Source organism: Chenopodium album, chromosome 6 (assembly GCF_948465745.1).
Source record: "Chenopodium album chromosome 6, dcCheAlbu1.1, whole genome shotgun sequence".
Classification (NCBI taxonomy): domain Eukaryota; kingdom Viridiplantae; phylum Streptophyta; class Magnoliopsida; order Caryophyllales; family Amaranthaceae; genus Chenopodium; species Chenopodium album.
Window position 1 is genome coordinate 60,045,453 of NC_137839.1, and position 72,089 is coordinate 60,117,541.

Sequence of the window (72,089 nt, forward strand, 5' to 3'; positions counted from 1 at the left end):
GGGATGTTGTGTCCAAGTGCCCTTGGCATGTTGGAGGTTCAAATTAGCATCCCCCGTAAGGGATTGATAGACAACGACAATGTTGTCTTGGGGAGGTTCAATTGGCCTATCCGATTTTAACTCAAAAATTTTGCCAAATTCTTTCAATGACAATGTAACATCATGATTAAGTAATCTAAATTGAACATGAGAAATTAAAGCATTAGATTTTATGACATTAAAACTAGAAACGAATTCCAAGGTTAAGTAATCATAAGTATCGTAATGCATGTTAAAGAAACCGCTCATGCCAATTCCCTTAAACAACTTTTCCACAGGTTTATCAATTCCTAATTTAATAAGGGTGGGGTGATGTTGATCATCCTTTGTTTTTGCTCTTGGGTGGTGATGACCACCCTCTCCCATCCTGGAACTTGCAATTCCGGGTCAATTCTAGCCTCTTGTTGCCTTGAGCTTTCCCCCCTTACAGTTCTTGATCTCTTAAGAGCCATTTGTGATTAGAAAAGGTAGGAATTGAAGACTTTCTCTCGCTTAGGGTTTAGAGAAAATTGAGAGAAAGTGGTAGAAATTAGGTGTAGATTGTAGAGAAAGATGAAAGGATCAAGAATATGCAAAAATTTTTGAGTTTTGATGGAAGAATTGGAGAAGATCTTGAAAATAAGGGAGTTTGAAGGTGTAAAAATGGAGGTTTTAGAGAGAGAAAGTAATGGTGAGGAAGATGAAAGAAGAAGAAAGTGAGGAAAGAAAGAAGGGGAAAGAATATAGAGGACGGCCAAAAATAGGCGCGCCCGATCGGGCAAGCCTTGCCCGATCGGGCGAATTTTCCTGAATTCCAGAAGCCTGGTTGCGCGCCCGATCAGGCGCGAATACGAACGAAAATTTCGCCCTTTCACTCTCCCGGTCGGGCGAGCTTCGCCCGACATTTCTTTTCCTTCACTCGATTTGCGCCCGATCGGGCAACCTCGCCCGATCGGGCGAATTAAGCTCGAATTTCTAACTTGACTTGCGCGCCCGATCGGGCACCCTCGCCCGATCGGGCGAATTTAGCTCCAGTTTCTAACTACATTTGCGCGCCCGATCGGGCGAATTTAGAGCTGAAAATTGTCCTTCCTTGCGCGCCCGATCGGGCGAGCTTCGCCCGATCGGGCCCATGCCCAGTCGGATTTCCTTAGCTTTTCTTCGATTTCTTTTCGTCTTCAAATTTTTCTAAGTCTCTTTACCTCTCAAGCCTATACCTGTACAAAAACACTTATAAATGGTAAAATTTCACTCTCCTCGCCTCTCTAAAATAAAAATAAAAATAAAGAAAAAGGAAAACTAGTCTAGAAAGCAAGAAATACGAGTTGCCTCCCGCAAAGAGCTGGTTTATCTAGGTCCCGCACGACCTTCTTACCACCTTGATGCTCAGGTTGGAAGTGGAGTTAGGAGGGTTTCCTCCACATCTCTACTAGTAGCGCCCTCATGATACACTTTCAATCGTTGGCCATTTACCTTAAACTCTTCACCCTTGTCATTGACCAACTCTACCGAGCCAAATTTGTTCACCCTTGTGACAATGAAGGGACCGGACCACCTAGACTTCAACTTTCCTGGGAAAATCTTTAATCTAGAATTGAAGAGAAGAACCTTATCACCCGGTGCAAACTCTCTTGGTAAGATCCTCTTGTCATGCCACTTCTTGGTCTTCTCCTTGTAGATTCGCGCACTATCATATGCCGACAATCTAAACTCATCTAACTCATTGAGTTGGAGGAGTCTTCTCTTACCCGCGACCTTAGAGTCCATGTTAAGCTCCTTGATCGCCCAAAAAGCTTTGTACTCCAACTCCACGGGAAGATGACATGCCTTACTATAGACTAATCTATAAGGCGAAGTACCAATTGGTGTCTTGAATGCTGTTCAGTATGCCCAAAGTGTGTCATCGAGCTTCATACTCCAATCTTTCCTTGACTTGGCTACTACCTTTTCTAGGATCGCCTTGATTTCCCTATTAGAGACCTCAACTTGACCACTAGTTTGAGGGTGGTAACTAAGCCCGGTTCTGTGATATACACCATACTTCTTAAGGAGGTTATCCAATTGTCTTTCATGGAAGTGAGTACCTCCATCACTAATAATAGCCCGTAGAACACCAAACCTCGGAAATATGGTCTTCTTGAAGAGCTTGATGACTACCTTGGCATCGTTTGTTGGTGAAGCTATGGCCTCGACCCACTTAGACACATAATCGACGGCTACGAGTATGTAGCAATTCCCATTGGAAGATGGGAACGGCCCCATGTAATCAATACCCCAAACATCAAATATTTCTACTTCAAGAATCCCGGTTTGGGGCATCTCATGCCTCCGCGAAATGTTGCCAGTCCTCTGGCAAGATTCACAAGCCTGCACAAAAGTGTTAGCATCCTTAAACATAGTAGGCTAATAGAAGCCTGACTCATTAATCTTAGCCACCGTTTTAGTGGGGTCGTGATGTCCTCCACAAGGTGAGGTATGACAAGCAGTAAGAACGCCATGAGCTTCCCATTCGGGAACACACCTGCAAAATAATCCATCTGCACACTCACGAAACAAAAAAGGATCATCCCAAAAATAATGTTTAACATCAGAAAGAAATTTCTTTTTCTGTTGGTAGGACAAGTCAGGAGGTAGAGTACCACCCACTAAATAATTAGCAAAGTCCGCATACCAAGGGTGTTGCTCTACAACTGCATGCAGGTTGTCATCAGGGAATGAATCATCTATAGGAAGAGAATCCTTACCCTCATCATACCTGATTCGTGATAACTGATTTGCCACTACATTCTCTGCTCCCTTTTTATCTTTTATTTCAATGTTGAAGTCTTGGAGCAAAAGAACCCATCGGAGTAGCCTTGGCTTTGATTCCGCCTTGGCTATCAAGTACTTCAATGCTGCATGGTCAGTGAAAACAATAACTTTAGAACCAACAAGATATGATCTAAATTTTTCTAAAGCATAAATAACAGCAAGGAACTCCTTTTCCGTAGTGGCATAGTTGACTTGAGCTTCATCCAAGGTTTTGCTTGCATAATAAATAACATGCAAAACCTTGTTCTTCCTCTGTCCGAGCACGGCTCCTAGCGCAAAGTCACTTGCGTCACACATGATCTTGAAAGGAAGGTTCCAATCAGGAGCACATATGATGGGTGCTGATATCAAAGCCTGCTTAATCCTGTTGAAAGCCTCAAGACACTCGTCAGTAAAAATAAAAGGAGCATCCTTGAGCAAAAGATGAGTCAGTGGTTTAGCAATTTCAGAAAAATCTTTGATAAAACGGCGATAAAACCCCGCATGACTCAAGAAACTTCTAACTCCCTTAACATTAACTGGGGGAGGTAATTGCTCAATCACTGATATCTTAGCTTTGTCTACTTGTATGCCCTTATCAGATACAATGTGACCTAGGACTACTCCCTCTGTTACCATGAAGTGACATTTTTTCCCAATTAAGAACTAAGTTGCACTCTTCACATCTTTTCAAAATTTTAGCGAGATTAATTAAGCATGAATCAAATGAAGACCATATACGCTAAAATCATCCATAAAGACCTCCATAATAGACTCTATGAAATCAGAAAAAAATGCTCATCATACAACCTTGAAAGGTAGCGGGTGCATTACATAAACCAAAGGGCATTCTACGATATGAAAAAGTGCCATAAGGGCATGTAAAAGTAGTCTTTTCCTGATCTTCAGGGTGAATCGGAATTTGGAAAAATCCCGAATACCAATCCAAATAGCAAAAGAATTTATGATTGGCTAACCTCTCAAGCATTTGATCTATAAAGGGAAGAGGGAAGTGGTCCTTTTTAGTGGCGATATTTAATCTACGATAATCAATGCACATACGCCACCCTGTTACAGTTCTAGTGGGAATTAATTCATTTTTTTCATTGGTTATCACAGTCATCCCACCTTTCTTCGGCACTACCTGCATAGGTGTTGTTTCAATGAATACTACAAGAAGGGGGGGTTGAATTGTAGTATGACAGTTTAGCCAAACTTTTTGCGGAAATAAAACTAAGTAAGCTAAAGGAACTGAAAGATAGCTAAAGGAACTAAAAGTGCAAGAGAGATTTTTACGTGGAAAACTCCTTGGCCCTAATCAAGGAGGAAAACCACGACCACAAGGGATTTTAGGAAAAGAATCTTCACTAGAATAGGGCAATGACCCATTACAAACTAAAGACTCTAACTTCAAGTTCCTCAACAAACTCAAAGCTCCGAGGAACAAGTCACCCAACTTGTTACTCTAATCTTCTCTTTCTCTCTTCTCACTTCTCTTTCTCTTCTCACTTCTCTTTCTCTTTCTCTTCTCACTTCTCTTTCTCTTCTCTTTCTCACAAATAGAAGTTCACTCAAACTTCCCAACTCCCCAATACAAGAGTTCACTCAAACCCTTACAAATTCCCTAATACAAGAGTTCACTCAAACCCTTAAACATTTCTCAAATACATATGAAAGATAGATGTACAAAACTAATATGTTGGACACTTTGAGACATGTAAGGAACTTGGAACCTAAAGGAACTGACTCACCAACGTGGAAGACATAATATATTTCTCATGAAAAACTATTCCACTTAAGTGAGACACTATATGGAATGATTCTCTAAAGTCAGACAGTTTTGAAAGAATTAAAAACGTTCTATTTATAGAAGATTAGAAAACCCACTAATTGCCCATGTTCCTTATGATCAGAAGTGGTCCGAATCTTTAGGCCCACGAATAGAAAACTAATTCTGATTATAAGCAACAATAATGGGTCAATTAGTTGCTCCACGACTTGCTCAATAACTTCCTTTTTGTTAGGAAAGCAATCAGCACGTTTTGCAAATAACAGCCACAAGTTCCTTGGGGACCAAGTCCTTGTGCTAAAAAATAGGAGTTTAAAACTGACTTCTTTAAGAAGATAAGTTAAAATAACACACTCGTTCATTAATTTAACTTCACATATAGACCAGATTCATTTTGTTCCTTAGCAAACAAAATCTCAACTGAACTCCTACTTTTAAGGTAACCACTTTGAAAATCTTTTTCCCACGACTTTGACTACAATAAAATTTGATTATAAAACTTTGTTTTATAAAATAAAATCATTTTATAAATTAGTTTATTTGAAAACTAAATCCCTAGAAACTAGGAAAATAAGTTATCTTTTTGACTAAGAGAAAATCAGATTTTATTTTCAAAAACTTATCTTTTATAAAATAAAATCTAATAATAAATATTAATACCAAGTCAAAACTAACTTCCTATAAAGCAGGCAAACATAATGCAATGACTATTTAACGTGGAAAACTGACTACTAGTGCTGTGCAAACTCGTGTTCCTTCTATAAATGAATTCTAGACTGACTAGTAAGGAACTTACTGGTCATCAACACTAATAAGTTCCTTACCGACTGACGTTCCAATGTAGTTCCTTAGGCTTGTTCCAGACAATTTCTCTTGTCCAACATACTTACATGATTCCTAGAAAAATATACTCCTATTTTTCTGTCTTCATGTTTCTCTGATGAAGCTTCTACTCCGATGCTTCTGTTCCTGCAAAGGAACTTCTCTTCTCTGATGAAACTTCTACTCTGAAGCTTCTACTCCCGCGAAGGAACTTCTCTTTACTTGTTCCCCCTGAGGAACTGCTGCTCATTCCTTGCAAAGAACATCTTCTCATTCTTCTTAGGAACTGCATGTAAAGTCTAACAATACGTTTGTACTTTTAGACTTCTTCTCTTTATGTTCCCCTTGAGGAACTCAAGCACGATCCATACATTGTATGTAGGGAACCATCTTCAATGATGATCTAACCTGTACTCAATCATCTTCATGCTTCATGACTTGTTCATGCACATCTCAATACACATATTAGTTAGATAATCATCATTTGTTCACAATCATCAAAACCTTACAACAACAGGACTTACCCATTTGGAGTCAGAAATAGGATAGATAATACCTGCATCAAGTAATTTCATAACCTCCTTCTTGACTACTTCCTGCATGTTGGGATTTAATCTTCGTTGGGGTTGAATGCAGGGCTTATAGTTGTCCTCTAGATGTATCCTGTGCATACAAAAATCAGGGCTAATACCCTTGAGATCATCAATACTGTACCCAATAGCTTTATTATGGGTTTTGAGAACCCCTAGAAGTTGGAAAGTTTGTTGGTCAGTAAGTGCAGTACTAATGATCACGGGGTGTAGTTCCTGTTCATCAAGAAAAATATATTTTAAATGAGAAGGGAGAGGTTTTAGCTCAGGTTTCTTGACCTCTGCAGGTTTTGATTCCTGAACTAAATTTACTACCTTCAATGTTTCCTCGGGGCTTAACTCTTTTAAGGAAAGAGCCTTTTCAATATCTTGCACCTCATTACCCCAAACGCTTGCATTGTCTATAGATAAATTCCCGCAGAGAACTTCCTCTAGGGGATCCTTCACAAGAACCTGTGGCAAGCTATCATCACAAATGTCATCCATTATATCAATTACATCAATATAGCAAAATTCTCCTCTAGCATAGGCCCTTTCAAAACCTTCCCTAAATTAAAAGTAACATTGTCGTCACCTACAGAAAGGATTAGTTTACCATTTTTAACATCAATAATTGTGTATCCTCTGCCATGTCTAAAACAACAAAATCAACAGGAATAAAAAATTTACCAACTCTGACAGGTACATCCTCTAAAATACCTAAGGGGTATTTTACCGAACGATCTGCCATTTGCAAAGTTATATTAGTAACTTTTAATTCTCCCATATTAAGTTTAGCGCAGATAGACGATGGCATGACACTGACACTAGCACCCAAATCACACAAAGCTTTATCAATAAAAACATTCCCTATATGACAAGGGATAGAAAAACTACCGGGATCCTTTAATTTAGGAGGGGATTTGTTTTGCAATAAGGCGCTACACTCCTCTGTGAAAGCTACAGTTTCTACTTCATTAAAGGCCCTTTTCCTAGTCAGAATGTCTTTCATAAATTTAGCATAAGCAAGGACCTTGATTGATTAAGTCAGTAAAAGGAACTGTTACCTGCAGGTTTTTCACAACCTCTAAAAACTTACCGAATTGTTTATCAAGCTTACTCTTTAGATGTCTATTAGGGAATGGAAGGTTGATAACTGGGCTCTAAAACATTAGTAGGGTTAGTATCTATTTGTTTATCTCCTCCCTTATCCTGCGATTTAACCTGCATAGAAACATTAGTAGGGTTAGTATCTATTTGTAGCCCTGCAGGGCTAGCATGATTAGCGTTTGGTATAGAGGAATCTAGATCAGGAACTGGTCTATCTTCCTTTGGAATAGGAGGTCCATCATAATGTGAACCACTCCTTAGAGTGATTGCATTGGCATGATCTGTAGGATGGATAGGTTATGATGGTAGAGCTCCCTACTGACGGGATTGTAGGGTAGATGAAAGTTGTGCAATTTGATTGTCCATGATTTTATTATGGGCTAGGATAGAATCAATTTGCGCATCCCTACTCTCCATATGCTTTTGCATATTGGTAAGCATTGCTCTAATTTCTGTCATGGCAGGGTCGAAAGATGATGAGGGTGATGCTTGGCTTTTCTGGCCGGAATTAGGATGATAATATTTTTGCTGTAGTGGGATTTGCTGTTGTGATTGCTGTGGAGGTGGAGGATTTTGTACATTGGTGCTCCGGTATGAAAGATATGGATGATTTTTATAACCGGCATTGTAAGAATTGGAATAGGGGTTATTCTGCCTATAGGTTTGAAAGACATTAACTTGTTCCATAGAGCTCCTACAATCTTGCTCCCAATGACCTACAATTCCACAATTTTCACAAAAAGCTTCATTGTTAGCAACAGCAGAAACATTAACTACAGAGTTAGGAGCAATAGTAAGATTATCTAATTTTTGACAAATAGACGTTAATTGAGCTTGCAAAAAGGATACGGAATCGACATTATGTTTTCCTTTATTTGCAAACCCTCTCGGATTCCCATATTGGGAATTGTGTATTTCCATGTCTTTGATAACCTGTCCTGCATCGTCCACATTTAAATTCATGAACCTCCCACTAGCTGCAGAATCTAGCACTGATCTAGAAGAATTTCCAAGCCATTATAGAATGCTTGGATCAATTTCCATTGTGCTAGATTGTGGTGGGGGCACTCTCTCTGTAGATCCTTGAACCTCTCCCAAGCCTCATATAATATTTCGTCGGCCTCTTGAGCGAAGTTCTGAATATCACTCCTTAGCACCGCTGTTCTCTCTGCAGGATAGTATTTATTATAGAAATTCAAGGCAAGAGTTTCCCAGTCAGTAATACCAAGTGCAGTTCTATTCAAATCATTAAACCATAATTTAGCTTTGCCACATAATGAAAAAGGAAAAGAATCTCCCTGATTTGGTCTTGCGTGACCCCGACTTGTCTAATGGTGTTACAATATTGGTAGAAATCTGCGATGTGAAGATTAGGATCTTCACCCATAGCTCCACTGAATTGCTTCCTCTCTATCATACTGATAAATTGGGGCTTGATCTCAAATTGAACTCCATCTAGAGCCGGAGTGGGAGTAAGGTGCGGGAAATCTGTGAGCTTTGGTTGCGAGTAGTCACTGAGTTTCTTCTGGGCCGTCATCTCTGATTCTGAATCTGAAGGAATATCTGTGTCACTAGAATCAGAGGGAGGATCTCTTCGACTGTTGTCCTTCTTAGAACCCGCCAGAATTTGTCTATAGAGTTTCCTTTGCCTATGAAAAGATCGCTCGATCTCAGGGTCGAATGGGATGTAACCTGATCTGGAACACCTGGGCATAAACAAAGAACTAAAAGACAAATATGAGAATTGCCTCAAAGAACTAGCGTTCTCTGAGACAAAAGGGGATAATCTAGACTACAAAAAATAATCAGAAAACAAAAATAAAACCGTTTCCCCGGCAACGGCGCCAAATTTTGACAGGGTAAAGTCGTATCCCCTAATCAAAAGTAATACCTAAATCCTCTAACTAATGTATATAGGGAAGTAGGGTCGAACTCCACAGGGAAACAAGTCTTTTTACTCCTAATTATTTATTATAATCTAAATTATCTAAGTAACCAATATTTTTGGGAATAAATTCTATACTACGAAGAATAAGTTTAGGGAGAAAAGAAACAATAATAAGGAAGCCTAGAGTCACAGGTTCACCAATAATTAATATCCCGGGATAAAACAAAGTAATTAATAATTAACAATGCACAAATAACATGATTAACAGGCTCTCGCAATTTATTAATCAACATAGATCTAACAGGTTCTCGCAATTTACTAGATCTAAGTTCCTATTGAAAATAGCCTTTAATATTAAATTAACATCTGCTCGATTCATCAATTCAATATTGCTAAACATTCACAATCAAATTACATCTGCTCGATTCATAATCTAATTGCAAAGAATTAAAACAATTCAATAAGAAATTATCATGCAATATCAATAATCAATAATAACAAATTATCCCTTCATATTAATTATGGATCCCCATAAACCCTAGAATGAAACTAATCACACATAATCATAGCTAAACTAATCAAATAAATAAAACAAAGCATAATCAAAGAAGTAAGTAAAATAGCTGAAATTAAAAGAGAAGAAATTGTTACCAAAAGAAAACTGGATTAATGGAAGTAATTAAGAACAAAAGTTGAGAGAGAATTTAAGAGAGAGAAAATATTCTAAGTAGAGAGAGAAAGTCTAAGAAAGAAGGTAATAAAAAATTACGTACAAATCTCGTACTTAAACGTTCCCTAAAGAAAAAATTAAAACTAACTAATCAGGTCTTGAGAAAACACGCGCCCGATCGGGCCCGCCTTTTTCCTTGCGCTCCTTCTCAGCAGCGTTGCCCGATCGTGCTAGAAGCTCGCACGATCGGGCGCGCTATAGGCCACACACCAGCACCAAGCATGCCGCGCCCGATCGTGCTAATCCTTGCCCGATCGGGCCCTTGCTTCACTTTGAGGCTCGGACTTCGATTGGGCTTGATTTCTCGGCCCAATCCGGATTTCCTCTTCGGGTCTTGAATACTCGGTCCAAATACCTCGGAATCCCAATTACCGAGCCCTTAATCACCGGCTCGATGACTCTAACTGGCCTTGGGCTTCAAAGATGGTCGTGCTCTTCTAATTCCCGTAGTCGCTCCATGAAAAACCCGAGAAAATGCTCTAAAGGCGCAATTTCCTACAAAACTCAACAAAGACTACGAAAACACAAATTAGTAATAAAAGTGGCTCGAGAGAGCCAAAAACACTACTAATTATGACCAAGGGACGGGGGTAAATTACTATATAAAATGGACATATCAATCATCAATGCAATATTAATAATTACTATTGAATACTAATTATTATTATTGTTATTATTAATTATTATTTGAAAATAAAGCAGAGCAGAGTAGATTTGATTTGAGAAGAGCAAAGCAGAGCAACTCTAAAGAACGGGGCTTAAGTCGGTTTGATGTTTAGACTTTTGGGTTTTTATTGTTAAAAAGCCCATTAGCTTTGTTATAAAAAGGGGGGAGTACGTAGGATTAAAGGAGGTTAGCTTAACTATTTTGTCTTTAATTTTAGGAAGCGTTTGGTTTGGGGGGGGGGGGGTCAAGAAAGGGAATGGGAATGATTCCGTTTGTTGTCCTTTGTTTATTAATTTCTATCATTCCCTTTACCCCTTTTTATTTTTGACTTAACCCAAAAACCCTGTACTCACATTCCCTACTCCCCCTACACTTTCCCATTCCCATTCCCCCCTCATTACCCATCACTCAATCAGTCTCTCTCTTCTCTTAAACCCTAAAACCTCTAATAGTCGTCACCTGAACCTCCGGCCATCACAGCAGCGACCGGATAACTTGCATCGATGACAACCTTTGATGGACAGGATACGACCTTCGGCGACCGAAGAACTTGTTTTTTTTTTGTTCTTTTTCATGAATTCTTGAACTATTGTGTCATTGTGTGTAAGTGATGTTTACTGCTGCTTGTTTCTTTAAGATTTTTTATTTTTTTAAATTTTTGGGGAGGATGAAGAACACAAGGTCAAATTGCCTTTATTTTTTTTTCTTGAATTGTGAGATCTGTAAGAGTTTATTGCAGCTTGTTTCTTCAAGGTTTGTATTTTAATTTTTTTTTATTTATTTTGGGGAGGATGAAGAATGCTACTGGTACTTTCTTTAACTTTTTTTTAAAATTTTTTGGAGAGGACGACAACCTCTATGAATATGAAAATGAATATATTGATTTGGGGAAGACAAAGTAGCTTGCTACTGATGAATATGTATATATTGATTTATAATTTTATATGTATAAATAATAATTTTGTTTTGTGTATTAATAATATATATGTATTTGGAGTTATATTTTATTTGTTTCTTAATTTTTCTTTTATTTATAAGAAAATATGATACATGTTTATTACATTTTTTTTCATGATCGGTTCTTCAATTTTTATTTCATGAAGAAACAGGTTATTATTGGGAAAAATAAAAAGAAATTTTAAAACTCATACTTTGATTCCCCAGCCTGAACCAAACAGTCACAAAGGGAATCAATGAACATTTCATTCCGTTTCATGTAGACAACCAAACAACCAGGCTAAATTAGAGTCAACTCATTGCTTTCTCCTTTATTCCCTGGATTCATTCCATTCCGATTCCCTATGCGAACCAAACACCCCGTTAGTTTTTTTCAGTAAGATTGGGTTTTAGGAGTTAGTTTCTTTTGTCAGACCTTTTACTTTATTTTCTTTGTTTTAGTTTTATTAATTACTCGTACTACCTTAGTTCGTATACTCCATATTAGACTGTTAGCTTTAGTTTTAGATCTTAGATGACGTTGATTCATTACTTTGTTTCATTATTGGTTTTAGTATTATTGTTTTTATTATAAAATAAGGGGAAAGGGAGAATATTAGAGAGAGATGTAGATAGGTAATTGTGTTGTCTCTATTCATCCATTTCATGAGCCATCTATATATATTCATGATGTAAACATTGTAACCTATATGGGCAATGAAAAGTTCATTCATGAGAGGGTTAATGTGAACTAATGACATATGGAGGGTTACAAGGATGTTATTAAAATCATACTTAAGATAGTCATAAAAGAGATAATTACAAGCTATAATGGGCATACATTATTATTTGTAACACTCACCCTTGGATGCCCATTATCTACGAAAGATTTAATGCGCTTATATGCTGCCTAATTAAAAACCTTTCCAGGAAAAACCCAGTGGGACTAAACCATGGATAAGGGAAAAAGAGTACAGTGCACAATTACTCCCCCTCATTATTATATCACTGAAGATCTTTGAGACGACGCAATCCAATACGATAAACTAACTTTTTAAAGGTTGCGGTTGGAAGAGCCTTAGTGAATAGGTCTGCTAAATTCTCACTTGAATGAATCTGCAAAACATTTATATCTCCAAACTTCTGAAGATCACGAGTGAAGAAAAATTTGGGTAATATGTGCTTTGTTTAGTCACCTTTGCTGTATCCTTCCTTAAATTGAGCAATACAAGTTGCATTATCCTCATATAAAGTTGTCGGTGCCTCTTTCCCGAATGATAAGCCACAAACTTCTTTTATATGTTGAACTACTTCCCTTAACCATACACATTCACGACTAGCCTCGTGAATTGCTAAAATCTCATAATGATTAAAAGACGTAGTTGCAATGGTTTGTTTCATAGAACGCCAAGAAATGGCAGTACTACCATGTGTGAACACATATGCAGTTTGCGATCGACCATTATGAGGATCAGATAAATAACCTGCATCTGCAAAACCAATCAAATTTTCTTTGGACAACTTTAGAAAAATAAACCCATATCCTTCGTACCTTGAAGATAACGAAGTAAATGTTTAATCCCATTCCAATGCCTCCAGGTTGGACATGAACTAAACCTTGCTAATTGTAGGGGATATTTCAAGCACTACCCTAAACTTGAACCCCGCTGTGATCATATACTTAAACATGGTGGCGTCCTAAGGGAAGGAAGCTAGAGCAAAAGAGTCGCCAACAAGTTTTAGAAACTTGTAAACCGTTCACAGGGTGAAGGTTACACCCCTTAACGATCCAAGAGATCGTTAACTCCAATAGGTCTGGAACCAAGACTGAAAGTTCGGGGATGAAGGTACAAATTCAATCTAAAAGAGAAAGAACCTGCCCTAATAATAGGCCTCTACTTTATTCTTCTCGTATTCGTGTGCGCTTCCTGGCTAACATGCAATCATTAGGTTAACCCTAAACCTGTTTAATCTATGTTGGTTGAATATTAATGCACAAATAAATCTATTATTGGCAACCACTTGAATTATAATAAAATTAAACCTAAACAAGATTATTAATTATCTTATTAAGCGTGATTACAAGTATAAATTCCCTTTAAACATGCATAAAAGGCGTGATCAAGCAATAAAAATAAATATAAAACAACATAATAATCATAGATAAAATAACAATCATAATAAAAATAATTAAAAATAATCATGAATCATAAAAATAATCATCATCATGTTAAAGCATAATAATAGCAAGATCATAGGCATGATACCAACAAGATTAATAACAAACCCCAGCATGTCACTAAACAATATAAAGATCAAAGCTTTAGCCCTAACATGATACTAACATGATATTAGGAAAGACAATAAGAGGCATCATAGAAATCATAATTGACATTATATTCTTTACCCTAAACATGATACTAAAAAAAGCATCCTAACATGATACTAGGAAAAAGCATCCTAACAGGACTAGGAATCAAAATAACAACATAAACATGACCATAATATCAATAAAACAATTAAAACACTTACTTGGATGCCTCTTACCTCTTTCTTTCACGTCTAGGGAGAAGGAAACTTCGAATTGGGGTAGGTGTGTCTAGATCTTGTGAATGCGGAATTTTGTGTTTGTAAAAGGGTTGGTTTAGAATAAGAGAGAGACAGTATCAAGATTTTCTTGATGAGAGTTGGTGATTAAAAACAGAGATCTAAAGACGCTATTTATAATGAAAATAGTCCGGAATAGATAAAAAAGAATCGGAGTTCTAAGAAGAATAAAACACGACGCTGGCGCCGAAACTGCCTCTGTCGCCACGCGACAGGCCTTGCCTAGCGTTCGGTGGCGCTGCAGGCGATTTTCCACACATTTTCATATTTTTTGATAAAATTAAACGTAAAAGTCCTTACGAGGGGTAAAATTGTAATTTCATTTAAAACACTTATTTTATTCCAAATAAAACTCATAAAACTCAATTATCAATGCTAATCACATTAGAATTCAAAAGAACCTTCTAGAAGATTCTAGAAGACTATAATCAATCCTAATTGCATTAAGAATGATAATTCATAATAGGCCATCCTCTAGATCATTGGGCCTGAAACCATGACTGGTGTTCGGGGATGAGGGTACGAATCCAATCTAAAAGAGAAAGAACTCGCCCTAATAATAGGCTCTACTTTATTCTACTCGTATTCATGTGCGCTTTCTGACTAACATGCAATCAATAAATTTAACCCTAAACCTGTTTATCTATGTTGGTTGAATATTAATGCACAAATAAATCTATTATTGGTGATCACTTGAATTATAATCATATTAACTTAAACAAGATTATTAATTATCTTATTAAGCGTGATTACAAGTACAAATTCCCTTTAAACATGCATAAAAGGCGTGATCAAGCAATAACAATAATAAGCATCAAGCAACATAATATTAATCATAATAATCATCATAACAATAATTATGACAATAATCATAACAATTATAAAGATAATCATGCTAAAGCATAATAATAATAGCAAGATCCTAGGCATGATACTAACAAGATTAATAACAAACCCTAGCATTTCACTAAACAATAAAAATCAAAGCTTTAGCCCTAACATGATACTAACATGATACTAAGAAAGAAAATAGGAAGCATCATAAAAATCATAATTGATATTAGAAATATTAATTAACCCTAAACATGATACAAGGAAGCAATAAAACATCCTAACATGATACTAAGAATCAAAATAATAATCTAAACATGATTTCTATATCAAAATATCAATTAAACAATTAAATTACTTACTTCGATGCCTCGTATCTCTTTCTAATAACAAAATACACACGTTAGTAACTTCAAGGAAAATATTAAAACAAACAATTAAATTAAATAATAAAAATAGAGATTTGGGACCAAACCCTCAGAAATATCAAACCTTTCACGTCTAGGGCAAAGGCAACTTCGAACTTGGCTAGATGTGTCTATTGCTAATGTATGAGGAATTGTGTTTGTAAAAGGTTAGGCTAGAAAGAGGGAGAGAGAAAATAAACTTTAGCTTAGAGAGAGAGAAGAATAAGAGAATTTTGGATATTGAAAAACGGAGGTCCAGGGCCCTATTTATAAGAAAATAGCTCGGAATCGATAATAAAACACCTCGTCGCCAGGCGCTGCGAGGAGGTTTTCAACGCGGAATCTATTTTTTTTTATAAAATCGAGTCGTAAAATCCGTGTTAAGGGTAAAATCGTATTTTCATATAAAACACTTCTTTTATTACAGATAAAACTCATAAAACATAATTATCAATCCTAATCCTATTAGGATTTAAAAGAACCTTCTAGATGATTCTAGAAGACTATAATCAATTCTAATTGCTTTAGGAATGATAATTAATAATAGACTCTCCTCTAGACCATTGGGCCGCATATAAAAACCAAACCGGGCCCATTTTAGTATTCCGACCATAACTTCCTCATTATTCATCGGAATTGGGCTTATAATATATCGTTGGAAAGCTCTTTTCGAGCCCCATCCAACTACACCATTATTGGACCCTTGTCATTGACCAAACTGAACTGGGCTGGCTATTTTCATAAAATAGAGCAGGTTTTCAAAAACAGAAAGAAAGATTTTTAGTAAAAACTGACCATAACATTAGACTTTCCACACTTTCACTTCATTCCATTATGATTTGACGCGAAAGGTATTCATCACCGGGTTTGGTTTTTGGGAGACACAAATGGGTGTCTACAGTTTGGTAAGGGGCAAAGCTTTCACTTCTTACTTTCCATCTCTTGGAAATTTGATTGATGATCAACGAAGAATCCCCAAAAATTCAAAGTTTCTTTACTCCCAACGCCAATGTTGTTTCGAGGTCTACCACGCATGCTTCACATTCTGCAGCGTTATTGGTAACGTCCAAATCCAGCTTTATGGAGATTGGAATATGTTCTTCTTTTGGTGGTACCAATAATATCCCTATACCACATCCCTTTTGGTTTGAGGAACCGTCAAATTATAGAGTCCAAGTATCGTCTTCTATGACCATCAAATCTTCGTCTGGAAAATCATTCTCGTGTATAGGTGTGGAATCTTCTATTGGGAAATCTGCTAAGAAATCTGAAACCACGTATCCTTTAATAGCCTTTTGGGGCATGAATCTTACATTGAATTGGGCTAAGTTGACTATTTGTAGACACCTAAAAATGTCTCCCCAAAACCAAACCTGATGATGAACAACCTTTCACCGCCATTATTGTTCGGGTTGAGTATTTAATCTTAGAGTGATTAAATCCATATTTCCATTTCATAAACCAACCCAATTCCTAGCCCATTTCCCCAAACCTTCACTTATTTTCCTCTTTCATGCCTTTAAACCCAAAATAATTTATTTTGTGTCCTTTAAAATCATTCATTTCGTGTCCTTTTTATAAAAACGTTTAGTCCAGTTTATTAAACTGAGTCCAATTATTAAATATTTGGATGGGGATTGAAAATATCTTTCCAAAGATATATTATAAGCCCAAATCCGAGTTATAACGAATAAGTTATGGTCAAAATACTAAACTGAGCCCAAACCGAACCTAAGCCCACCTTACCTACGACCCAATGATCATGTGGAGGGTCCAAAAGCTTTAATCCCATTCCTAAACCAATTAGGATTAATAGAAGCTTCTATAAGTTTCTAAAATATCTTAATTATCCTTTTTGAAAAGATAAGATTAAAGAGTTTGAAATTAAATAAAACTTTCTTTTTGAAAGTCCTAAACTAATTCTATTCGAATTGAAAGACGTTCAAAGATAGACAGATATTATTTTGGTTCCTCATAGTTTTTATCCAAATATTATATGTTTGGATATTCCTTGAAATTATCTTTCCAATGATATATTATAATTTCAATTCCGAGCTATAACGGAAATGATATGAATAAAATATCAAACTCTATCCAAAACTGACACCGTCTCACTACTTCGAAAATATCTTTTGTTATACAAAATATTTTAATCTTATTGTAATTGGATTACAAAGTAGACTTCAAGAGCTTTCCAACGATATCTTATTTATCTTATTCCGATTTCTGGATCAAAAGATATGCTAAAAACAAAAACCGCAAAAACTGCAGTCTATCGAGTTTTATTCCGATTTAATTCGGATCTTATCTTAATTCTTCGACCCTTCTTTTTTCATTATAAATAGAGGTCATATCACTCCTTTTTCAATCATCAACAAGATTTATCATCAAATAATTATCTTCTCCCTCTTAAACACTAGCCTCTCTATTCTTTCAAAATACTTCCCCTAAGCACTCCAAGGAGTCCATACTTAACCTGAGGCTTCGTCCTTAAACATGGGGGGAAAGGTATAATTAACTGAGGGTTTGGACCAAATCAACTCTAATTTTTATTGAATTTAGTTGTTTCAATTTGATTTATATTTTTATTGAAGTTACTAACAATTTATTCATAATGTAGCAATTCAAGGAAACGCGGAAAGTGAGTAATTAATCACTTAATTACTCTTATTTTATTCTTGTTGCTAGTATCATGATTAGGTTTATTATGATTTTGATTTCACTAACGCTTTATTGTTAAATTACTTCCAATATTAATGTTCATTCTATTGTTATATTGATCACCATATTGCATGCTAAAGGGAATATGTAATTGAAAATCACGTCTAATAAGATAATTTGGACAACCGGTTTAGGTTCCATTTTAATCTAGTTGTTTAAACAAGTGGTCACAATATTTTAGAATAATGTGTTGCATTAATATTAAACCAATTTAGTATAATTATAGTTTGGAGCAAATTGAATCTTTGTTTGCATGCCTTTGAGATCGCAGGAATCACTATTCACTATAAGAATCGAGTAGAGGCCAATGCGGGCGAATGTGACTCCATGACTCACTTTGTATCATCATCCCCGATCCTCTTTTCGTGGTTCTGAACCATATGGAGTTAGTAATCTCATGGATATGAATGGGGTGTAACCTTCACGGGTCAATCGTTGTTTCCTTTCGTTGTCCATTAATAATGGTTGCCTTTTTATGATCCGTGAACAGTTTACAAGTTCCTTAGAAACGTGTTGGCGGCTCCCTACTTTCCTTGTCCCTAATCGTTGTCCCTAATCGTATATGTCAATTCCCACTTCCTATGAGTTCCAAGCATATTCACAACATTCTTAACGTAGGCGCACTTTGAACGACTTCTACACTATCCATCTTGATATTCGCCCATTTAGTGTAGATTTCTCGAAAAGATACTTAAGTGGATCCATTCGAGATACTACAAAGACTATATGAACGAGCATGTAATGTCTTAACTTGGTTGTGGCCCACACTAATGCCAGACACAATTTCTCAAGTGGTGTATAGTGTATTTCATACCCGAGCATCTTTTTACTCAAATAGTAGATGGCATTCTCCTTTCCTTCTACTTCTTGTGCGAGCATAGCCCCCATTGTCTCTTTTGTGACTGTTAAGTACAACCTAAGAGGGATTCCTGGGAGTGCTGGTGCTAATACGGGAGTATTAGAGAGATAGGATTTGATATTCTCAAAGGCTTTTTGACACTCATCGTCCCATATTACTGGCACATTCTTCTTGAGCTTCTTGAATATCGGTTCACATATTGTTGTCAACTTAGATATGAACCTACTTATGTATTGCAACCGGCTAATGAATCCCCGAATTTGCTTTTAGATTTTGGGCGATGGCATTAACATGATTGCTTTGATCTTGGTTGGGTCTATCTCTATTCCTCTAGAGCTAATGACATATCCCAAGATTTTTCCTAAGGTGACTCCAAAAGCACACTTGGATGGGTTCAACCTCATGTTATATTTTCTTAACCTTTCAAAGAATTTTCTTAGGGCTACCAAATGCCCTGGGCGATCCTTTAATTTCATAATTATGTCATCTACATAGATTTTGACTTCCTTGTGCATCATGTCATGGAGTAAAGAAGTCGCTGCTCGTTGGTAAGTGGCACCCACGTTTTTCAACCCGAATGTCATCACCGTGTAACAGTAAGTGCCCCAAGGTGTTATGAATGTTGTCTTCTCCATGTCTTCTTCTACCATGAGAATCTGATTATACCCTGCGTATTATGAGTGTTCAAAAATACCCAACCCGTTTGACCCAACCCGCTGATCCGCAAAGTACCCGGCGGGTAATTTTGATTTTTTTTTCCCAATTTTGCGGGTCGGGTACCCGACCGCTAAAATATCAGATTTGTGGGTCGGGTAATGGGCTGGACTTTGAGTGTTGCGGGTACCCGTTAAATACCCGAATTTTTTTTAATTATATTTTTTTATTTTCTTGGCTGGAACTCGAATTAGGGTTACTTTCTTCTAGTCTTCTCTCTCCTCACTTCCTCAAACAAGCAGTTGCCGCTTCTCAACATTCTCAAGCTTACTCCTCTTCTCTCTCCTCGCTCACTCTCAATTCCCAAACACACACTCTCAACTCTCAAGTGAACCTCCTTCCTCCCTCTCAGGCAAACCTCCCTCCTCCCTCTTAGGCAAACTTCCGTCGACCGTCAGTCCCTCACCGTGAGCCGCGTAAGGTTGGTATTTTTTTCGAATTTTTTTGGTCAATTTCTTTGCTTATGTTTGATATACTCAAGTTGTTTTCTATTACATTTTTAGGGTTTTTTGTCGAATTTTTTTTGGGTTAATTTCGCTGCTTATGTTTGATTATACTTAAGTTATTTTCAATAACATTTTAGAGGTTTTTTTTTTCGAATTTTGTTGGGTTAATTCACTGATTATGTGTGATTGTACTGAAGTAGTTATTTTCAATATCATTTTTTTTGGGGGGGGGGGGGGTTTCTAATTTTTTTGGGGTTGATTTCCAGATTATGTATGATTATACCTAACTTATTTTCATATACAATTTTTAGGTTAATTTCGTTCCTTATGTTTGATTATACTCAAGTTATTGAAACTTCGCTTGTTAATTCTTTGATCATAAAATGTCTTCTGATGACTTGATGGGGGAAAATCGAATCACATTAAAATATGGAGATGGTGAATCTAATGATTTTAAGATCTTGGAGGAGGCTTCATCAAGGCCTAAGAAAAACTGAAATTATCCCCTCTCCCATTTAGTTTGATTTGTGGCTTTGAGATATTATTTGGACTTTTTAATTTATTTGATTGTTTTGTTGTTTTAAATTAATAAACACATAATTTTTTGTTTTAGATGAAAAAGGTTTTTTTTTATATAAAATGAGCAGGTTTTAAGGCCATATTAACATGTGTGTTTTTTTCTAAAAAATAAAACATGCATATTAAGTATTCGGGTACCCGGTAAAAACGGGTATCCGCACTTAACGAGCCAGGTAATGGGCCTCTCAAATAACTACCCGCACTTCTGGGTACCCGCACTTTCGGGTACCCAAAATCTCGAGTGCTCGGTTATGAGCACCCCTACTGCGTATCCATCCATAAATGAGAGAAGTGCGTGGTTTGCTATATTATCTACAAGAATATCAATGTGTGGTAAAGGGAAGTTGTCCTTTGGTTTTGCCTTATTTAGATCTCGATAGTCGACACACATTTGTACCATTCCATCCTTATTTGGAACAAGGACTACATTTGCGACCCATTCGGGGTATTTGGATACCCTGATAAAACATGTTGTTATCTGTTATTGTACTTCTTCTTTTATTTTTAGGGCTACGTCGGGTTTCATTGGACATAAATTTTGTTTTACAGGTTCCCTTCCTGGAATTAGTGGAATTGTCTATTGAGCTATTTCTCTATTAATTCCTGGCATATCTTCATATGAACAAGCGAATACATCGATAAATTCTTTTAGTAGATTAATAAAATCGGTTCTTTCATCTTTATTAAGTGTTAGTCCTATTTTAACTTCTTTTTTAATGGTTGGATCTTTTGAGATATCAACCGTTTCAGTATCTTCAATTACCGGTGCTTTGTTTTCAAGTGTTTCCATTGATTTAATTATTTCTTTGTTATTTTCATTGTTAGTTAAGCAATGCTTGTCATCTTGGGTTAAAGAATGACACGAGGAGTAAGCAAAAGAGGACATATTATTAAATTCGAAAACCATTACATCAAATAAAGCTATGTCCGTTGGGACTTGATTACTAACTATTCTAGGAGAAGGTGCTAAAATACAAGAACTGGGAGAAAGTGCTATAACTAAGGACTTAGAAGACTCGATAACGGAAGACTCTGATGATTCTTCGAACATTGGTCCTTGTCCAGTTGTTATGGAGATCTTTCTTCCACTAGGAGTAGTCACTTTCACGGTCTTTCGCCATCCTTGAACTAGACCCTCTGCTGGAGTGATAAGCTTGGAAGGATCAATGTTATCACTTTGTAGTACTATTTGAATGAGCAAGGAATTGTCCTCAATATAAGTTGGCTCATTCTTCTCATGCCCATAGAGAAGTCCCATGACATTAAAGTCAAAGCATGGGGGTGCTTTCTCCTCATGGATAGGAGTTGGGACATCATCTAGAAAGTTGTAATCCAAGAATATTTCAAATCCTTGTTTTCTTATCCCATTCTTGACAAAGGGTTCAGGAAATTCATAGCATGGATAGGCCTCTCCCTCTTTCATGAATTGTCCATTTAGGGTAAGAGGATAATGATCCATTGGGATTGCTTTCTTTTAGGTGCGAGCGTTCCTACGCGCATTGGCCTTTTCCTGGGCTCGCTTTAGGTCTTCCAGAGTCGGTTCAAAACCAAGTCCGAAAGTGTCCAATTTAGGGAGGCTTGGTAGTCCCATTTGCTTTGCTATCCCTTTCTTCTTTCCAAGAGTCATTCCAGGAAAGTGTCCCTATCTTTGGAGGATAGCATTTACCGTCATGTTAAAATGGAGGTCGTAGTGAAAAGGGGTCCTTTCATCCTCCTTGATTAAGGAGACCTCTTTGTTAAAGCCCCACAAGTCTTCGTCGTCTCCACATTTATGATGGGATTCTCAATAGCTTTGATTCTCATTGGTGAAGCATCGATTGTAATAGGGATTCCTCCAACTATAGCCTTCACTTGTTGATGAAGGATGAAGGGATGACCTTTAGGTCGTAAAGCCAAGAGCGTCCCAACAATAAGTTGAAAGATGCTTTAATGTCCACTACTTGAAAAGTAGTAGAATGTTTTATGACTCATGCCGTTACATTCATGGTAATAGTCCCAAGGGCTTGGCGGCGAGTGTTGTCATATGCTCTTATTCCCTGTGTAGACGGAGACAAGTCTTCATCCCTTATTCCCAACATTGTCGCAGTTTCGAGTGAACAGACATTAATCGCTGATCCATTATCTACAAGAGTCATTGGGACATTCATCCTCTTGCATATTACTGTGAGATTTAATGCTTTGTTATGTTTTTCACCCTCTGGAAGTAGGTCTTTGTTAGAAAAGGTTATCAAGCTGATGGGACTAGGAATATTACTTGTGAGAAAGTTAGCCAAACCCTCAGGAATGGTTTCAGAATCTATTCTTATTTTATCCAAAGCACTCATCACTGCCAACCTTTGTCGATGGGATGTAGCTAAAAGTTTCCATACATTCATATCAACTTTAGTCTTCTTTAGTTATTTGACAACATCGTTGTCTTCTATGATGAGTATGGGAACTTGCTAAGTAGTAGGAATAGGTTGTTGTACGGTAATGGGAGGTTGCATTCTCCCGGATCTTGTGAGGAAATCTGTGAGTGAATCTTCTTCATCCCAAATATCTTCCACTAGATATATTGTTGAGAGAGGGGTTTCTTCCATATCCTTGAGGTAGACGTCCTCATCGTCACTGTCCCAAACTCCATTAATAGTAGCATCTTTCTGTTGTGGAATTTGGACTAACTTTCTATTATCAATCAGTTTCTGAATTAAATCCTTAAACTTAATACAGTGTTCTATTGTGTGTCGCCCTAACTGATGATATGGACAGTAGAACTTGTCCGTCCTTTTTACACTAGTACATAACTGACCTTAAGTAACACCCAAAAAGTGTTACATAAAGTGATAAAAGTGTTATTATAGACAATAGGTAACACTTTAGTGGGTGATACATCCGCCCATGTTACCTAAGGTCTTATGTAACACTTTGGGTCACGTATGGTATCACTTTTAAAAGTGTTACTATAAACCCTTTTATGTAACACTGTTTATACTATTAGTATCATTTTTATAGTGTTACTTTTTATTTCTTATGTAGCACTTACTAATCTTTAGTAACATTTTTCAATCACATTGTAACACTTTATCTGACATTGTGTATCACTTTTGCAAACTTAAGGAACACCTTCTTGATTATTAGGTAACACTTTTCCATCATTTTTTTCATCATTATTATTATATGCACCGGTTTTTTCCTTAGATCGGTCACCAGTGCCCTTTATGCCAAAAAAAAAAAAAAAAAAAACTTTTTTGCTTTTTTTCACTAAAATTGATAAACAAACCAATGTATATAGATAAACTTAGATTTTATTATTAATAAATGCTTGTAATATTACAATTTCATTGTGTCAAAAAAAATTACAATTTCATTAAAATAAAGTACAACTACAATGCTTAAACAATGCTGAAACACGATCATTCACATCCTCCTTCCGCTGCTGCTTCTCTTTTTGTGAGTACTGTCTGTTGAGGTGGGAGTCATATCCTCTGGAATGCAAACACAAGTGCATCAGCCAAGGTTGGTCAAATAAAATGGAGATGCTAACCACACTTACAATAATTTTAGTTCATTAATTATTCACTACAATCTAAGTTCTGAAAACCTACAACTATCACAGTTATAAGAAAGGTTCAAAATGACAGCCGCAAATAAGTATGAAAACCCTTCACCTTTATAGCTTCCCAAGATTCGATAGTCAGTTGGATAAAGAGTTAATGAATATAGGGCTGTTATGTCCTGCCAAGATTCAATATTCAGACTTTAAAGTCCTGCATAGTAAGACCAAGAGAATTGATTTGAGTATTGATTCATGGAATTACGAAAACAATATTAGAACATATAAAAAAGAAAATTTTTCACCTTTGCAGTTATCCAATATGGTGGACAGGTAAGTTCCACAAGCAGATGGTTTACCGATATGTTTAGAACTTCTAATCGACTAAAAAGAACGAGGCACTCACAAAATCTTACAATACAAAAGAGAATGATATATATAAAAAAAATCAAATGTAGACTAAAAAGAAAATAGTACTAGTCAAATTTATCAACAAAATTGCCCAGTAGGCTCCTCCAGTCCCACAGGTCACAACAAACTATCTCAAGGCCCTTGACAGTTCATCGAATAGAAACTTCCTTTTGCCTTCCCTTATAAATTAGAAGTACACAGATAAAACGCTAAAAAGGCTACTAGGCTACTACCACCTACTTGACTCACAAATGTTAGAGATCAAAATTCTTTGCACTAATTATTTCACAATTAAAATTTGCAAGTAGTGAGCCTCGTGGTTCACATTTTGTTAATCACACTATCTTAATTCCAAAATTCCTTCAGTATTGCTTTGTGATTTTGACTTTTGATATATTTGGATGATAATGATCTAATTTATATTAGCTCATGAAACTATGTATATTTGTAAAATCATTATGTAGAAGCTAACAATTGTAGAGTATTAAATCAATAACTAATTGGTAACTCTAGCTGCAACAAGATCAGATTACGGAAATCTGCCCAATACTTTAAGAAAAAAGTATGTACGTATGACTCATTCTCTACCAAAAGAGAATTGTACCTTCAAAAAAATCATAACAAGTATAACTCAAACGCCATACTTACTCTAAAATTCTAAATTATTAGAACACTGACAATAGACAAACTAAACGTACACTTCATACCAGATTTTTGAACTAGTAAAGAGCAATTATACAGAAATAAGGAATTATAGATTTGTGTATAAAATGAACTATCATACTAGATTAAGAGGATATAGTCACATTCAGATTATGTTACGATTGCACTAAAAGTAATTTTGTAATTTTTGATACATAGCAAATATGCCCACACAATCTTTTTTGTTAGTTTCATGAGATATATTTCTTTTTTATTTAATGAATAATGATAAGTAATAATGAATTAATTAAGACCCATGTTGTATAAATATTAACATTAAATGCGTATCTAGTCATGATAATTTCCCTTTAGGATCTACATGGTTCAAAATGTGATACAAGAAAATTTAGATGGTAAAAACAAATCCGTCAAAGGCAATTTTGGCCAGCTCTACATGTATTTCATCTTTAGCATTACTAGTCATTCTACTGCATCAATCAGACAACCAGCTTATATAACAATATTTAGCTTACCTCCACTACCATCAATCAACAACATGTTGAAGCAACATTTATCACTTTCTATTAAGAAATAAATCATATCAAATGAAAAGAGAAAATGCACCAACTAACATGATTAATCAATCAATTTAATCGCAGACAGAACAAAACTACTAGTTAATCACACCCCACAAATAAAAAACTGTCAAGATTATAACTTTTATTAAAAAATTATGAAAACCAAATCACCAAACTTCAAGCAATAGCAAATAATTGGAAAATTAAAGCAGAAAAGGTAAAATTTGAACCTAATCACCAACTCTCCAGCGAGTGACTTTGTTGCCAAATTGAAGGATAGTTCCAGAACATTGTAGACCAGGATAGTTCCAAAGAGTCCTTCCTCTAAATGATATCTGCACGATTAAGCATAATTGCTTCAATTTTGATCAAAACTTCAACGTCTTTGATTTGGGGGTCTTTAACCTCTTCCATGGGCTTGCAACTACTGCATTCATTATTAATCCTTCTACAAATCGCCAATTTCACCAATTTACATGGAATTTTGAGGAAAGTCAATGAATAATATATACTCATAAATGATTGTTAGCATTTAGAGTTGGCTAATTTAATCATACTGATCCCTTAACTAAAATTCAATTATTAGAGTTAGACCCCTAAAATCAACACTCAATTCAATTACAAACTACCTAATTCAATATATTAATTAACATATGAGAATTATTTACAAAACCCCCAATTAAGGAATCAAGCATAATCTACCCCCAATTCAGATTCAATCATAAATTAAACGCTAAACCCAATTATTTACAATCACCAATTATCAATTCATTCATCACAATTATAAAAAAATTCGAAAATTCGAAAGCCTACCTGTACAGTACTTGTCAAATATACCAGAGAAAATCCGATGCATAATTGTAAATTTAATTTATTTAATAGGAACAATAAATTAAGAAACTATAATGTTGACATCAAAGTATCAAACAGCTTGATAGGAAAACTCATAGTGACGCATCATTGCGATTAAAATGAAAATGAAGGCAAACAATGTAAAAATTCCAAAAATTATGAATACAGTTTAAAAATTCAACGATTGAAGAAGAAAAACAAACCAGACCTAAAAATCGTTACTTCTTTCTTATTTTGACTGTCTTTTGCAACATTTCTCTAATTTGTTGAAGCGCTGAGAAAATTTCATTGATCTCACTGAAAATCAAGCCCGAATTTCATAAATTAAGATGAATTTTTCGAAATAAAATCACAAATTTTGTCAAGCCCTAGAATACCAAGATGGAGGAGAGAAAAAGTGAGAATTGCATAAGTAAAATCTCATAAAACTCTAGAATACCAAGCTAGAGGAGAGAGAAAAGGAAGGGGAAAAAGAATTTTTGGCCGGCGATGGTTGTGGCAGCGGCAGTGGCAGCAGATGCGGCAGTGCGGCTGAGAGAGAGAACAAGTATTTCACAGAAAATGAGGGAGGAAGATACATTACACTGAAAAATTAAATACCAGTAATTAAAAAAAAGACTATAGGGCTCCGATTAGTTTTTAATTTGTATCGGTATTAACAATGTTCATTTGTATAAATCCGCTAAGTGTTACAACTAAATGATACCTAATATCAAAGTGTTACCGTAAAGTGTTACATAATATTAATGTGTTACAAAAAATGTTACCTAATACTACAATGTTACAAAAGTGTTACGTAAAAATCAAATAATCTTGAAATTTTAAAAGTGTTACCAATGGATGTTACTTAAGCTCACTTTTGTAGTAGTGTTAGCGATTTAAATGGTCTCGGTTCGAGAGGTTTAATCTTGCCACTTTCGGAGAGCATTTTGAACATATTCGCATAGGTGGTCCCAATAGGAGTGTAGGACTTATTGCTCCTTTTGGGTGTTTCGACTACTTGAAAAGAAAATGTCTTCTTCTTAGTAGTATTTATAGGTGTCCCCTCTTCACTGACATGTTTACTTTGTTCTTGCTTTGTGCGTTCTAGAACTTCTCTACACATGCCTATTGGTTTTTCCATTGTATATATGAAGAACAACACATCTTCTTTAGTGGCTGGTTGTTGAATTGGGGACCAATCACTCATGGCGTCGAAGAATACTTCTTCTTCTTCTTTAAGGGCATGAGTTTCTTCAACTGCTTTTATTAAAGATGAGGGATCAACACAACTTTCCTCATCAGAAATAGCCAAGGAGTCAAAAAGTGGTGCACTGTTGATGGTAGGCTTCTTGCTTGCAGGATGCACTAGGAGTTTATTGTTATCGATCAAGTCTTGGATAGCTTCCTTTAGCTTCCAGCAATTCTCAATAATATGGCCCCTACCTTGATGGTATTTGCAGTGTGCATTGTGGTTCCAATTAGCCGTTCTCCTTTCGACTGGTGGATCCCCAAATGGTCCAATAGGAGTTATAAGACCTTTTACATGAAGATAGTTAAATGCGGCGTCATAACTCATACCAATAGGAGTAAAGTTTCTCCTAAATGGTTTCTTTTGTCCTTGATTGTTCATGGCGAGGACTTCATTCAGATTAAATGTGCTAAAATTATTTGAGTGGGTGGTTTTAGAAGAAGAAGTATTGGCGTTCTTCTTTCCTTTCCAGCCACTGTTAGAGTTAGTGTTAGCAGCTTTTTGCTTTGCAAGGTCGTCTTCAATATTAATTCCAATGTCATAGACGGCTTTGAAAGTATTTAAGTTGCTTTGATACTTGAGATGTTTGGAATATTTTCATGGAGATTCTTTATGAACAATCTCACATATTTCTTTTCAGTAGGTACCTCGCTCAATCATCTTAGCAGAGGTTTCCTTCCATTTATTAAAGAAAGAAGTAAAACCTTCATTCTCTTTTTGTTTAAGTATCTCAAGTTCCCTATAAGCAGTTTCAGCTTGAATATTACATTTATACCTATCAATGAAAGCGTTTAGAATGGCATCCCAAGTAGAGATTTTCTATTTGTCAAGGGAAAAGAACCATTGTTGACAAAGGGTTTCAAGTGATAAAGAAAACAGTGAATGAAAAACTTTCCTATCTATCCCTTTAATGTTCATTATTATCTCGAAAGCTCTTAAGTGGAAGTAAGGATTGTCTGTTTCCTTGAACCTAGGGATGTCATTAGCATTGAACTTCAGCGGAAGAAGTTCCTTGTCCACCAAGACCTCTTGTGAGCTAATGCCCTAGAATCTATAATCATTGGATATTTTGCTCAAGCTTTTTTGCATGAGCTCCATTTGTTGTTGCTTCACAGGTTCATTGATTTGAAGAGCCGTACTTTTCATTAATTCAGTTAGGTTGGCCACGTTTTTCTTGAGTTCATTGACTTCTTCTTGAGACGCCATTATCTTCTTGGCTTTTCTTTTCCGACTGATTGGTTTGTCAAAAAGGAGTACTTTAAAAAATGTATTGTCTTTGATTAATCGCCCTTCCTTTCTTGACCAAGCGCTGTGAATTAACCATTTATTTTTTTAATGACTTGACTCAAATTGACTTTGACTTTATTGGTTTTAAAAACAAAAAAAAAGCAAAAATAGGGTGTATTTTTTAGGATCAAGTAAGGGTTCAAACAAGTATGGTTTAATTGGAGGATTAATATTCGACTTACCTCCCCCCTAAAAAAATGACGGAAAATACGCGCATACAAGACTCTCTAGACATGGTTAAAACGTGACATATTATGTGTGTGCTTTGATAGTGAATGTGAGTGACATACTTTGACTTTTGTGTGAGACCATGAGACTATGTGCCTAGACTCAATTAAGGACTGAACATGATTACTGTCATTAATAAACCGATTAAACCGTTTTAGCAAATTTATTAGTTAGACTCGTCGTGAAGACTCGACCAAAAACATGGATTGTCGTCGGACGACAGGACTGTCGCTAGACGCTAAGGATCAGCGCCAGACGACAACATTGTCACCTGGCGCTAATCACTAGCGCGTGGCGCTACAGTCCAGACCACTGCGCCATTGCTGGAACATTGATCTAGGACTGTTTCCAGTATTTTACTCTAAAGGGACAAGCCTAAAAGTCGTACTAAGTCATGTTCGATCATGGATTTAAGCATTCCAAAGATTAAATACTCAACCCAACCAATATTGGTGGTGAAAGGTTGTTTATCATCGGGTTTGGTTTTGGGAAGACATTTTTAGGTGTCTACAATTATGTATAGTAAAAATTATTTATTTTTATTTTTTCCATCAACTATCTTTCATTAATTTAATAAAAGTAGTATAAGGCCTCATTCACCTTATTTTTGTTGGACTGAAATTATTTTTGCTGAACTGAAATTAATTTTACCCAATTGAAATTAAGTTTACTGAACTAAAATTATTTTTGTTGAATTGAAATTATTTTAACTGATTTTCTATTGCATATATATATATATATATATATATATATATATATATATATATATATATATATATATATATTTACTAAATTTTACTGAACTAAACTTATTTTTATAGAATAGAACCTTATTTTACTAAACTAAAATTATTTATACTAAACTAAAATTATTTATACTAAACTGAAGTTATTTTTACCTAATACTCCCTCCTTTTTTAAATACTTGCTCCATTTCTCCATGCACGGAGTTTTTGGAGAAATTGGAGAAAATACTAAAATATGAAGGTAGTGGAGTAGTGGAAAAATAAAAAATTATAAAAAGTAAAAGTAGTGGAGAGAATTGAAGGTGAGAGAATATGAAAATAATAAAATATGATCATGGTGGGTCCCCTAAGTGAGAGAAATTAATTTAATATTGTAAAAGTTTTTCAAATAAGGAAATGCAGCAAGTATTTAAAAATGGTAAAAAAAAAAGTGGAGCAAGTATTAAAAAACGGAGGGAGTACATTATTTTTGTAAAGGTGAATTGAACAAGGCAAGGCGCGTTATCATTGTACTATCTCACTTCCTTATTGTTGTTTTGTTATTTTATGATTGCACGATTTTCCATGGTACATAAACATTTTTAAATTTGTTATTGTATGATTGCACGATTTTTTACGGTACATAAATATAATATTTTAAAATTTGTTATTGTATGATTGCACGATTTTTAATGGTACATTTATATTATCGATCCCATAATGGGTAGATGGAGTGTGAATTCCCAGAGGGTTATGGCCATAGGTAGAACACACATGGGTTTCTAAAAAGAGGGAAAAACTTAATAAAGAAGTAAAACCGAGCAAACAGTACTAGAAAACTGGTCAAAACAAGAAGGTAGATTTCTGGCTTGGTATTCAGCGCAAGAAAATAGCGTCTGTCGCCAGACAATGCTTTTGTCGCCAGGCGACAGCGCCATCGTTTGGCGCTGACGCTGTTTTCTCAGTGCTAATTCCTACAGGCCTCAGCAGCTTTCTGTTCTTGAATTTTCTGTTTTTTTGTAGCGTTATTTCGACTTTAGTTGTGAAAGATATTTCCCTAGTTTCCTACGTGTAAAAATCCTATGTTTTATACGCATTACAAATGGTCTTTCAAATGCAAACCTTTTTATGCTTATGCCAATAATGTTAATCAAATTACGCACATGAAATACTTAGAACTTTTAGAGTCTCATCCACTCATTCTAAATCATTGCTAAAATAAATTTTAGGAATTAAAATAGAAATCCTCCCCAGTGGAGTCGCCAAAAAACGGTAGGGATATTTCAAGCATCCCACACTTGAGCCCCATTGTGACCATACACTTAAGCATGGTGGCGTCCAAAGGGAAGGAAGCTAAAGCAAAAGAGTCGCCAAAAAGTTTTAGGAACTTTTAAACCGTTCACATGGTGAAGGTTACACCCATTAACAATCTAGGAGATCGTTAACTCTAATAGGTCTAGAACCATGACTGGAAGTTCGGGGATGAAGGTACAAATCCAACCTAAAAGAGATTAAACTTGCCTAATAATAGGAGTTAAGATAATAATTAGGGACTAAAGTTTTATACTTTTCACCTTTTGGGACCCGAACTTTTTTCGTTCACCGTTTGGGACCTAGGAAAGAATTTTAAACAAATAAATTAACTATGGTTAAGCATTTGGACCCACTAATTGCTTAATTTACTATCTCCAAAAAATAGGTAAGTCGTGTTTACCCCAAAAAAAATAAAAAAGGTGCCTTTTCAACTTGACTTGTTCATCAGAGTACTCTTGTTCATCATCAACCTCCCTTTGAAGAAAAATTTAACCTTGCTTTGAAGCTTATTTTGGTGCAGATAATTAGCAGTGTGTTAAGCATCTTAACACAAGTAAGTTGTCTAATCTTGTACAAATTTTTTACTTCAATTTTTTTTTTCTCATAAATTGTTGCTAGGTTTAGGGATTTTTTGTAAAAAAAAAAATTATGGGTATTTATGAATTATGATGCTACAAATCTAAAATTAATGATTAGTGTTGCTATAGTGTTGAATTTATTTGTTTGTTCTTGTATTTTAGAATGTAGAATTTCAGTTTGGGGTCAATTTATGCCCACCAAATTTATGCTCTGCAATTCTCGGACACGGTATTAGTAGAATTATCAAATTATATACTACAAAGTAGTAGAATTATCAAATTATCAAATTATATTGAATTTGTGCTCTGCAATTCTCGGACACGTTAGTAGTAGTTTGGCAAGATAACATCCACACCACTAGTAGAATTACCAAGTATATAGTTTTGCAACGAAAGGTTGAAAGTTAGGCAACTAGTTTACTACATTCTCATATTTAATTTCAGTTAAAGAATTCAATGATCAAATGAAGAACTACTTAACCGTTGCATTGGTTTTTATTCTATTAAATATCTAGTCAATTGAACTTTATAGTAATTTAGTTTCACTATTTTTGCAATTGGTTTTTATTCTTATTGAACATTTGGTTAATTGAACTTTATAGGTATGGAGGTACCACTATGCATTATTCTTCATCATGGTGGAAAGTGGGAGAACACTCCAGAGTTCAAATATGTTGGGGGAAGTATCAAGTTGATCAATGACATTCCTTCTGATTTTGATGCAAGTTATTCGAAGGCTTTCATTACATCCTTAGGGTATAGAAACATAATTAAGCTACACTACTGTGATCCACTTAAGAGTATGCGTAATGGTGTTATATTTGGGATATGAGGATGTAATATTCACTAAGTTCAAAAGCTTATTGTATGAGTACGGAATGATAGATGTCTTTACAGAGCATGATGATGAGGGGTATGTTCAGAACTTGACTAAAGCAAAGTATGGTAATGTCCCGAGCCCTGAGGACATAGTACAAGGTGAGTTGGATGGTGCTATGACTGAAACTGATTTGCTGGCCACTCAAGAGAATGACGTTGTTGTTCTTAATGATCCAATCGCTAGTGTTGTAACTGAGAATATTGACTATGATGAAGAAGGTTCTGACAATGAAGATGATGAAGTGAAGGAAGCTAGGTTTCAAATTAAGGCTGATAAAAAAGCAGAGGAAGACTATGTCAATGAAGAAGACTCCTTCAAAGACTTGCTGAACGAAAGGGTAAGATATTAGAAGACAATGGAACTGATTATGAAGATGACTCCTCTGATTTAGATAGCCCTTCAAATTCAGAAGATGAAGACGATTGTGGGTACCTATTATCAGAGTATGCAATTAAAAGTAAACCAAGAAAGTCATCACCTGGTGGACAATTTCTTCATAGCAAAAATTAGCAACAATGTCCCTTTTTCCTAGAACAACAGTTTGAGGATGCATCAAAGTTCAGAACTGCACTAACCAACTACTCTGTGTCAATAGGAAGAGATTTGCACTACACTAAAAATGATGCTAAAAAAGTAGGAGTGAAGTGTAAGGAGCAGAGTTGTCCTTTTTACATTTGGGTTTCATTAGAGAAAAGGAAGAAAACCACGACTGTTAAGACATTGAAACCACAACACAATTGTGGAAGGGTATCACAGGTGAAGAAACTGAGAGCTAAATGGATTGCAAAAACATATCACAATAAGTTCAAAGTCAACCTATACTTGAAGTGTCAAGAGATTATTGATACAATCTGGTCAGAGTGGGGAGTTAAAGCATCTTTGTGGTTAGCTTTAAAAGCAAGAAGGGCAGCTCATAATGTGATATTAGGGGAGTATGCAGAGCAATATGGATTGTTGTATAGGTATGCTAATGAGATAAAGAGGTCTAATCCACAAAACACAATTAAATTCAAGCTAGATAATGGTGTGTTTGAGAGGGTGTATATATGCTTTGATGCTATTAAGAAAGGATTTTTAGATGGTTGTAGGCCGTTCTTTGGGATTGATGGCTGTTTTTTAAAAGGTCCATTTGGAGGTCAGTTACTTGTGGCTGTTGGTAGGGATGGAAACAACCAGATGTTTTCTATTGCGTGGGCTTGTGTTGAAGTTGAAAGCACTGAGACATGGGGTTGGTTTTTACAGTTATTAGCGGATGATTTGGGAACCCCAGATGGTTTTGGATACACAATAATGTCAGATCAACAAAAAGGGCTGCTCAAAGCTGTTTCAATTGTTTGGCCAAGAGCAGATACAAGGTGTTGTGCACGACATGTCTACTGTAATTTCAGGCAAGTTTTTGGGGGTGGTCTACTATATCGAAGATGGTTTTGGAAGATTGCCAAAAGCACAACTGAAAATGACTTCAAAAGAAACATGGAGTTATTTGCTTCTATAAATCTTCCAGCAGCAAAGGATTTATTGAAAAGAAACTACAAAAAATGGGTGAGAGCTTTTTTGACAACTACAAGTACTTGTGATAGCATAGACAACAATATGAATGAAGTTTTCAATGCATATATCTTATCATCAAGATACAAACCTATAGTCACCATGCTAGAAGACATTAGGGAAGGTTTGATGGAAAGATTGCATAAGAAGAGAGATTTCATTCTTAATAAAGATATTGAAATATGTCCAAGGGTACAAGCTAGGTTGGAAAAGTCTAAGTTGGATGCAAGAGGTTGGTCTGCATTTTGGGATGGACATTTCACGTACGGTGTTAGGGAAGGTGCAACATAAGTTAGATATGTTGTAAGTTTGCTTGAGAAGACATGCAGTTGTAATGCTTGGCAACTTAGTGGAATCCCTTGCAACCATGCTGTGACTACAATTTGGAAAGCACATGAACACCCAGAGCACTATGTGTTTAAGTACTATAGCAAAACAACGTATTTAAAAGCATATGCATTCCCGTTAGAACCACTCAATGGACCCCAAGAGTGGCCTATATCAACAAAAACACCAATTCAAGCTCCTCCCTTTAAAAAGCTTCAAAACAGACCCACCACTAAAAGAAAGCCTTCATTAGGTGAAGTTGAGGCCACCAAATTGTCAAAAAAAGGCACATCACAGATACACAAGTGCAGCAATTGCAGAGAACCTGGCCACAACAAAAAGAAGTGTCCTTGGCCACAACAAAATCCAACTGTCAACTACAATGTACAAAAGCAACCAAAGAAAAATATGCATACTACTGCAACCCCAGCTGCTTCTAACACACAGCAATCCCAGACAAGCAAAGACACTTGCCCAAACGAGTATCAAAGACAATCAGTGGTAAGAATTCTTCCTGGAATGCTCTTTTATTTTTGTTCCTTTGAGAAGTAATTAATTTGCAAATTTTCTTTTACAGAGTACAATTCCACCTCAATCAAGTCATGCATTTGTACCAAGTCAGTCAAGTCATGGATCAAACACAAATAATTTAACACAACAAAATTCATTGTATAATGACCAACAAGATTGTTCTAATTTCATTAAAATGCAAGGTAAGAAAACCATCTTCTTAATTCAATTATGTAACGTCAAATTAATGCCCAAGGAATAAATTAATACAATTTGAAATTTTTTAATTACATCTCTTGTTTGGCTGTTTCACCATTTCATACTCATGATTGTAGGTTTAAACATTGGTTTGGAAGAGCAAGAAAAGGGAATTCGAAAAAAAAAAAACAGAGTAAATTGGAGATGATATGAAGAAGGCTTGCTGTTATTATTAGATGTTGGAAGTTGCGTGCTTTTGTGGATGTTGGATGCTATTGTTTTTGTTTTGAAATTTTGGATTGTGGTTTGCTATTTTAGTTTAAGGTAAAAAAATCTGGATAATAGAATTCTAATTTTTGAAGTAGATTTTTTTTTTTTTTTTATTATTAAAATCTATAACTGGATTGTGGTTCACGATCTTATTTTGCTTTGGAATTACTTTGTTTTTTTTTAATTCCAATTAATGCTCAAGTTGGTTAGAAAATTTATCAGATGGGTTAAATGACTTAAAATTTAACCACAGGTCCCAAACGGTGAAAGAAAAAAGTTCAGGTCCCAAAAGGTGAAAAGTATAAAACTTTAGTCCCTAATTATTACCTTAATCCTAATAATAGGCCTCTACTTTATTCTTCTCGTATTCATGTGCGCTTTCTGACTAACATACAATCAATAAATTTACCCTAAACCTTTTTAATCTACGTTGGTTGAATATTAATGCACAAATAAATCTATTATTGGCGATCACTTGAATTATAATCATATTAGCCTAAACAAGATTATTAATAATCTTATTAAGCATGATTCTTAATACAAATTCCCTTTAAACATGCATAAAAGGCGTGATCAAGCAATAACAATAATAATATCAAGCAACAATAACAATCATCATCATAATCATATTAAAGCTTAGTATAATAATATTATTAGCAAGATCCTAGGCATGATACTAACAAGATTAATAACAAACTCTAGCATGTCACTACACCATAAAGATCAATTAGCCCTAACATGACACTAACATGATATTAGAAAAGAAATATGAGGCATCATAATAATATCAGAAATATTAGTTAACCCTAAACTTGATATTAGGAAGTAATAAAATATCCTAACATGATACTAGGAATTAACAAAATAATCTAAGCATGATTTCTACATCAAAATATCAATAAAGAAATTAAATTACTTACTTCGATGCCTTGTACCTCTTTCTAATAACAAAATACACGCATTAGTAACTTCAAGGAAAATAATAAACAAACAATTAAATTAAATAATTGAAATAGGATTTGGGACCAAACCCTCATAAATTAAACCTTTCACGTCTAGGGCGAAGGCAACTTCGAACTTGGATAGGTGTGTCTAGAACTTGTGAATGAGGAATTTTGAGAGAGGGAAGGTTTAGCAAAAGAATACAGAATGAGAAAGCTTTTAGCTTTTAGAGAGAGAATAGAGAGACATAATGGTTGTGAATGATTAAAAACGGGGAGATACAACCCCTATTTATAGAAAAAATAGCACGGAATCAAATCAAGTCATATTCGGAATAAAATACCTCATGTCGCCAACGACAGGAGTCATTGCTAGACGACAGAAGTAGCGCCAGGTGACAGATGTTAGCGCCAGGCGACAGCTTTATCGTCTCGCGCTAAATCAAAAGTACAATGCGCTTTGTATGCGGAATCATCTTCTTAAAACGATTAAGCAGGTAATTCCGCGTTAAGCAGATTAAAATCATATTTGTGACAAATCATATATTTTATTCAAAATAAAACATCTTTAAAAATATAATTATCAATCCTAATCTTATTAGAATTAAAAAAGAACCTTCTAGATATTCCTAGAAGATTAAAATCAATCAAAATTGCTTAGGAATAATAATTAATAGGCCCTCCTCAAGATCATTGGGCCACATGTAAAATCATTGGGCCTAATTTAATTTAATCCATAACTTCCTCATTATTCATCGGAATTGGGCTTATAATGTATCGTTGGAAAGCTCTTTTCAAGCCCAATCCAACTACACTACTATTGGACCCTTATCATGGACCAAACCAAATTGGAATGGCTATTTTCATAAATAGAGTAAGAAAAGAAATATTTTTTGAAAACAGAAAAAGTGATATTTTAATAAAAATATCCTCATCACTAGAGTTTTCACACTTTCACTTCGTTTAATAATCAAATGACGTGAAAGGTATTCATCACTAGGTTTAGTTTTGGGGAGACACATATGGGTGTCTACAGCTACCCACCATCGCGCTACCCAAGACGACCCTTATCACCACCTCCTCCAACAACAAAAACGATTACAAATGTTCTAGTTCTACAACCAATGCCATGCCAAATAATCAAAACTATCAACAATTTCAAGAACCATTCACTCGCATTATCCAGCATTAAGAAGTAATATATGATAGAACAATGATCTTTATGAGAGTGAGAAATGGTGGCCTTTAAATTTGGGACCATGTATCTATAAAAAATTGTAATTCTGTTAGCATTTTGATTTGCATCATCTTCTTTGATTAATTCACTTACTGATGGGTATTTGATTTTGTGAATGAAATGAAAAAAAAATGAATTTGAAGCTATGAAGACCCCCTAGAAATGGCAAAAATTGGGGGAAAGAGAGGAGAGAAAGAAAGAATCTAAGCTTGCTTTGGAAGGATAACAAATGCTTGATGGCGGTGGTGGGTAGCCAATGGTTGAAGACTTGATGACGGTGGTGGACTGGTGGTTGTGACGGCGGTGATTATTGTTTGCCCTCCATTTATTCAGGTGGGTATAGTTGTGACTTATGAGGGGAGAGAGAAATAGAGAGGATCATTTAAGGTTGCGTGTTTAGCACGTGATCGGGATCAACGTCGGAAAAATGGGCCAACTCTTCGTTTTCAGCAGCAATAGGTGGTAACTTGCAATATTTTTTGTAAATAGGTGGTTAATTACCACTTTTTTTTAAAATGTGGTTTTATGAAAAATTTTCTTATATCCTTTAGTGAATATTTTATGTATAACTTATAGTAGGTAATTAATGGCATTGACAAAAAAAAAAAGGAAAAAAAGGGGAGGTGATTTTGGAGGGAAAACACCACCAGGAAATGACACGTATCATTCCTAGTGTTTGTTTTAGTATTATATATTGAATATATTGATTGATGGGGTGTTTTAGCAATTGCCAAATCATTTTCCCACTATCAAGCGTCTTCTTGGTTAGGGGCAAGCCCCAAATCACTCATTGGCTTTCTCTCTCTCTCTTAACTAGGCTCGCCTTAAATGACTCATTCTCTCTCTCTTTAAAGTGGCTAGCTCTTCAGGTTATTAATTTCAAGGTCAAATGGTCACACCCTTACCTTTTGGGGTTGACCAAGCCCTTAAATTTCACATTTTATTCCTAGGATTTTCTTTCAATTTCGCTATCAGAGATTGTGGTTGATGGTGTCGGGTGGACGTTTTAATGGATAAAGCTTGAACATGATGAAGATGGTGGTATAGGTGTTATGTTCAAAAATATCTTGCTAACTAACGCCCTCAATAAATTTGAGTTAAGGTCAAATATGGTCCCTTGTGAAATGTCGATTCAGTTTTACATAATTGGTGGCAAATTTATGAAAGACAAATTCGAGAAAGTATTTCAGTACTTGTCATATTTAAATACATCTTTCATATTTATATATAACAATACTATATGGGGGTGTTTGATTTGAAAAGGGGAAAAGGAATAAGTTTAAGAAAGGGAAGGGAGAATGAAAAAATAAACTCTTAGATTTACGAGGTTATTTGTTTTAAAGATAACAAATAACAACCCTAGCTTACAACAACCACCACCCATCTAAATAACTAATGCCTGATGTGTTTGTGTTTGACAAAGAACATGCATTACCAAAGATATCATTTCCCCAAAAATAGTTTTTTCCCCAAAGATATCATTAAAAAAAAGGCGTAAAAAACATACAGGTGTTTGAAAAAGAACATACAAGTGTTTGACAAAGAACATGTTTGTGTTTGACAAAGAACATAAAGTCATTACAAAAATAACGTGATAAAAACTTTATTAAAATTTCATGATAAATTTCTGACAGAAGTCTGTAATCACATTAACAAAAATTATTTTTTTTACCAAAGATATCATTTCCCCAAAAATAGTTTTTTCTCTCTCTAAAAATTCAAACTTTCCATAATAATTTTAGTTTTCGCTCTCAAAAATTATTTTCAAGTGAAAGTATTTCAAGATTTCATTTTCAAATTAAATTTCAAAATTCAAAATCACATATGTTAAAAGAACATAAGTTATAATGTAAAGAACATATAATTCATACCTAAAGAACATACCGATCAAACTCAAAGAACATATGATAATAAAAATAATTAAGATATATGAAAAAAAAAATACAATGTGTGCGTCACTCATTACCTCAAGAAACATACGAGCCAAATTCAAAGAACATATGAGCCAAATTCAAAAGACATACTTTGTATTATTGAAAGTCAAAAAACATGTTTAATCAATATATATATATTAAAGAACATAAGTATAAAAGGACATATTATCAAACTTATATAGGTATGTTCTTTGTTAAACATAAGTATGTTCTTTGTCAAACACGGTATGTTATTTGTTAAACCAAGTATCAGGGACGAAGCCAGGATTTAAAATCAAAGGGGGCCGAAACTTATATTAAATACAAAGTATATTAATTAACATTGAAATTTTCATCATACACCCAAGTGTACCATGCTCATGGTACACCCACTTAGAATACAAGAGTTATATAAACGCGGAAAGAACATCGTGTGCAAATACAAAGTACACAGATTCTCTCCTTGATTTAAGGTATTGGTTTGTGATTTATATTCCTTGATTTATGAAATTAATTTATTATTTACATTCAATATTATTTTTGGTATATAGAATTTCATTTTTTTGTTAAGAGAGAAATAAAGTTTTTATAGAGAGAGAAGCAATGATAAATTTTGGATTTCGAAGTGATTTAATCATTCCCATGAATCTTATAATTGAAAGGTGTAATTGACGTCTTTTTTGAAGAGAAAAATTTTTCAATATTTTTTTTTATCTATTTTTCTGTTTTGGTAATATATTCAAGAAGATGATGTTCTTCATATTCTGATGAATGTTTTTTTTATCATTTTTTTAAAAATGAAATCAAATATGTATTGGAGTCTAATCAATATATTTTTTGAGTCCTAACTATATGTTCTTTATATTACAAACAATGTTCTTCAAGTATGTTCTTTACACTTGAATAATATGTTCTTAAATTTTGAATTTTGAATTTTGAATTTTTGAAATTTAAAAATGAAATTTTGAATCATATTTGGGTGAAAATAATTTTGGATAGAGAAATTCTTCATATCTAAATATTTTGAAATGATTTGACATTAAATTTTTGGTAAAACTCAATTAGTAATTATCTTTTACTTTTTTTTTTTTAAATATCATTTATCAGAAATTACTTTGTTCTTTATATTTAGTAATATGTTCTTTTATAAATTCATGATGTTCTTTATAAATATATTCGATGTTCATTCCGCTTTAATCCAGGTGTACCATGCGCATAGTACACCTGGGTGTATAAACCACTAATTGGGTGATAGTGAAACACAATTAGTAATTTTTTTTTTTTAATTTCAATTTAATGATAGAAGTATATGTTTATTAGCAAAAACAAAGTACTAGTATCTAAGTACTCTATTGTGAAATCAGAAATAACTAGCCCACAATGTAGCAAGGTGGGACTCTAGAGGTTGTAAATTTGTAATGAACTTGTTTGTTTAGGTCCTTTCCACATAGGTTGACGATATGCAACATTATGCAATCTTCAGACTTTTAATTTGTTGATACATTCATAGTTCATCTCAACAAAGAAATAATTATAATAACGAGAACATATTATTGCACTTATATTATAGCACAAAACAAAACAAACACCTTCAATTCTCTGTAAAATTAATTACAGAGATTACAACAAACAGGACTGAAATTAAGAACAATAATCAAAACATGGACTACAAAAACTTAACCCTTAATTATATAACTTAGGTGATGAGACTGCAGCCATGAATTCGTCGTCTGTTTCGAGTGCTTTCATCGAATCAGGTGGTAAACATATCTCAAGATCCACGCTTCCACCTCCTTCATATCCAGGGTAAGCAATCACAACCCCAATAGCTTTATTTGCTGGTCCACCTCGGACTGCAACCGGTTTTCCTAGACCAAATTCATTGCCATACATGTCGAATCTTGGCGAATGTTCTATAGCTATAGTGTTATGGTCATGCAGGTCTTCAAGATGGTAGCAGTAAGGTGATTCTAACCATTCTTTGACAAAATTGCGTATGAATTTATCAGTCAGATTTACTACAGACTGGTGCAACAGAGATGCTGCCCATCCTAAGCTGTTTTCGAGTAATTCACCTGCTGTAGTTTTTGTAGTGATTCCTGTAATACAAGCACCGAAGTAATTCTGAGGTAAAGGTGGGTTTAGCCTGTGCCTGTTACTCGCGTACATGTAGTTATAGAGAATTTGATCACGCGGTAGGGAGTTTGCTCGAACCACTGACCTCCAGACAAGAGCAGACAGGGCTTGGAAGGAAGAAATTGTGTCAGTTTTACTTTCGTCGTTAGCTTTGGCTCTTACATTGGCTATGGACTCAGACGAGAAATGGAAGACCTTTTCTCGGAGTTCAGGAGCTTCAAATCTTTTTATAAACTCGTCTTGGTGGGTAAATGGCAGGGGAATAGGCAGAGCACATCCATCAGGAAACCAACGGTTGTGCACCGGCAAACGCGACACATAAATTTGTTGTCCTTTGGCTCTATGTATTTCAGACCATACATTCCAAAAGTGCCAGTACGAAGTTCCATCTGCAATAACATGGTTAATTGAACACGCGATAAAAACCCCATCTAGGAGCTCAGTTACCTGAACTGACAACAAAGGTTTTGTATGTCCGTCATAGTTTACATTTGCTTCATTGTAGTCAAAAAATGACCTGACTACCAATGGCACATCACTTGATGACAAAATACCAGAAACAGTCATGTCTAAAGCCGAGGCATGGCTAAACCGTGCCCCAGGGCCTTTGTTACAATCAACATAGACACGAGATTCATGTTGGTCTTCATCGATCTGTATGACAAGCTGACCGGCTAATGGATAGAAATGGACAAGGGTATGAGAAAGAGATTCTTTAAGACTTTCAAGGAACGAGTGGATCGAAAATTCTTGGCCATTTACATGTGAAGGTTTGATGAAGAGAAGACCATTTTGGATGTACTGAAATGAAAGCATACTTAGGTCTAGTGGAGCTAAGTGATAAGGTTTTTTCGATTCTTCAACCTCATATTTTGGCTTAACATAGTTGACAGAAATTTGCTTAACTTTGGAAAAATCCATCTTAAGATTTTTTTTTTTTTTTTCCTTTTTTTTTTCTTTATGTTTTCTGTTCTAGGTTGATGAGAAGTGGATAATTTTGTACACACGTTTGAAGGGAGGTCATATGAGATATCACCACCTTATATAGAGTGGTAGTCTGTTTATTTTATTTTATAAAAAGAAAATATTAAGCTTGACTATTATCAATGATTTGATGGTTGTTGTTTTTTTTTTTTTTTTTTTTGAGGACATTTTTTCTGGTAATTTAATTATCTGTTATTTGTTATGATCACCTTGTTAATTTTGTTAATCAAGACTAAGACCACGTTCTCTTCACCTTAATTTTGCTGAACTGAAATTATTTTTACTGAACTGAATTATTTTTGCTGAACTTAAATTATTTTTACTGAACTCAAATTAATTTTACTGAACTGAAATTATTTTTGCTGAACTGAAATTATTTTTACTGATTTTCTATTATAATTCTTCTTTAATAAACTGAATTTTGCTGAACTGAACTTATTTTTAATGAACTGAAATTATTTCTACTGAACTGAAATTAATTTTACTGAACTGAACTTATTTTTACTGAACTGAACTTATTTTTACTTAATATTATTTTTTTAAGGCGAAGAGAACAGGGCCTAATATTCAATTTTCACGCCTAATAAGATAATTGTGAACAACCGATTAATATCTCATTAATTTTGATATTTAATAAATTTATCACAATTATAAGTAGTTTTATGTGAGAATTAATATTTATCTGAAGTAGCAATAATAATTAATTAGTTTGGAGCCAATTGAACAATTGTATGCATGTTTCATATTCTAATTTGGATTGCAAGATTTGCAACTATTATAGTGGAGTACATCATAATAAAAATCTATGGAGTACAGGCTAATATGGGTGGAATAATTGACCCTCTGCTTCATCTCCAAATTCTAAATATTTCAATTAAGACCATATGAAGTCATTAATTTCTTGGATTATTGAAGGAATGTAACCTTAATGGCTCAATTCAGTGTTGCCTTTCGAAATTCCATTTGTTTTTATCCCTTCGTATAATGATCCATTAACAGTTTAAAAGTTTTTTAATAGATTTGTTGATGGCTCACTACTTTGTCTCTTGTCTCTAATCGTACATCAAATTCGCAAATAATTACGCATTGCCAAGCATATTCATAAATACTAAGGTAAAGCTTACTCATTCATGACAACTGTGAAAATATATATTGTTTCATAATATCAAATTTTCTTAGAATTTTAACTACTCCCTCCATTTTTAAATATTTGCTCAATTTCTCCATGCGCGGAGTTTTAGGAGAAATTGAAGAAAGTAATAAAATATGGAGGTATTGGAGTAATTGATAGAATAAAAAATTATAAAAAGCAAAAGTAGTGGAAGAATAGGATGAGAGAAAGTATTATGTTGGGTCCACCAAATGTGAGAAATGAATTATATATTGTAAAAGTTTTCCAAAAAAGGAAATGAAGCAAGTATTTAAAAACGGTCGGAAAAAGAAAGTGAAGCAAATATTTAAAAACGGAGGGAGTAATATACTACTCCCTCCGTCCCTAAAAGAACGACCCATTAGACCTAATTTTAGTCACAAAAAGAATGACTCATTTGCATTAAAACATCCACCAATTTGCAACTATATTTGTGCAAAATTAGCTTCCCCATATAAATATTTGATTTTCCATGTAATTTTATTACTTTCTCTCTCTATTTTTTTACAAACCCTATGTAAATTTATATTTTCAATATATTTTTACTTCTTTTTATTTAACTTTCTTAATACCCGCATAATCAACCCAAATGGGTCGTTCTTTTGGGGACGGAGGGAGTAAAAACACATATATTTCAATATTTGTATTATTAATTTAACAATCAAACTTGTGCATTATAAGCAAGTGTGCCCGAACAAATTGTACTAGTTATTCTACGCAAGGGAAGCGTTTTAGCTATCATCAACGAGTTAATGCTTGAGCCACGCTCATTAAGATTTTTACATGGTTCAATATATTGTAATTTAGCCTATGTAAAATTGTCATCAACTGATATTTTGTATATATTCAAATCTTTTCTATAAAAACACACACACACAAAAGTATGGAGCACAATAAGGTCCAGTTTGATTCACCTTAATTTTGCTGAACTGGAATTATTTTTATTGAACTGAACTTATTTTTATTGAACTGAACTTAATTTTACTGAACTGAAATTATTTTTACTGAACTTAAATTATTTTTACTGATTTTCTATTGTGATTCATCTTTAAGAAAACTGAATTTTACTGAATTGAACTTATTTTTACTGAACTGAACTTATTTTTACTGAACTGAAATTATTTAACCTGAACTGAAATTGATTCTACTGAACTGAACTTATTTTTACAGAATTGAAATTATTTTTACTTAATATTAATTTTTAAAGGTGAAGAGAACAGGGCCTAAGTATTAATATAATGTGAATAAATAAAACAATTTTGTTTATTTCTTTGTCAAAAAAAAAAAAGAAAAGAAATGTAGTGGGTGGAAAGAAAAAAAAAAGAGATAGAAACTTTTTTATTCATAAGTTGTAGTTTTGTACTGTTATGAATGATTTTGGAATAATAAAGAATGCTTTATTATTTTTAATAAAGACAAAAGATTAATAAAAAACAAGAGTGGATTTAGAAGGGAATATTTCATCCAAAAAATCACTTTCGATTTAATATAGATTCAGTCAATAAAACAAATACAAACGGTCCATTGTTTCCATTGTTGTTTGGGTAATAATTGAGTTTGTTTTGCTTAAGTCACGAGGGAAGAGAAAGCAAAATTTGACAAGTTATCAATCAATAAGGCCTTGTTATCTTCACTTTAAAAAAATAATATTAAGTAAAAATAATTTCAGTTCAGAAAAAATAAGTTCAGTTCAGTAAAATTAATTTCAGTTCAGTAAAAATAATTTCAGTTCAGTAAAAATAAGTTTTCTTAAAGAAGAATTATAATAGCAAATCAGTAAAAATAATTTTAGTTTAGTAAAATTAAGTTTAGTTCAGTAAAATTAAGTTCAGTTCAGTAAAAATAAGTTCACTTCAGTAAAAATAATTTCAGTTCAGCAAAATTAAGGTGAATCAAACAGGGCCTAACTTAATACTAAAACAGACACCGGGAGGGACACGTGTCACATCCTGGTGCTGTTTTTTCCCTCCAAAACTTCCTTTCCTTTTTAGCCAAAATAATTTTAGAATATTTGTATAATTCAACTATGATAATTTTATTCCAAATCTTTTTATAAATATTTACCTAAAATATTATTATTCCAAATCTTTAATAATTATCTTTTATACAGAGTATTAGATTTTACCAAAAAATTAATACCCCTTCATTCTTAAATAAATGACACGTAGGACCTTTTTCAATATTCATGAGTTAAGGTAATAATTAGGGACAAAAGTTTTATACTTTTCACCTTTTGGGACCCGAACTTTTTTCTTTCACCGTTTGGGACCTGTGGTTAAAATTTAAGTCATTTAACCCATCTGAAAAATTTTCTAACCAACTTGAGCATTAATTGGAATTAAAAAAAAAAAACAAAGTAATTCCAAAGCAAAATAAGATCATGAACCACAATCCAGTTATAGATTTTAATAAAAAAAAATAAAAAATCTACTTCAAAAATTAGACTTCTATGTTCCAGATTTTTTTACCTTAAACTAAAATAGCAAACCACAATCCAAAATTTCAAAACAAAAACAATAGCATCAACATCCACAAAAGCACTCAACTTCCAACATCTAATAATAACAGCAAGCCTTCTTCATATCATCTCCAATTTACTCTGTTTTTTTTTTTTCGAATTCCCTTTTCTTGCTCTTCCAAACCAATGTTTAAACCTAAAATCATGATATAAAATGGTGAAACAGCCAAACAGGAGATGTAATTTAAAATTTTCAAATTGTATTAATTTATTCCTTGGGCATTAATTTGACGTTGCATAATTGAATTAAGAAGATGGTTTTCTTAACTTGCATTTTAATGAAATTAGAACAATCTTGTTGGTCCATTATACAATGAATTTTGTTGTGTTAAATAATTTGTGTTTGATCCATGACTTGACTGACTTGGTACAAATGCATGACTTGATTGAGGTGGAATTGTACTCTGTAAAAGAAAATTTGCAAATTAATTACTTCTCAAAGGAACAAAAATAAAAGATCATTCCAGGAAGAATTCTTACCACTGATTGTCTTTGATACTCGTTTGGGCAAGTGTCTTTGCTTGTCTGGGATTGCTGTGTGTTAGAAGCAGCTGGGGTTGCAGTAGTATGCATATTTTTCTTTGGTTGCTTTTGTACATTGTAGTTGACAGTTGGATTTTGTTGTGGCCAAGGACACTTCTTTTTGTTGTGGCCAGCTTCTCTGCAATTGCTGCACTTGTGTATCTGTGATGTGCCTTTTTTTGACAATTTGGTGGCCTCAACTTCACCTAATGAAGGCTTTCTTTTAGTGGTGGGTCTGTTTTGAAGCTTTTTAAAGGGAGGAGCTTGAATTGGTGTTTTTGTTGATATAGGCCACTCTTGGGGTCCATTGAGTGGTTCTAACGGGAATGCATATGCTTTTAAATACGTTGTTTTGCTATAGTACTTAGACACATAGTGCTCTGGGTGTTCATGTGCTTTCCAAATTGCAGTCACAGCATGGTTGCAAGGGATTCCACTAAGTTGCCAAGCATTACAACTGCATGTCTTCTCAAGCAAACTTACAACATATCTAACTTATGTTGCACCTTCCCTAACACCGTACGTGAAATGTCCATCCCAAAATGCAGACCAACCTCTTGCATCCAACTTAGACTTTTCCAACCTAGCTTGTACCCTTGGACATATTTCAATATCTTTATTAAGAATGAAATCTCTCTTCTTATGCAATCTTTCCATCAAACCTTCCCTAATGTCTTCTAGCATGGTGACTATAGGTTTGTATCTTGATGATAAGATATATGCATTGAAAACTTCATTCATATTGTTGTCTATGCTATCACAAGTAATTGTAGTTGTCAAAAAAGCTCTCACCCATTTTTTGTAGTTTCTTTTCAATAAATCCTTTGCTGCTGGAAGATTTATAGAAGCAAATAACTCCATGTTTCTTTTGAAGTCATTTTCAGTTGTGCTTTTGGCAATCTTCCAAAACCATCTTCGATATAGTAGACCACCCCCAAAAACTTGCCTGAAATTACAGTAGACATGTCGTGCACAACACCTTGTATCTGCTCTTGGCCAAACAATTGAAACGGCTTTGAGCAGCCCTTTTTGTTGATCTGACATTATTGTGTATCCAAAACCATCCGGGGTTCCCAAATCATCCGCTAATAACTGTAAAAACCAACCCCATGTCTTAGTGCTTTCAACTTCAACACAAGCCCACGCAATAGAAAACATCTGGTTGTTTCCATCCCTACCAACAGCCACAAGTAACTGACCTCCAAATGGACCTTTTAAAAAACAGCCATCAATCCCAAAGAACGGCCTACAACCATCTAAAAATCCTTTCTTAATAGCATCAAAGCATATATACACCCTCTCAAACACACCATTATCTAGCTTGAATTTAATTGTGTTTTGTGGATTAGACCTCTTTATCTCATTAGCATACCTATACAACAATCCATATTGCTCTGCATACTCCCCTAATATCACATTCTGAGCTGCCCTTCTTGCTTTTAAAGCTAACCACAAAGATGCTTTAACTCCCCACTCTGACCAGATTGTATCAATAATCTCTTGACACTTCAAGTATAGGTTGACTTTGAACTTATTGTGATATGTTTTTGCAATCCATTTAGCTCTCAGTTTCTTCACCTGTGATACCCTTCCACAATTGTGTTGTGGTTTCAATGTCTTAACAGTCATGGTTTTCTTCCCTTTCTCTAATGAAACCCAAATATAAAAAGGACAACTCTGCTCCTTACACTTCACTCCTAGTTTTTTAGCATCATTTTTAGTGTAGTGAAAATCTCTTCCTATTGACACAGAGTAGTTGGTTAGTGCAGTTCTGAACTCTGATTCATCCTCAAACTATTGTCCTAGGAAAAAGGGACATTGTTGCTGATTTTTGCTATGAAGAAATTGTCCACCAGGTGATGACTTTCTTGGTTTACTTTTAATTGCATACTCTGGTAATAGGTACCCACAATCGTCTTCATCTTCTGAATTTGAAGGGCTATCTAAATCAGAGGAGTCATCTTCAAATAGGTACCCTAATATTTATTTACTAACTTTGACCGTCTTTTTTAGTAATGTATAAAATACAAATTTTATTATAAAATAACAGGACATGCATACAAAATTAACGATAGAATTACCATTACAGTTGTGCAGTAGTGGAGTCGTTGGGAAAAAAAATATTTTTATATATAGTATTGATTTGAAATCTTATGAAACAACAAAAATGAATTAATTTTCTGTAAATTAATTCTGTAATAATTTTACCAACTTCTAATTTTTTTTAAGGTTCTTTTTAAAAAAAATTAATTGATAACAACATAGATGAAACTTCGTAAAATGTGAGATAAAATAATTAAAACAATAAAAAAAATATAAAAAAACAAAGGAGAAAGAATTTTTGATTTCCTCGACAATTGTGCATGCTCTAATGAATTCCAAATTGTTATGTGATTTGTTTTATTTATCCTTTTAATTTTTTTTTATCTAAAACATGAATTGTAAAAATAGAATTACCGTGCATGGCACGGGGCTTAAGCTTGTTATTTCAATATAACCCCTAAATTGTTCCTTCTAATATCCTAGGCCAGTTTTTAGTTGTCTAGCTTAATATAGCGTCTTTTACCAAATAAAACATACAACAGTTTATACATATGTAAAAGCATAACAAGATTTCCTCACAAAAAAAAAAAAAAAAAAAAAAAAAAAAAAGAAAGAGCATATCAAGATATGAACAATTGGTTTTTGAATTAAGCTTCAAAAGCAGGTAAATTTTCAATATGACCCTTTAATCCTTCCTTAGTCGATACTTAGGTGTCTTGTTTGATTCCATGCCTTTTACTAAATAGAACTTCAAACATTATTAAAAAAAAGAGCAAGAAATGAACAATTGATTCTTGAACTTGGTTTCAAAAGCAAGTAAAATTTTCAACTCAAAGTCATTTAGATTAGAGGCAGATTGATTGGATTAGGTCAACTAAAATCTATTTTGGAAATAAACTCTTGATAAGAACGGTTTCTTTATTAAAAAAAATGATAATAAAACGATTTTTCAAAAATTTTTTGGATAAATGTTTGTCAATTTAAAAGCCAAGGATGGTTACGAAAAATGAAAGCGTTAACTGTGTTTGATCTCTTCCCTTGCTAAATTAGGTCAAAATAATTTTGGAGCATATTATGGGTCCAAATTAAACTATTCGTGCTAAATACTTCGTATTTGAAACAAAATTTTTTATTTGAATATAATCCATTAATCCCCAAGAATAAGGACTCTTGGATCTGCAACAGTTCTTCAAATTTGCCCTTTCCTTCTTATTTAAGGGCTTTAGTATGATGAAATGTTGGGTCAAGATCAATTATTCTTTCTTTGACTAGACTATTGGTGCTATATTAGTCCATTACCAATTTGGTTACTTTTTAAAATTTATATATACATTCGTTGTTTAAATTTTGAGTAAAGACTAAATACGGTCCCTAAACTATCGTATTTGTGCCGTTTTAGTCCCTCTCTAACTATTTGTGTCTTTTTAGTCCCTTAACCACCTTCTTAGGTGTTTGTCAGCCAAAAGTTGAGGGACTTTGATAACTAAGCAAAAGTTTAGGGACTATGACTCATTTTATTTTTTGTTTTATTATTTTTTTTTCTTAAGAATTTATTAAAAAATAAATCTTTTAATTATTTGTTTAAAAAATATTAATAAAAAACCAGCCACTCTTAAAAAGCTCAGCCACCTTCCCCCTCCCGCTGCCGACAGCTAGCGCCGGCGACGGCGACCAACACCACCAGCCACACCCACCACACGCACCACCAGCACCATAAAAATTCAACAAACTCCACTAATCAATCTATCATACAAATCAAAACCCCTAATTTATCACAAAATCATGAATTCTACACAAATTATTCAACAAATTGGGCAAAATCATACTTCCTCTTCTTCTAAATCATAATAATTAAATAGTTAAATAAATTAATCAAACATTATCAGTTGCCAAACCCACCACCTACACCACCTTAACACTTTTCCATCACGATAAACTTCACAGACCACCATCACCGTCGATCCTGCTGCCCTCATCTCAACTACCCCTCGACACTCGTCGTCGTCGCCACATCTAGACCACCGTCGTTGTTGCCACCCCCATCTAAACCACCACCGCAGCTGCCCTCTTCTAAACCACCCCCGCTGCCGCTCGACCCTCTTCTAAATTAAACTACCACCCCACTGCCATCGTCCAAACCACCACCACCACTGTACCACCCCATATTTATCCCTTAAAAAATGGCTTGAATTTTTGAGATCTGAAGAAAGAAAATCAAGAAATCCCCACCCTAACCCTAAACCCGCCTAAGCCTACACCCACCACAAACCCAGCCTAAGCCACGCACCACCACCAGCACCACAAGCACCATCACACACGCACAACCACACGCACCACCAGCACCATCACTACCCAAAAAATTTAAAAAAAATTTCTCAACGTACCTTATGAAATCTTCAACGTTTGGTTTATATGGTTAAATTCGACCATGAAAACCCCAGATCTGGAGTTTTAATGGTCGAATTCGACCTAAAAAACCATTAATTGATAGTGGTCGAATCCGATCAAAAGCCCTGGGGGTGGGTGGCGCTGGACTTCAAAAACCAAGGACAGAGAATGAGAAGGGAGGGGGGAGGCGGAGATGATAGAGAAAGAGGGAGGAGGGAGGCGAAGATCAAAGAGAAAGAAACTTAGGAGATGGATAGGAGAGAGAATGAGAAGAGGAGGCTGGGTTTAAAAAAATATTAAAAGATTAATTTTTTAATAAATTCTTAAGAAAAAAAAAAAGAGTCATGGTCCCTAAACTCTTGCTTAGTCATCAAAGTCTCTCAACTTTTGGCTGACAAACACCAAAAAAGGTGGTTGAGGGACTAAAAGGGCACAAATAGTTTTTTAGGGACTAAAAGTGAGCGTAATGCGAAAGTTCAGGGACCGTATTTAGTCTTTACTCTTTAAATTTTAGACCGTATAGTTGATCCTATTATATATGAAGTATAACTGAAGATCAATCTTAATTGGGATGTAGGTGCTCTTTTTTTAGTGGTATATATATAAGGTTAATTTTTAATTACCACCTAAAAATATAATCATTTTTGAACTAATCACCCGTTTAAATTTTTATTTTAAATTACCACCCCTAAAATTAAATAAATGCTCAGATTACCACCCATTTAAAAAATCAGTTGGATTTTCCGTCTGTAGGCCCCATCTAACACTTATTTTGATCCTTTTGACTGATTTTTCCCCCCTGATTATTCTCTTTAAAAACGCTCTCTAATATTTAATTCACATTTCCTTCACCAAATTCTACCAAATTTCTAAGAAAAAAATGTGAATTGAAGTTAGAAGAGCGTTTTTTAAGATAAAAATCGGGGGAAAAAATCAGTCAAAATGGTCAAAATAAGCGTTAGGGCCTACAGATGGAAAATCCACCGGAATTTTGAAATGGGTGGTAATCTGAGTATTTATTTAATTTAAGAGGTGGTAATTTAAAATAAAAAATTACGAATGGTTAGTTCAAAAATGGTTAGATTTTTAGGTGGTAATTTAAAATTTTTCATATATATATAACCTCATATACTTTAATTTAGACTATTAGAGGCATCCCTTTTCCGATAATGATTTATCAGATGAACCATGTTGTGGTTTGCTATTAAACAATTATTAAAAAAAAGTGAAAATACAAGGGAGTTACAGAATAGTGGAAAAATGGTTTGGGTCCCATTTTTATAAAAACATGCATTCACGTGCAGAAGGGGCAAAAAAAGAGTGGGGATTACTACAATTGTTAATTGTACCAATATTTTTAAGTGCTCCGTATTTCTTATACCATAAAAAATCATGCGGTATTATTTAACAGTCTAATGAGACGTTTCTAAAAGTGCAACGAAATGGCCTTATTACTCTTATGAGCCATACCAAAAGCGGCTCACCGTGAGCCGTTTGAAATGCCTCGGGTTACCAGTAACCCTGATTATTGAAATAACATTTTCATGAAATAAAATATATTACTCTCTCCGTGTTTTTTTAAGTGTTACACTTATCAAATCCGGCCGTGTTTTAATAAGTGTTACACTTCCTTTTTTGGCAAAAATCTACATTAAAATATTAATACTCCAACTACGCTACTTATCTCTTATTTAATTTAATTTAATTCAATTAAATTGCCAAAAACTATACGGCGGTCAAACTGTAACACTTAAAAAACACGAAGGGAGTATGTATGATTGTGTGGGATATTATATTATTGTTCTTTTTTTTAAAAAAAAAAGGGTAAGGAGAAGGACTCTGGCCGTATCTCAACCCTTACGGTTTTTTTGTTCTAGCATTTGCGAGTCAGACACTTTGACAGTGAGGGGGAAGAGTCAGTGATCTCCACCCTCAAAATTTCTCTAATAAGGATTGAATCCCCAACATCAAGGTAAGAAGGTACAATCCTTACCACTGCTCAAATAAAAAAAAAAGTACAATCCTTACCACTAGATCAAACTTTACTAGGTACTCCCTCTGTCCCTAAATTACATTCATCTTTCTCTTTATTTTATGAGGAATAAATACTAAAAAGAGGAATGTAATTTAGGGACAGAGGGACTATATTATACTCCATTATTTATACTTCATATTATATTATTGTCCTTGACACATAGTTTTTCTAAAATACAAATAATATAAATGTACCATTAAAAATCGTGCAATCATACAATAACAAATTTAAAAATATTATATTTATGTACCGTAAAAAATCGTGCAATCATACAATAACAAATTTAAAAATGTTTATGTACCATGGAAAATCGTGCAATCATACAATAACAAAACAACAATAAGGAAGTGAGATAGTACAATGATAACGCGCCTTGCCCTGTTCAATTCACCTTTACAAAAATAATGTACTCCCTCCGTTTTTTAATACTTGCTCCACTTTTTTTTTTTTACCGTTTTTAAATACTTGCTGCATTTCCTTATTTGAAAAACTTTTACAATATTAAATTAATTTCTCTCACTTAGGGGACCCACCATGATCATATTTTATTATTTTCATATTCTCTCACCTTCAATTCTCTCCACTACTTTTACTTTTTATAATTTTTTATTTTTCCACTACTCCACTACCTTCATATTTTAGTATTTTCTCCAATTTCTCCTAAAACTCCGTGCATGGAGAAATGGAGCAAGTATTTAAAAACGGAGGGAGTATTAGGTAAAAATAACTTCAGTTTAGTATAAATAATTTTTGTTTAGTAAAATAAGGTTCTATTCTATAAAAATAAGTTTAGTTCAGTAAAATTTAGTAAATATATATATATATATATATATATATATATATATATATATAAAATAGAAAATCAGTTAAAATAATTTCAATTCAACAAAAATAATTTTAGTTCAGTAAAATTAATTTCAATTGAGTAAAATTAATTTCACTTCAGCAAAAATAATTTCAGTCCAGAAAAAATAAGGTGAATGAGGCCTTATACTACTTTTAATCAATTAATGAAAGATTGTTGATGGAAAAAATAAAAATAAATAATTTTTACTATACATAATTGTAGACACCTAAAAATGTCTTCCCAAAACCAAAGCCGATGATAAACAACCTTTCACCGCCAATATTGGTCGGGTTGAGTATTTAATCTTTGGAATGCTTAAATCCATGTTTCTATTCAATACATTTCATAAACCAATCCATTTCCTAGCTCATTTCCCTACACCATAAAACTGAGAGAAACTAATTTTTTGGTCTTATAATTTTGATCCAATTATTATTTTTTTGGATAGGCCTTGAAATAAGCTTTCCAACAATATATCATAAGCCCAATTCCGATTTAAAACGAAGAAGATATGAGTCAAACACTAAACGAGACCTAAAACCGACACCCTTCTACTAAAACGGTCATATCTTAAAATCTACAATGATTTTGACCTGATTCTAATTGGGATGGAAATTAGACTTGATAAGCTTTCCAATGATATATTATATGCTTTATTCCGAGTTACAGATAAAAAATTATCATGATTTAATTTTAAAAGCGCGTAAAAAAACTGAAATTACCGAGCACAATGTAAAAGCACTGTGTCACGGCAAAATCTGACGTGGCACGGTGCCTGGTGCCGTGAAACGGTAATTTTCAACGTGTCACTGTGATTTTTTCCGCGTGAAAATCCACTGTGGAACACGGTACTTGTTGCCGTGACACGGTATTTCTCACTGTGTCACGGTGCTTTTTCCGTGTATTTTCTGCGTTTTCTCACGCACTTTTTTTAACGTGCCACAGTGGACACTGCCGTGTCATGGAATTTTCTCGTTCTCCGCGTAAACCCTTCACGCGTTTTATCTTTTGCAGTCTATTTTTGTCCCGCGTCACTCCAGTTTTCCCCGAGTCACTCTAATTTCCCCTGTGTCACGACAATCTTTGTCGTGCCGCGACACGCTTTTCCGTGTCGCCGCATTATTTTTAGGGTTTTTATCTTTTTAGGGTTCCGTGTGTTCCCTCTGCTCATTTTCCCTATAAATACCCCATCTTTTCTGTAGTTCGGGGCATCAAATCATTCACATCTCTTCCTCTCTTTTACACCAAAAATCATTCTCTTCTCTCTCTCTCTCTCTCTCTCTCTCATATTCTAAGCCTTAAACCTATATTCTTAATTACACCATTTTTCCCTTAAGCACTCTAAGGATTCCATACTCGACCCGAGGTTCCGTCCTTAAACCAAGGTGTGAAAGGTACAAATAACTGAGGGTTTGGACCAAATCAACTCTACATTTATTTAATTTAATTTCCATTTGATTTATATTTTTTTATTGAAGTTACTAACAATTTATTCATGATGTAGCAATTTAAAGGAACGCACGGAATGTGAGTAATTAATTGATTTAATTACTTTTCTTATTTTAATATTGCTAGTATCATGATTAGGGTTAATTTATATTTGATTTGACTAACGCTATTATTGTTAAATTTCTTCTAATATTAATGTTTATTCTATTATTATTTATTGATCACCATATTGTATGTTTAAAGGGAATATGTAATTGAAAATCACGCCTAATAAAATAATTTGGACAACCGGTTTAGGATCTTTTTTAATCTTGTTATCAAATCAAGTGATCACTAATATTTTAGAATTACGTGTGCATTAATATACAACCAATTTAGCATATTAATAGTTTGGAACAAATTGAATATTTTATTTGCATGCCTTTGAAATCGCAGGGATTACTTTTCGTTATAAGAATCGAGAAGAGGCTAATACGGGCGAATGTGACTCCATCACTCACTTCGTACCATCATCCCCGATCCTCCTTTTGTGGTTCCGAACCATATGGAGTTAGTAATCTTATGGATTATGAATGAGGTGTATCCTTCATGGGTCAATCGTTGTTGCCTATCGTTGTCCCTTTATTCATGGTTGCTTTTTATGACCCGTGAACGGTTTACAAGTTCCTTAAAAACTTGTTGGCGGCTCCCTACTTTCCTTGTCCGTAATCGTATAAGGTCAATTCTCACTTCCTATGAGTGCCACATATTCACCACATGCTTAAACGTAGGCGCACTTCGAGCGACGCCTAAAATGATGTAGTTTTGTCATGAGTTTCTTATTTTCAAAATACTAGGTTAGATCCCGTGCCATGCACGGTTTTTCAACCTTTGTCAAGGAGTATCAATTTAATTTTTTTTTTAATTTTATCTCAAATCGAGCTACTTAAAATATATATATATATATATATATATATATATATATATATATATATATATATATATATATATATATATATCTTTATATTTTTGAATACATACTATATTGATTTCTTCTATTTTAAACCTTGATGGATTTATTTTTTCAAATATGATAATTTTTATTCATCAACTATATTAAGTGAAAAATATATATTCATGATTTTTTTTAACTATATATAAATAATCATTATACATTAAAAAGTAATCACTAATTCTTAAAAAAAAAAAAAAAAAAGTAATCACTAATATAGGATTTTATTTATACAAAGGTATGGTTAGATATTTAAGTTTATAAATATATTATTATACGATTTTTTTTAACCTAAATTTTGGAAGTAATATTTTGCGTATATTTTTTGTTAGTTTTTAAAAAAATTTATTTTTTAACAAAAATATACTAAAGACACACTAGAAGATGACACGTGTCATTGCTGGTGTGTCTTTTAGAATATTGTTATTGATACTAAAGATCAATTTTATTTTATTTTTGTAATAAAAGTGCACTTAGAAGGGAAAATTCCAATAAACAAAAAACCGTTGGTATGTAATAAAGATTGGTGTGCTGTTTTCAAAAAAATAAAGATTGGTGTGCTAAAAAAATATAAATACAATTGGTGGGTTTGGATAAAAGATTTTAGATGGGTGAGGTCCATTTCCACAAAAAGACTCACATGGACCCGAGGTGTATATACACACAATTGACATTATATAAAACATAGTGACCCTTATTTTTAACATAATAACCTTATTTTTAACATAGTAACCTTTATTAAAACTAGTATAACGTTTAATATTATTGCGAACTTGAAATATGGCAGTATATATTACCAAATAACTTTTATTTCAACATAGTGAATTTTTTTTAATTTTATTGTAGTGACTTTTTTTTTTTTTTTTTTTTTTTTTTTTTTTTTTTTTTTTTACAACCATAGTTTTTGTAATATTAGTGGTCCACAATAAATTAGTGTAAACCAGGTCCATTTAAGAATTTGTATCATTTCTATTGTTTGTGTAAGATTATTAACACGACCGGACCTGTACTTGACCAGAATGTTAGCTTAAAATGACCCAACCCGAAATTAATCGAATGACATGTTTCCCAGGTCTAAAGGCCCTCCCCAAATAATTTTTTCTTATAAATAGTAGAATGATAGGAGCATAGGGCTATGTATAAGTATATATATTACCCTACAAAAAGGAAAATGTTATACATAGCCCTGAAAACTACATATAAACATTAAATACACACTAGAAAATTGTGTAAAGTTAGAAAATCATAAAAAAAAAAATATAAACACTAATTACACTGATTTGCGCGTGTTTTTGTCATAAATTCCTAATTTTATACCATTTTTAAGAGTCTATTAAATGTTTATATATAGCCCTTAGGGCTACATATACCATATCCTAAAAAACAACATTTACTACGTCAATTTATTTTTGATTTTTTATTAATTTTCAACTTTTTTCTATTCAAGAAAGTTTATTTAATATTTATAGGTAGCCCTACATATATTATTACCCTATCATCAAGTGTTTAAATTTTGATGTACATAGAAAATGTAGCTACGAGTATTCATGTGGGGATTTTGTATTATTGTCCTTGATGCATAGTTTTGTATATTTGTTAATGTGACCATTGAATTTTGTGTAAACTAGAAACAAAACAATAGTTAGGAACTAGGTTAGATCCCGTGTCATGCACAGTTTTTCAATCTTTGTCATAGAATATCAATTTAAAATCTTTTTTTTTTTTTTTTAATTTTTTCTCAAATCAAGCTAATTAAAATATTTTTTTTTCTTTTTTGAATAAATATTATATTACTTTCTTCATTATGACATTTTTTTTATTTCAAATATGATAATTTTTTATTCACCAACTATGTTAAGTTGGAAAAATATATATATTCATGATTTTTTTTACTATAAATAATCATTATACATTAAAAAGTAATTACTAAGATAGGGATTTATTTTAAACAATGATATGGTTAGATATTTAAGTTTATAAATTTATTATTCTACGATATTTTTTTTCCTAAAGTTTGAAAGTAAATATTTTGTGTATATTTCCAATCAATTTTTTTACAAAGTTTTAGTTTTTTTTTTAAAAAAATATACTAAGGACACACCAGAAGATGACACGTGTCATTGCTGGTGTGTCTTTTAGTATATTGTTATTGATTGATTGATTGAGGGAATACATTTTGAACACAAATTATATTACCTTTGTTTCTTTTTTAAACACAATGCAAATCTATTTTGGTAATTTTAATTTGCCCATTACATTATTTTTAATCAGTTATATAATATTTCTCTCCTTCATTAAAATTGGGTAAAAATATATTGAACTTGTAAAAACACTTTGGATAGGAATTGGACTTATATATTTGAATAATACAAAATTTTAGCGTTAATTGATGTCATGACAATTTAATTCATCCAATTTACACCCTTGAATCAAAGCTAACATCATCCATATACATAATCATAAGCAAGTCCCATACATATAGTGGACAATTTGGATTATGAGTGTAGAGCCCACATCAAAGTACCATAGAAAGAAAATCATTAAAGCAACAAAGACCAAAAACTACGTTTTCTAGCTTCTTGTTCAATATTGAACAAAACTTATACCAGTAGCATTCAAAACGTGACTACAATTATTTGAGTAGTCAACAACTTTGTGCAATTTTATTGACCATTAACTACCTATATAGCAAATCCAAGTTGCTATTATCTATGTTAGTCAGACTTAGAAACCATTTTAATATCGGTACGTGTTTAAATGTTCAATTTAGTTATTTTGTGAAAAAAACTATAGGATTTTGAGCTAAAATGAATTGTGCAAGTGTCATACTCATGTCCGAGAATCGAGGGTCCGACATGAGTACATGACTTAAAATAAAGAGTTCGAGTTACATAGACTATTAGTAGCAAGTGGTTGATAATTATTGATCCATTAATAATTAACCTTCAAAATAGACACTTTTGTAAGATCAACCTTTTGAGTTTTGTCCCTTCTCTTTTAGTATAAGTACATTATCCCATCCCACTTTTTTTATTTTTTTATTTTTTTATTTTTTTAATTTTTAATTTTTATTTTTTATTTTTACAAAATCCCCTTACTTATAAGGGAACGACTTTTCACCCCTTCCCTATCTTTTAGCCTTCAAAAATTAATGAGTTCCTTTGTTTTTTGTTGAATGTTTGGTTGAACATAAGAATTAAGTATTATGAGTATATACTAGACTTCCAATAGAATTGATTTTCCCATTCAATAATGTATCTTATGAAGAGAAAAAAAAATATTGTATGGTATATTATCCACATAATCATAAAAACTTAATTTATTGAGCGAAATAAGTAGTAGTATCTATTTTCATTTACTAATTAAAATCATAAGTACTAGTATCTATCGAGGAAGCCCCAGTTAATCAATTTGATAAACAAGATTTATTTATCAAATGGCAAAATGGTAAATAAAACAACATAAATGCCTAGTGTAAGGAGGGTGATCCCATCGTAAGGGGTACTCTCCTTAAATTCCCTTGGCCACTTAAAAGCCTAGGACTTTACACTTGTTAGGGTGTAGTAGGATTTGAATTCCTGACTATTTGGGCGGGGGACCTTGAATTAGAATTGATTCTATCATCACGCTTTTTTGTAAGAAACAAGTAGGAGTCGCCAATGAGTTTTAGGAAAAACTCATAAACCTCGTTCATGCCTTTCTTCATGTGGAGTTCATGGAATAATTAGCACAAATCATAAGTTTACCCATGCCCAAATTGGTCTTTGAACCAGAAATGAGTTCGGGAGCGAGGGTACCAAGATAACGTTCCTTTTAGAGGGGAGTCGTCATCCTAGCCCTAGTACGACCTCTACTAGCTCTTCCTTTTTTTACAATTTCATCACCAAACAATATATGCAACGCGATACCTAGAATTATGTTAGTTGATTTCATTTACAAACATTAATTCACGTAGGAATTACATTGCAAAGTCGTTATTCTTATTAAATTAAATTCGTGGAAGAACAATAAATAAACAAGATTCGTCTAGGCTTAAGTGATCAACCAACAATTATTTAATTCAATTCTAGTCTTTATTTAACGCAAAATACTATGTGGAATTGATTAATTAATTATTTTAAAGGTGATCAAACAACACTAATTAATTAATTAAAGTCCTTTTAAACAAGAAAATAAAGGTGATTTAAGTAAGTGCTCGGGAATTTACCACTTCTCTTTGCTAGATCTCCGTTTAGAACACTTATGGACACCTTCTTCTTGGGGAACCTCCATTGTAGTAACAAAGTATCGAAAGGGTGAGTGTTTAGAACAAGAGGGCTAGGTTGCACAAGTTCACAAGTTATTTCGCCAGAGTTTTAGGTTAATTTTTGTCTGTTAAAGCCTCGGTTTAAGCTCGTATTTATAGAGAATGATTAGGTTTAGGGTTTTGAGCAATCTGCCGCAGCAGGTGTCGCGCGCAAAAAATGAAGTTTCGCGCGGCAACCCAGCACAAGTTATAAAGTTGCACTCCTATGTGCAGCGCAACTATTGGTCTTGCGCGCAGCATTATGGTAAGATTCGATTTTATATTTTCCGTATAATTTCCAAATAATTACAAATCTTCTATAGCGCAACTCTGAAAGTTGCGCTGGGTGTCGCACGCAACTGAAATAGTTGCGCGCGACAGCCCTGCGCGACTTTGTGAGATGACTTTGTGAGATGCGCGCGACTTTTTCTGCGGCATCACTAAGTTTTAACCTAGGCGCTCCTAAATCCGTCATTATTATGGTTTAAGCATGGGCTTAGGCCTAATTATGATCGGGTTTAGTTAATTAGACCTTTGTTTTGGCTTTTTCTTTAATTTGGGCTAGTCTTTTGTGTTTTATGGCTTAACCAGTTATCCATAAGTATTCTTCACTTTGATCCAACACGAAGATGGCTTTATTTATCATCATTGCACTTCGTGTCGGGACAAGAGGCCAAAAGTAGATGTCTACAGTTAGTCCCCACTTTGATCAAGTCTAGAATAGACGATGATCAAAGTAGTCAAGGAAATTAATCCAAGACTCATTCTGCGAAGTTCTCTAAGAATAGAGAATCTTTCAGTAATGTTTAAGGATGTCAAAACAATCCTTGGTTCGCTAAGTGTTTGAAACAAGTAGCTATTAAGGCTAGAAAAAGTCCTTCCTAGTCTTAACGCGCTAAAGAATCTAGATTGATTCTTTGCAATTGTAGAACGCTCTTACAAGTAAAAGTATTCTGGGTGATGTCAGGTTATGAGAAGAGATCGGTTTTAAAAGAATAAAAGGGGAGGATTTCCTCTCAATCGTGTCATCGTTGGTCTAAAGTCCCTCGATATGTCATTGAAACTTTAGCATGACTTTAACAAAGTAAAAGATGAAAAAAAGGGTTTTCGGTATTCAAGCCGAAATGGTCCGGTATTCGAGCCGGACGTCCACAAGATAGAAATACATGTCTCAGGACTGGGGCACGTGACTACGTACAGGGGGTGGATTCGACACCCTAACTGTCCGGTAAGTTAGTAAGCTCACTAACTACCGTATCCATTCAAGAAGTGCCTGTTCCTGAAGGTTCGGCGCATTTGTCGACTCGTTGAGCTAACGCCTACAGTAATTCTCTACCCATTAGTCCTGAGAGGTAGATCTCGCAAAGCTTGAGCTGAGTGAAATTTTACGCATCACCTACGCCGTACAATTTTGCGTCGTACGATACGCCATTTACATTTTTACGCTACATGAAAACGCCTTCCTTTTTGCTTCAGACGTGAAAAAAGAAGAAAACCCGGACATTTGTAAGGTTAGTACAGTAAAATGACAAACCTGTCTATAGGTGCTTTTACGTAAAGCACCACCACAGAACGTCTCAAGGCACTCTTACAAAAAACATTTAAAACGTATGCTTGGGGAAGGCACAAAGCACGGTGTGCATGCAATATGATGCAAAAAACTAACAAAAAAGAAAATAAACTACAATATGCAAATCAATTAAAAAGATTTTGATAATTTGCGCGCCATTACATCTAATAACGAGCAAAAAACGTTCAAAAAATGATCAAACGGATCAAAATCAAAATTCCGGTCTTTTAGTGACCAGTACCCGCACGCAACTGAGAGTGTCGCGCTGGCCAGGCGCGTGCATCTTTCTGAGTTGCGCTGGTATGTCACGCACAACATCTAAAGTTGCGCGCGACATTTATGTCAGTAAAATGAAAATCGCAGACACGAATTTTCATTTCACCATTTTTCTCTTTTTTTAGCCATTTTCGACTCTTTCTCTTTCTAAAAAGCTCGATTTTTCGCAATTTTTGAAGCTAAAGGAAGCTAATCTCGTTCTCAATTCATATTTGCCGTAATCCAATGTAAGTTTTTTTGCTGAAATATGCTCTTTTTCGGCTGAATTCGAACAATTTTCGATTGTTAAATCCCAAATTTCAAATTTGGGGGTTTTCGATTCGGCTTATTTCTCTTGAATTTGTTTGCTCTATGTTGTTATGCTATGTTTGTTTAAGGGGTGTTTCGCAACAAATTTCATGAAAAATGATTAAGTATTGAACCTTGTATGAGCATTTCTTTATTCAAGTTCGTTCTTGCTTCTTTTTTCGAATTTTTGCTTGATTTTCTGTTATTTTGTTTGCCCATTTTGGTTATACTTGTTAATTATGCAACAGTTGTAGTATTGGATCTAGCTTTGCTTCCATAATTAACATTTTGAAAATTTTGAATCCAAAAAATGGCGCGAAGTGTATACTTAGCCTATTTTTTTTCCATATTCGAACTCCAAAATTGTCTGGTAGACGATAATCATGTTTATATTACTGTTATTCGTCTAGAATTAGTTGATTCTTTGAGATTATGGAATATTATCCCTTGAATGCTTAGTTGAAACAGGTATATGATGGCTTTTGTGGGTGTTAAAAGCCCTCATTTACTGAGTTTAATTGCAAGTATCGTAGCCCTCAAGTATGGGTGGCGTTCGATTTTCGTGTTTTGCCCTATCGGTAGCCGTTATGCTGCCAAAATGGGTCTAGAATACAGTAAAGAAATTTGTTAGTCCGGACGAGGCGGTTCGCCCTCGGAAGAGGATAACTTGTCCTCGAGAGGAGGCTATAGAGAGCGACGCGTCGCAGCCGATCGACGTCGCCGGGAGGAGGTGGTTTGGGAGGCTCCTCCCAACTGGGACCCTAGGGTTCTTAAGTGGGACCCAGACCACTACGTTTCGATTTGAGGGTGGCGCAACATCGTGAGTTTTCCGCGCCTTCGTCTCTTTTCTTTTCCTTTATTTCTTCTCCTTTTTAAACCATAACCATTTTTTTCTTTTTTTGAGTAGCTTGGCATGCATTTGTACGGCTCTGGTGACATGCGAGCCCGTTTTGAGCGTTTGCCCGAGGTGGAAAAGGAGATTGTAGCACTTTCTGGGATTGACTCCCAGCTGGCGGCTCTTCGGGATTTATCGAGCCAGTCTGCATTGTCAGCTTTCCTCTGTAGATTGCTGGAGTTTTGGTGGGATTTCACCAACACTTTCCACTTTCCATGGGGAGAGATGACGGTTACCCCTTTCGATTTCTCTATGATTACGGGTTTTCCTTTTGGAGGCGAGCCTGTAGTTATAAAGCTCGTTAAGGGGTTAGACGAGAGATTGCGCGACCTTGTGGGGGACCGTCTTGCGTCGGCCCTTCACGTGTACGCGCAATCTTGTCCGTACTCAGTTCTTGCTGACGAGTTGTCGGTTGACGAGCTTGACCGGCAGCGTACACCTGAGCAGCTGGCTCGGATATATATTGCCCACGTTCTTTCCGTCACCATCTTCAGTGATCGAGGAGAGTGTTTCGCCATTGGGTTACTTATTTGCCTAGGCGATTTAGGGCGAGTAGGTGACCTGAGTTGGGCGAAGGTGTCGTATGCCCGTATGCTTACGGATATGGGCAAGGCAACCCGGGTCAGGGATTCCGCGACAGCTACTGAGGTGCCTTGGATCTCACTTACATGGCATGGTCGTATCCTTGAGGTACGTGTTTTAAGCTTTTTTCGGTTTATTACTTTCGTTTTTTCCTTTAGGCTTATCTTTTCTCGATTTTAGGCTTGGGGATACTCATACCTGCCTTTCTTAGCCCCCAGGGTGCTTAGGGTTACTCGTTTTCCTATCAGCCATCGATTGGTCGAGATTAAGAGGAGACGAGCTACTTCTGCTGGCGACTTTCGCCAGAGGATTTTTTCGGCGACTCGTGCGTCGGTGAGTATTCCAACTACATGTTTTCTTTTTCATTTTTTATAATTTTATTCATTTTCTGATGATTTTTTCATGTGGTTGTGTTTTATAGATCGATCTCCGTCCTTGGAGTTTGATCATCGGAGTCCCTGAGGCTATCCGGTCTGGCATGGTTCGTTGCCATATCCGGGCCCTCTATACGGGACTTTCGGTGTTCCAGAGGACCGACGCTTGGTTTTTAGGCAAGCGAGTTCTCTAGAAGCTTTCGACCGAGGAGCCTTTGGTTCCTGCGGATCCCCCGATCCAGATGCTGCGTCCAGACCAGTTGTCTACCGAGGATCGAGCTCAGGCAATCCTTGGTTATCCAGCGGAGCAGCTGGTGCTGCCGGATGCTTCTTATCTGGCTTTTATAGCATCCAAGTTGACTCCTTTTCCGGCCTTTGTTCCGGTTAGTTTTCTAACTCTCTTTTTTCGTGTTTCTATTTATTTTTCGGAATTTTGACCCTTTTATCGTTTTTTGTCACATGTATTTTTAGCGGGTCGAGCTAGGTGGTTGGGTTCCTCCTACAGCGGAAATCACGCATACCGATGTTGTCGGATCGGTAATTCGTGAGACCCTTCCAGCGGCCGAGGATGATGAGGGGATACCGTTTGTACCTGAGACGGTTGAGTCAGTATGCCTTTTTTGTATATGTACTTAAATATTTCTATTTATTTTTTTTGTTTCATATACATTTGTTTACTAATTATCCTTGTATTCTTGGAACAGGTTCCGCGAGAGTCCGTGAACGGCATGGTGAGGACTTTACGTGCTTTCCGAGCTGCTTATCGGAGAGCCCTCGTGACTTTGTCATGACGTGATCATCGGATGATCGCGGTAAGTTTTATTTCTTTTTTCTTTGCAACGAAGTTATTACATTTCATGTATTAATCTTCGTTTTCGATTTTGCAGGATGTGCAGCAACCGTCTAGTAGTCGCCGAGCACTCTGATTCCTCCTGTACAAATTTATATATAATTTTAGGAAACTTATTGTAGACACCCAAATGTGTCTCCCCAAAACCAAACCCAGTGATGAATACCTTTCACGTCATTTGATTATCGAACAATGAGAAAGTGTGAAAAGTCTAGTGATAAGGATGTTTTTATTAACATATTTCTTCTTTCTATTTTTGAAAATATTTCTTTTCTTACCTTATTTATGAAAAACGTGCATTCCAATTTAGTTTGGTCCATGATAAGGGTCCAATAATGGTGTAGTTGGATGGGGCTTGAAAAGAGCTTTCCAACGATATATTATAAGCCCAATTCCGATGGATAATGAGGAAGTTATGGCCAAAATACTAAACTGGGTCCGATTTGGTTTTTATATGCGGCCCAATGATCTAGAGGAGGGCCTATTATTAATTATCATTCCTAAAGATATTAGGATTGATTATAGTCTTCTAGAATATTCTACAAGGTTCTTTTAAATCCTAATGGAGTTAATATTGATAATTATGTTTCAAAGAGTTTGAAATTGAATAAAACTACTCCTTTTTAGAATACTTGTTTTGTACAAAGTGGAATATATTCAGATATTATTTTCGTGCCTCATAATCTTTATCCAAATTATATGTTTGGATAGATATTGAAATTATCGTTCCAATGATATATTATAATATTAAATCCGAGCTATAACGAAAAAGATATAAATGAGATATGAAACTCTATCTAAAACTGACATCGTTCCACTTTTTCGGCCATATCTTTTTATCTAAAAAATATTTTAATCTTATTCTAATTGGGTTTGAAAGTAGACGTCAAGATCTTTCCAACGACATATTATATGCCTTATTCGGAATTCCGGATCAAAAGATATGATAAAAACAAAAACGTGTAAAATTGGTTATTAGCGCCTGACGACAAGCATTAGCGCCTGGCGCTAACCTTCAGCGCCTGACGCTAATGACCAGCGTCTGGCACTAATTGTGTTTTATTCTCGTTGAAACTCTGATTCGTTTTTTTATCCATCCGGCTGATTTTCTTTATAAATAGCCTCCTAAAACCTCTGTTTTCAATCATCAATTCTCATCAATTTTCATCAATTCTTATCAACTCTCTAATTCTCTCTCTCACCAACTCTCATCAAGAATTTCTTGATTCTCCCTCTCTTTCTAAACCAAGCCTTTTACAAACAAAATTCCTCATACATTAGATCTAGAAACACCTAGCATTGTTGGAAGTTGCCTTCGCCTTAGACGTGAAAGGTTTTAATTTCTGAGGGTTTGGTCTCAAATCTCTATTTCAATTATTTAATTTAATTGTTTGATTATATTTTCCTTGAAGTAACTAACGTGTGTATTTTGTTATTAGAAAGAGATACGGGGCATCCAAGTAAGTACTTTAATTGATTTATTGATATTATGATGTAGAAATCATGTCTAAGTTATTATTATGATTCCTAGTGTCATGTTAGGGTGTTTTGATCTTCCTAGTATCTTGTTTAGGGTAACAACTATAATTTCTAATATCAAATATGCTTATTATGATTCCTGCGATGCTTCCTATTTCTTTCTAATATTCATGTTAGTATCATGTTAGAGTTAAAGCTTTGATCTTTGATGTTTAGTGACATGCTAGGGTTTGTTTTTAATCTTGTTAGTATCATGCCTAGGATCTTGCTGTTAATATTATTATGCTTTAACATGATTATGATTATTTTAATTATTATTGATTATAATTATATATAATTGTGATTATTATTATGTTGCTTGATATTTATTGTTATTGCTTGATATTTATTGTTATTGCTTGATCACACCTTTTATGCATGTTTAAAGGGAATTGGTACTTGTAATCACGCTTAATAAGATAATTAATAATCTTGTTTAGGGTTAATTTGATTATAATTCAAGTGATCGCCAATAATAGTTTTGTTGTGCATTAATATTCAACCAACATAGATAAACAGGTTTAGGGTCAACCTATTGATTGCATGTTAGTCATAAAGCGCACATGAATACGATCAGAATAAAGTAGAGGCCTATTATTAGGGCAGGTTGAATCTCTTTTAGGTAGGATTTGTACCTTCATCCCCGAACTACCAGTCATGGTTCCAGACCTATTGGAGTTAACGATCTCTTGGATCGTTAAGGGGTGTAACCTTCACCCTGTGAACGGTTTACAAGTTCCTAAAACTTGTTGGCGACTCTTTTGCTCTATCTTCTTTCCCTTTAGACGCCACCGTACTTTAGTGTATGAACACAGTGGGGTTCAAGTTAAGGGTAATGCTTGAAATATTCCCTACACTTATGTATATATATATATATATTTGTATTTTTTTGTATATATATATTTTTTTATATATATATGACACATTTGTATATATGTCATTATAATTATTTTTTTTATTTCCATGTGTACATTAATGCAAAAAATTTTTGAGGGAGAGAAAGGGTTCCCGACTTATCCCCCTCGAAAAAATAAACAAACTCCAAAAAAGAAAGCAAAAATAAGGAAAAAGAAAAAAGAAAAATAAAAAAGTAGGAAAATAAAAAGAAAAAGAAAGTAGGAAAACAATGGAAAAAAAGAAAAACAAAAAGAAAACAAGAAAATAATAAAAGAAAATAAAAAAGTAGGCAAGAAAAGGGACACAAAGTGTTAGAAGGCAAGCGTATGATTCGTCTTAAGATCTCGTGAAGATTCCGTCATTATATGAGCCAAAATACGGAAATTAACCATAATTACATGCCGCGTCAGGGGAGTCGCGTGCATGTAATTTTGTTGCGCGAACCACCCGTCAGTGAACTTTTCTTTAAGCCAAATTTGCCGAAAATTTGCCCCTCTTGGGTCTATTTAAACGTGGTTTTGTGTAGGTTTTTGATCATCTCGCATTCATTCGCTTAGTAACATAAGAAATTAAAAAGAATTAATCTCTCTAAAATCTTATTCTCTCTCTCTTTTTTTGAACAATGGTGAAGACCTTTGAACAACGTTTGAAGCAATGGGCCACTTCCCTTTCAACAGTGGACAAACTAGCTTTCAAAATTTACCACTTAGACCCTTTATTGAATTATATGCAATTAGTGGTTAACTTTGATTTTCTTCATGCTGTAGTCAACCATTAGGATTTTAACCACCATCTTTTCTTGTTTAGAGGGGATGAAATTGTCCCCCTTCCTGGTGAGTTCGAGGCCTTGCTAGGTTTCCCTACAAACACTCTCCCTGTGACTTATTCGCCTACCTTATCGGATCCCAAACCTATTCTAAAGATTTTTTGGTTTGTCCGATAATGATATGACCAACATAGGAATTGAAGAAGGCGTGAATTTAATTCAATTTATTGAACACTTCGTCGCCCCTCGTGACAACATGACTAAACAACGCTTTAAAATTCGTGCTTTATGTTATTGTCTTCTTGTTAATTGTTTACTTAAGACAGACAAAGAATACGGAGATTATTCAATGGTGTCCATATTAGAGCAAATAGAGGGATGTCATTCACCCGCTTCTTTAGTTTTGGCGGAAATCGTTCTTTGCTTGAATCGCCTTAGAGGAGATCCTAACGAAAACGGTTTCACGGGAAGTCCACTCCTACTACACGTACGTTTTTTTCGGAGTTTATCAGCGCAAGTCAAGAAGTTCCGCTGGCATGACCAACGCAATCTTCTGAGTTGCGCGCGGAGGGTGCGTGCAACTGATTCAGTTGCGCGCGCCACCTGCTTGTGTGATAAATCGCAAAATAATTTTTTTTTATTTTTTTTTTTCAGATTTGGCTCATGGAGCGTTTGCGAATTGTTGATCAGCCTCAAAACCTTGAGGCTAATGGAGTAAAGACATTCCCTGCACGTCGAATCCTTTATAACATAAGATTGAAGAGGAATGGACGTCGTTTTTCTGTCATGGAGTTCCTAACATACGGTTTGTGATTCCTTGGTGGAACATAAATAGTATGATAGGGAATAGTCTCAATTGCCCGTATATTAGGCTTTTAGGCCTATCTGGTACTACTTATATTTTTCCTTGTAGGGTGATGAGACAATACGGTATGAGGTAATTTATCCCTCCACAAGATTGTGATTCCCATAAAGATGTGACTTTTAGACCCAAAACGATTGCTCGTTGGATGGAATATTGGTCAAGTCTTCCAAGGTGGGTAATACAAAATCCTCCTGCGAGTATTACATTATCTTCCTTTTACAAGGCTTGGATGAATGCGGCTGATAAGGGTGAATTAAACAAGGCTCGATCTCAACTTCAAGCTGCCGCCGCTCGCAATCCACCTAAGCCTTTGATGCATTCAACCACTACTACTCCTCCTAGTGGTCAAAACAAAGGAGTGAGAAGAAAGTTAGACTTCTCATCCCCTAAGGCTCGTTCGAAGGAAACAAAAAGAAAGGCTCCCTCTAAACCCGCGGAACAAGGTGTGAAAATTAAAGAACCTTTACCAAACACTCATAAGAAAGCTCCAATAGTCAAAGGGAAAGGAAAACAGGTTGCAAAGGCCCCAATCCTAAAATTGAAAAACAATGTTTGGGTGAAAACGAAGACTGTATGGGAAAGCTCCAAGGTTTCTGAAAATACTGCGATGGAAACTACTCCTCCAACATCTGTGACAATCGAGGACATAGTAAAACCTTAGAGGTGTTACACAATTTTACCATTAGTTTTTTTTTTTTTTTTTTTTTTTTTTTTTTTTTTTTTTTTTGAATAAAGTGTAATCACTACTATGTTTTTTTTTCGTTTACTATCTAGTTGATATGTCCATTTTATATAGTGTTTTACCCCCGTCCCTTGGTCGTTATTAGTAGTGTTTTGGCTCTTCCGGGCCACTTTTATTACTAATTTGTGTGTTCTAGTGTTTTCGTAGTTTTAGTTGTATTTTACAGGAAGTTGCACTCTTGGAGCATTTTCCCGGGCTTTATGGATCAACTACGGAAGCTAGAAGGAAGCGACCACTTTTGGAGCCCAGGATCGGTGAGAGCCGGTGATTAAGGGCTCGGTAATTGGGATCCCGAGGCATTTGGACCAAGTACTCAAGACCCGAGGAGGAAATCCGGATTGGGCCGAGAAATCAAGCCCAATCGAAGTCCAAGCTCAAGGAGAAGCAACCGCCCGATCGGGCTACCTCTAGCACGATCGGGCGCGGCAAGGCTTGTTGCTGAGCGTGCTAAGGCGCGCCCGATCGTGCGAGCCTCTAGCACGATCGGGCGATGCTGCTTGGGAAGAACGCGAAGAAAAAGGCGCGCCCGATCGGGCGGCCCTTCGCCCGATCGGGCGCGCGTTTTTAGAAGACCTGATTAAGTTAGTTTTGATTTTTGTTTTGGGAGACGTTTAAGTACGTCTTTGTACGGAATTTTTAGATTACCTTCTTTCTTAGACTTTCTCTCTCTACTTAGTATTTTTCTCTCTCTTAAATTCTCTCTCAACTTTTGATCTTAATTATTCCATTAATTCCAGAATTCTTTTTGGTAACAATTTCGTCCCTTTTAATTTCAGTTATTTTATTTGCTTCCTTGATTATGCTTTTACTTATTTACTTGATTGGTTTAGTTATGATGATGCATGAGTAGTTTCATTCTAGGGTTTATGGGGATCCATAATTAATATGAAGGGATAGTTTGTTAATATTGATTATTGATATTGCATGATAATTCCTTATTGAATTGTTTTAATTCTTTGCAATTAGATTATGAATCGAGCAAATGTAATTTGATTGTGAATGTTTAGCTATATTGAATTGATGAATCGAGCAGATGTTAATTTAATATCAAAGGCTATTTTCAATAAGAACTTAGATCTAGTAAATTGCGGGAGCCTATTAGATCTATGTTGATTAATAAATTGCGAGAGCCTGTTAATCATGTTATTTGTGCATTGTTAATTATTAATTACTTCGTTCTATCCCGGAATATTAATTGTTGGTGAACCTGTGACCCTAGGCTTCCTTATTATTGTTTCTTTTCTCTATAAACTTATTCTTCGTAGTATAGAATTTATTCCCAAAAATATTGGTTACTTAGATAATTTAGATTATAATAACTAATTAGGAATAAAAAGACTTGTTTCCCTATGGAGTTCAACCCTACTTCCCTATCTACTTTAGTTAGAGGACTTAGGTATTTACTTTTTATTAGGGGATACGACTTTACCCTG

General features: G+C 34.6%; 3 protein-coding genes, 1 long non-coding RNA gene and 1 other non-coding gene across 7 annotated transcripts; 2 read left to right on the forward strand and 3 right to left on the reverse strand.

Moving 5' to 3' along the window:
• Positions 1 to 8,148: 8,148 nt before the first annotated feature.
• Positions 8,149 to 8,255, forward strand: LOC145637687 (small nucleolar RNA R71). The gene has a single exon (XR_014114425.1). It is a non-coding gene; the product is annotated as a small nucleolar RNA R71 (small nucleolar RNA).
• Positions 8,256 to 23,814: 15,559 nt separating this feature from the next.
• On the reverse strand, positions 23,815 to 27,122 carry LOC145634951 (uncharacterized). 3 transcript variants are annotated; one of them, XR_014113708.1, is made up of 4 exons: positions 26,938 to 27,122; positions 26,707 to 26,795; positions 24,131 to 25,981; positions 23,815 to 23,947 (listed from the first exon to the last, which is right to left on the reverse strand). It is a non-coding gene; the product is annotated as an uncharacterized LOC145634951 (long non-coding RNA). The 3 variants fall into 3 exon arrangements; XR_014113707.1 differs by having other exon boundaries at positions 24,131 to 26,795; XR_014113706.1 differs by having other exon boundaries at positions 26,707 to 27,122.
• Positions 27,123 to 32,670: 5,548 nt separating this feature from the next.
• LOC145637012 (uncharacterized) lies at positions 32,671 to 34,580 on the forward strand. Its single transcript, XM_081688532.1, has 3 exons — positions 32,671 to 33,078; positions 33,133 to 33,184; positions 33,274 to 34,580. Exons 1-3 carry the CDS (start codon positions 32,671 to 32,673, stop codon positions 34,578 to 34,580), a joined length of 1,767 nt encoding a protein of 588 aa, XP_081544658.1.
• Positions 34,581 to 41,136: 6,556 nt separating this feature from the next.
• LOC145634952 (putative acetyltransferase At3g50280) lies at positions 41,137 to 42,841 on the reverse strand. The gene has a single exon (XM_081686270.1). The coding sequence runs from the start codon at positions 42,740 to 42,742 to the stop codon at positions 41,369 to 41,371; it is 1,374 nt and encodes a 457-aa protein (XP_081542396.1). The 5' UTR covers positions 42,743 to 42,841; the 3' UTR covers positions 41,137 to 41,368.
• Positions 42,842 to 46,902: 4,061 nt separating this feature from the next.
• Positions 46,903 to 48,624, reverse strand: LOC145637013 (uncharacterized). The gene is made up of 2 exons (XM_081688533.1): positions 47,546 to 48,624; positions 46,903 to 47,452 (listed from the first exon to the last, which is right to left on the reverse strand). Exons 1-2 carry the CDS (start codon positions 48,622 to 48,624, stop codon positions 46,903 to 46,905), a joined length of 1,629 nt encoding a protein of 542 aa, XP_081544659.1.
• Positions 48,625 to 72,089: the final 23,465 nt, after the last annotated feature.

Excerpts from the sequence above, each read along its gene's own strand:
- LOC145637013 (XM_081688533.1), bottom strand. The coding sequence starts at position 48,624 with ATGACTGTTAAGACATTGAAACCACAACACAATTGTGGAAGGGTATCA. Across the intron at positions 47,453-47,545 it reads AAGTTGGATGCAAGAGGTTG|TTGTAATGCTTGGCAACTTA; the intron begins GTCTGCATTTTG and ends GAAGACATGCAG.
- LOC145637012 (XM_081688532.1), top strand. The coding sequence starts at position 32,671 with ATGGTGTTATATTTGGGATATGAGGATGTAATATTCACTAAGTTCAAA. Across the intron at positions 33,079-33,132 it reads AAGACTTGCTGAACGAAAGG|ATAGCCCTTCAAATTCAGAA; the intron begins GTAAGATATTAG and ends CCTCTGATTTAG. Across the intron at positions 33,185-33,273 it reads TGTGGGTACCTATTATCAGA|AACAACAGTTTGAGGATGCA; the intron begins GTATGCAATTAA and ends CCTTTTTCCTAG.
- LOC145634952 (XM_081686270.1), bottom strand. The coding sequence starts at position 42,742 with ATGGATTTTTCCAAAGTTAAGCAAATTTCTGTCAACTATGTTAAGCCA.